General features: G+C 45.8%; 1 protein-coding gene across 1 annotated transcript; it reads right to left on the reverse strand.

The window, feature by feature from the left end:
* Positions 1 to 3655: 3655 nt before the first annotated feature.
* IL34 (interleukin 34) lies at positions 3656 to 33852 on the reverse strand (the record flags this gene model as incomplete). The annotated part of the gene is made up of 5 exons (XM_082271042.1): positions 3656 to 4305; positions 15792 to 15962; positions 20377 to 20454; positions 31964 to 32064; positions 33843 to 33852. 5 exons carry the CDS (start codon positions 33850 to 33852, stop codon positions 4075 to 4077), a joined length of 591 nt encoding a protein of 196 aa, XP_082127168.1. The 3' UTR covers positions 3656 to 4074.
* Positions 33853 to 72089: the final 38237 nt, after the last annotated feature.

Here is a 72089-nt window from a genome sequence, read left to right on the forward strand (position 1 = left end):
AGGACAGAACTCATTTGCCAGATCCTGCACTCATCTGTGCAGCTGCAGAAATGCTTGTCTTTGCCCCCCCCCCACAGCCCTTCTCCATCTCAGTCCGCAGCAGAGAGGAGGGCAGAACTCCTCCTACAGATCCTGCACCTCTCTGTGCAGCCAAAACACCACCTTGCCTCTGCCTCCCCTGGTCTCAGCATTCAGTAAACTCTGGAAGCTGACTCCAGTCCTCCCCTGGTTCTTCTCCGGACCCTGCACTTTCTTATTCCCAGATCCACCCACATCTTCTTCCTGGCAGCAGCACAAGGTAAGGTGGTGCATTGTGATATAAGGAAGGGTGGGTGACTCTTGACTTTTGATGGTGGTGGGGATTTGACATCTCATGTAAGGGTGTAAGGGGGCGTGGGGTGCTCTGGACATCTAATCTTACAGATATAACCGGCCCTTTGAGGGCAACCATAATGCTGATGCGGCCCGAGAAGAAATTGAGTTTGACACCGCTGCACTAAGGTCTCCAGTCCCTAATCCCATAGAAAATATATGGAGGAAGCTGAAGGTTCGAGTTACCAAATGTCAGCCTTGAAAACCTAAACGACTTGGAGAGGATCTGCAAAGAGGAGTGGGACAAAATCCCTCCTGAGATGCGTGCAAATCTGGTGGCCAACTACAAGAAACGTCTGACCTCTGTGATTGCCAACAAGGGTTTTGCCACCAAGTACTAAGGGGTCAAATACTTATTTCACTCATTACAATGCAAATCAATCTATAACTTTTTTGAAATGCGTTTTACTGTATATTTTTGTTGTTATTCTGTCTCTCACTGTTAAAATAATCCTACTGTTAAAATTATAGACTGATCATTCCTTTGTCAGTGGGCAAACGTACAAAATCAGCAGGGGATCAAATACTTTTTCCCTCACTGTATTTAGAAATAAGCAGATGTAAAGCATAGAGCAGGCTAACCTGGAAACAGGTGTATAGTCAGTCACATGACCAGTTAATGCTTTAGAACATGGGTGTCCAACCTTTTGGCTTCTCTGGGCCACATTGAGTGTACAGAAATTTTCTGGGGCCGCATATAAAATATATACTAATAGTTAAGGTATATAAGTAATAAAACGCCGCCGTGCCCTTCCCGTGCTGCCGCGCCCCCCCCCCCCCCAGCACTAATTTAACACAACTAGTGGATGATCCGCTCTGAGGCTGCCTCTGTGGCCGTGCCGTCGACTCTAATTCCTTCCTCCCCAAAAAAAAAAAAAGATTGTCAGGGGGCAGTGGGCCACATTGCCTGCGGTTCTGGGCCGCATGCGGCCCCCGGGCCGCAGGTTGGACATGCCTGTTTTAGAACTTGGCCTTGTGATCTCTATAGAAGGGGGCCCATTGTTCCTATAACTGAGACCATGGGGGTCAAAGGCACTGTATATGGTCATGTGACTGACTACTGTTCTCGGAGCAGGCCGGTCAGTATTTCAGGGGTTCTCTTCCTCCTCTTTTGCTGTGCATTTCAGAGGTAGTTTATGTTCACTGAGTCTGGTGTAATAGGGTTATTTCAGCAAATTGTATAACAGGCCCCATTAAGCTCCACACCTTATGGAACATTATATGTAATCGTATTATCTGTACACCAGAACATCATCTGTACTCGTATTAACTTTATCCTGGAACATCATCTGTATTCGTATTATCTGTATCCTGAACATTATCTGTGTTATCTGCACCACCATTGCCAAAATGATTTCCACCCATGACCTGACTTTTTTGTCCGTCTTTCTGGGAAGAATTATCCTACATAACGTCCTGACGGAGTTGTGATTTTTTTTTTTACACAAGGACATCCATTGAAAATGATGAAAAGTCTTGGATGGGAGTCTATGGACAAAAAAGGGACTCAAGGATCATCCCTGGTTTGGTTCTTGTTTAAAGCAGAGCTCCAGGAAATTCTCTAAATACATGGATAAAATACAGAAGACGTGAAAAAAGATTTGCAGTCCTGTTATCTCTGTTGAGATTCACCCCCAGCCCCCTTTTACCAACCAGCAAAGCTACGGTAACTCCCTGTCTTCCCTTTTTATCAGTGCTGGTAAAGTAATAAAGCTTGGTCATGGACCTTCCCAGGCTTATGACTAGATGGAGCATCAGAATACTGATGGGGTCATTCCTTTGCTCTCTCCTCCTGTCAGCAGGGCCGCTGATAGGGGGGGGGGACCACCAGCCCTCTTGTAGGGGGCCCGAGCACACAGGGGGGCCCACACAGAGAGGGGGATTAGTGATGGACAACAATTACAGAAATCTTCATCCAGCACCTGAATCTGATCTGTCCCTCTCCCTGCTATCAGCTTTTATCTGTTGAGAAAGAGACAGTCGTCCCTCACTAATCCCCCTCCCTTGTGTGGGCCCCCTCCCAGCACTGGCTCTAATGTTATCTCTGCTCAGGAGTTTATTTGTAAATTGTAACTTTGTTTCTCTCTCTCTGTCTCTCTGATCACGGAGCTCCAACTGCCCAGCCTGTATTTTTTTCTCATCTCATCTTTTTTATTTAACATAGTTTTTTTTTTAGATTTAGCAGGAATTATGCGAGTTATGTTATATTTGTGTCTGATAATAGTGATTTTGTTGTAATTTTAGCTAAATATATCTTTAATATTTTCTTGAGGGGGCCCTGCCAGGTAGTCTGTACGGGGCCCCGCAATTTCTAACAGCAGCCCTGCCTTTCAGCAATCCCTGTGTATGACTGAAAGTACTGTACAATACCAAAGAGTATGCTTGGCTCCTGTGCTCCCACACAAGGGCCCACCAGCACCTGAACAGAACCAGCTATCACAGGGATCAACCAGAACGGGGTTCCACCAGCACAGGAACCCATTAGCAAAAGGAAAAATTTAACCGGGACATACCAACAAAGGGACCTTTCAGCACAGGGATCAAAAAGCACAGTGACAACCAACATAGGGATTAACCATCATAGGATCACACCAGCACTGGACCCAACCAGCAGAGAGAGAACCTGGACAACAGAAACTAACCAGCACAGGGATCAACCAGAAAACAGCACCCCACCAGCATATCAATCAACCAGAAAAGGATCGCATCATCATCAGAACCCAAGGACCAACAGAACCAGGACCAACCAATAAAGGGATCTTTCAGCACAGGGATTAACATGCACAGGTACCCAAAATCATAGTGATTAACCAGCACAAGGGCCTACCAGCATAGAGATCAAACAGCACAGGGACCTAACAGCACAGTAACCCATTGTACAGGATCCAACCAGCACAGAAACCCATCGGCAAAAGGGCTCATCGGCACACGAACCTTTCAACACAGGGAAGAACCAGAATTGGGACCCAACAGTACAGGGAGCACCTAAAGAGAAACCAGCCAGCACAGGGTGCAGCCAGAACAAGGGCCCACCAGCATGGCGATCAACCAGCAAAGAATCACACCAGCAAAGGAACACAGGGATCAACTAAATCAGGACCAACCAACAAAGGAACCTTTCAGCACAGGTAATAACCAGCACAGGAGTCCATCATGAAATACTATAACAGCATCAATTTGTATTGAGAATAAGGGAACTTTTATTTTAGTTATAAGAACCCCAAGATTTTATTTACAGTGTTTAGGTAATAAAATAAATACTATATGGCATTTTTCCTCCATCCAGTCATCTATTCATCCATCGATCCAGTTCAATCATAAGAAAATCAATGCCCCATGTGAGTCTTAACAAAGCTCTGGCATTTTCTTAATGATCAGACACAATATAAAATATGAAAAAGATTATTATAGTAAGGTGCTTTCCCTGTGTCCTCTTATAAATTAAAATGACCCCCCGGGGGCGGCTCATTGAGTCCATATGAGGTCCATTCATAAATCTCTTCCTGTTACATAGCACAGTCATTGCTTTGGCTTTGTAGAAGGTGGTGCAGCCCCATCCTCATGGTGGGGACATAATGGGATATTGTGGTCAGTGGTCAAACAGCCATTCCTGCTTACATCCTCCGCGGGGAAAGCGGCATTTTTTCAGCTTTGACTCATCCCTGAATTCCCCTGATTTGCAGTAGCACAAGACCCCTGCTATTAACTCTTACAAGGCGTTCTTTGAGGACTAGAAATTTCTGGAAGAGTTCCAGGAGGACAAAGTACGTCCTCCACATCTGACCTGGGGTTACACAGTCTACATTCTTCCTCGTACAGGGCGTACATGACTTTGTAGCAGTTGTCCAGCAGAGCCTTCGGGGTCACTTCTTTCCCCTTGTCGTTTGATTGGTGCAGCCATTTCAAAATATCCTGGATCCGGTCGCTCTCCACCTGTTGCAAGACAGACACAAGGTGGCCTTAGATTTTCACATCTGGATTGTAGGAAAGACTAGGGTCGCCCCATCATCCCTATAAACCAGGACACATATTAATTACACGGGTTCTGAGGCTCATATAATGCAGATAAAGCACTAAGTGAGTTTAATTACCACCTTAACCGCTTGCCGACCGCCGCACGACTATTTACGTCGGCAGTCAGCCCCTCACCGGCAAAGCAACGTAGGGCTGGGTCGCTAGCCTGTGAGGCTCTAGGAAGCGAGCGCGCACCGCCAGAGGCAGGCTCCTGCTCCCGCACGGTCACCGACCCCCCCCGCGCGTGTTTCCGGTGGACCCGATGTCCGCCGGGCACTCACGATCGTTCGTTAGAGCGGGAGAAAGGCAGGCGGCTAATGTAAACACAGCCGCCTGTCAGTCTCCCCTGTGTAAGAATGGAGATCAGACGGTTCTACTATGTAGGACCGTTGATCTCTGTTCTTACACTAGTATCCACAGCCAATCACAGTTAGAAACACACCCCTAGGACACACTTAACCCCTCCCTCTCCAATACAGTTAACTCCTTCACTGCCAGTGCAATTTTTACAGTAACAGTGCATATGTATAGCACTGATTACTGTAGTAATGTCACTGGTAACCCCAAAAGTGTCAAAAATGTCAGTCAAGGGTCCGATTTGTCCGCCGCAATGTCGCAGTCCCGCAAAAAAAAACGCAGATCGCCGCCATTACTCGTTAAAAAAAAAAAAATTACAAAAATCTTTCCCTTTGTTAGTAAACGCGATAACTTTTGCGCAAACCAATCAAAATACGCTTTTTGCGATTTTTTTTTTTACCAAAAATATGTAGCAGAAAACAAATTGGCCGAAAATGTAAAAAAATTTTGATTTTTAAATTTTTTTTGGGAATTTCATATAAAAAAATGTGAAAAAATATTGTTATTTTTGCAAAATTGACACTTTTTTTGTTTATAGCGCATGATCAAAAAATCGCACAGGTGATCAAAAGAAATCTCTGTTTGTGGGGAAAAAAAGGACGTCAAATTCATTTAGGTACAGCGTCGCACGACCGCGCAATTGTTCATTAAATCCACACAGTGCCGAATCGCAAAATAGGCCCTGGTCAGGAAGGGGGTAAAATCTTCCGGGGCTTAAGTGGTTAATCAGCCACAGAACCTGTGTCCTGGATTAATGGAATGAGGTGGCAACCTTAGGAAAGACACATGACATGAGAAGTGACTGCAATCATTCCAGAACAATGCGCTCATTAATTCCCAATGCCCTGAGACAACTAATAGTCCAATTTCCTTTGCAGCAGCTGCTGGGATTGCACTATCATGGACCACATCCCCCTAGTCAGCTCTGACTCTCTGCGCTGTCTAGGTGGGTTTGCTTCACCCAATGGCGGTCATCGAGGATATGACACATCTGTCTGTTATGGGATCACCCGGAATGTTTAACATTTTTTTACATTGTGGGAGTCCAAGATGTATCAGAGATTGTTGGGTGAAAACTGAACAGCTTTAATCATGGAGCATCAATGGGTACTTATGAGATTTAACTCCTTGCTAACCACTACTGAATCCAATGTATTAAAGTATAACTAAAGGCAAATTCTTTTTTCTAGATTTGGACAGAGTAAAGAAGGATTCAAATGCTTGTCAGTTTTTATTGCTGTCTGTGACCCTGTTAGAGAGATTCACCCTCTCTATTTTTCTCGCTTACCATTATCATTGAATGTAAAAGTAGAAAAAAATCCTAAAATTTGGGTTGTCCCAAGAAAAGTAATTGAGGGCAAATGTTCCAATGGAAACACTAGCTCTGATGACCTGGGCGTCCCTTAACCACTTAAGCCCCGGAGGATTTGGCTGCTAAACAAGGGTATTTTGCGATTCGGCACTGCGTGACTTTAACGGACAATTGCGCGGTCGTGCGACGCTGTACCTAAACGAATTTGGCGTCCTTTTTTTCCCACAAAGAGCTTTCTTTTGGCGGTATTTGATCACCTGTGCGATTTTTTGATCACGCGCTATAAACAAAAAAAGAGCGTAAATTTTGCAAAAATAGCAATATTTTTCCCTTTTCTTTATATGAAATTCCCCCAAAAAAAAATGTAAAAATCAAAATTTTTTAATATTTTCGGCCAATTTGTTCTATGCTACCTATGTTTGGTAAAAAAAATCGCAAAAAGCGTATTTTGATTGGTTTGCGCAAAAGTTATTGCGTTTACTAACAAAGGGAAAGATTTTTGTCATTTTTGTTGTTTTTTTTTAACGCGTAATGGCGGCGATCTGCGATTTTTTTTGCGGTACTGCGACATTGCGGCGGAAAGATCGGACCCTTGACTGACATTTTTGACACTTTTGGGGTTACCAGTGACATTTCTACAGTAATCAGTGCTATATATATGCACTGTTACTGTAAAAATACACTGGTAGTGAAGGGGTTAACTTTATTTGAGAGGGAGGGGCTGTGTGTGTCCCTAGGGGCGTGATTCTAACTGTGATTGGCTGTGGCTTCAACTGTATGCAGAGTGATCAATGGATCTACATAGTAGATCCATGTGATCATCTCTCATACAGAGAGGAGAATGACAGGCAGCTTGTTTACACAAGCTGCCTGACTTTCTCCCTCTCCCCCGCCGATCGCAGAGTGGCCGGCGGCGACCGGGTCCGCCGGTCACACGCGCGGGGGGGTCCGTGACCACGCGGGAGCGCGCCTCCGGCGGCGCGCGCTCGCTCCCTAAACCCTCACAGGCGAGCGACGTAGACCTACGTCACTTTGCCTGTGAGGGGCTGACCGCCGCCGTAGATAGTCGTGCGGCGGTCGGCAAGTGGTTAATTTGCAGGGATTTCCTCTCACTTCCTGTTTGGCTATGGGACAGGAAGTGAAGGGAAATCTCCACAACTAGGGTTGCCATCTCATCCCTTTATTTTTTTTATTTAATATTTGTTTATTCAAGAAAAATTGTGATATACAGGAGGAGTACAGAAACAAATAAACAATTTCCATAATGGAAACAATATCAAATAAGTAAGATTTACCCGAAGACCACTGGGGGTGTCAAGAATTCAAACGTGGAAGTATAATCAAGTAAAAAGATCTGGGTCTGGGTTAACAGTATGAAGAATATGATAACGTTAGAGCACAAAATAAAGAAGGATCTATAAAGAAAATAGGGACAGATAAGAAAAGAGAAGATGGGAGAAAGGATAGGTAGAAAAAGAGAGGGAATTTAAGAAGGTGGAAAGGTGGAGGTACTGGAGTTTAGTGGAATGACCTTCTAGAAAGGAATAAACATAAAGATCCAATTATCAGTGACATTGAAAACTTAGGAACAGTGGTAATAGTGTAATAGTGTTAGATTACTGAGCCGGTAGTTGAAATGTATTGAGCATTACTTCCCTGTAACTGTTAGAGTTTTTAAATTCGAACCAGTTGGCCCATATGTTAGCGTGTCTGTCAACATTACCTTTGGATATGTGAGTAAGCTCTTTCAGAAGGCAGACTTCATCTATTTTATGAAGCCATTGCTTTAATATAGGGATCTCAGGATGACCCCACATGACCCGGATGAGAGCTTTCGCCGTGTTTAGTAAATGAGGCGTGAGGGATCACTTATAAAGGCCAACTGGTTCCTGAGTACTATGTAATAAAACCGTCCAAGGGTCTAGAGGGATGGATTAATTAGTTATTTGGTTTATAAGCCGGATAACCTCAAACCAGTAGGGACGGATCAACAGCATTCCCACCATATATGGGAGTGAGATGCAGTGTTCCCACAGTTCCTCCAACACAACGGGGATCTGGAGGAGAACATGTTGTGTAGCTTGAGCGGGGTGTAATGCCATCTGATCAGAAGCTTGTAGTTGGTTTCAGCCATTTTGGATGAAATTGAGGAGGAATGAGCGAGGAGTATAATTTTGCTTATCCGGTAGAAGTGAGTGAAGCTCTGATTGCCATTTATCAATATACTCTGGGTAGGGGGGACCCCCCGAAGTGTGATGAGAGCTTTGTAAAACTGCGTCACGCAGTGAAGTGGAGGGTTCTTGTGTTGGGATATGGGTTCAATTGGGTTCAGGTCCCTTAATGGGTGAGGCAATGAACGAAGGAATTGAAGTAGCTGGTTGTATCTCCATTTGTCCATAAACATAATTGGTTTGGTTCCCACCAGAGATTGAAGGGGTTTGGGAGAATTGGAACGGATAATGTGTTGGAGTAACAGAAGGCCCTTGGGGGGACCAAGATTTGAAGCCTTTGGCCAGAGAGCCAGGCAGGTAGAAGTTGTGGTTCAAGAGAGGCATCAATGGAGAGTCATAAGACCATGAGAATTTTTTATGCAATGAGTCCCAAATATCCAGTGAGGAGATCGTTAAAGGTGAGGTGGACAAAGCAAGAGTTCTTCAACGTGGTATCCTCGGGACAGTAGCATGAGCCACCTCATCCCTTTAATCCAGGACACACATTAATTACACAGGTTCTGTGGATGATTAAGGTGGTAATAAAACTCGCTTAGTGCCTTATGTGCATTACATTAGCCTCAGAACCCATGTAATAAATAGGTGTCCTGGTTTAGAGGTGGCAACCCTAAATGGGACACAGATGGCAAAAATAAAATTTGACAGGGGTCACATTTGAACCTCCCTTGCTCTGTCCAAAATGAGAAAAAAAATGTTGCCAATAGTTCTACTTTAACCACTTGCCGACCAGCCGCCGTCGATATACGGAGGCAGGTCGGCAGGTTCCAGCGAATCCCCGTACCTGTAAAGCGGTTCGCGGGCCCACTCGCTGGCGGGGAATGGGGTCGGTTGCTGTGATTGCCGCCGGGCACCCACGATCGCTCCCCGTGGAGAGAGAAAGGCGGTCTGCTGTTGTAAGCACAGCAGACAGTTCTCTCAGGAATCAATACAGAGCTTCTGTGTTCCTCCTATTCAGGAACACAGATCCCTATGTTGATTTCACAAGCCCCCCCCCACAGTTAGAAAACACCCCCTAGGCTCACATTTAACCCTTTGATCGCCCCTGGCTTAACCCCTTCCCTGCCAGTGTCCTTATTACAGTAACAGTGCATATGTATAGCACTGATTACTGTAGTAATGTCACTGGTCCCCTCAAAAGTGTCAATGTCAGACAATGTCGCAGTCCCGCTAAAAATCGCTGATTGTCGCCATTACTAGTAAAGAATAAATAAATAAATAAAAATGACATAAATCTTTCCCCTAGTTTGTAGACGTGATAACTTTTGCGTAAACCTATGAAAATATGCTTATTGGGATTTTATTTACCAAAAATATGTAGCTGAATACAAATTGGCCTAAAATGATGGAAAAAATAGATTTTTACATTTTCTTTATTGGGAATGTTATATAGCAGAAAGTGAAAAATATTGTTTTTTTGTTTGTTTTTTTTAGAATTGTCTCTTTTTTTTTGGTTTTAAGGGAAAAAAATAAAAATCACACAGGTGATCAAATACCACCAAACGAAAGCTCTATTTGTGGTAAAAAAAAAAAAAGGACTTCAATTTTATTTGGGTACAGCGTCGCACGATTGCGCAATTGCGCAATTGTCCGTTAAAGTAACGCAGTGTCGAATCGCAAAAAAAATGGCCTGGTCATTAGGGGGAAAATCTTATGGTCCAGAAGTGGTTAAAACAAGTCAGATGCCAACAAGGGGTTAAATATCTTGCTGATAAAAAAAAAAAAAAATTTTGATTGACTTTTCTATATGAATTCCATAGAATTGGATACAACTGTGCAAAGCACAAATGCCAACCAATCATATTTATAGTACTTAGTACATAGCTTCCTATGTTTTTTTTTTTATTTTTGTTAAATATGTTGTTTGGTTAATTTTTGTGTCTTCACGAACATATGGGATCTATTTATAAACAAAAAAAAAAATTGTTGTGGGAATAATTTAGCATTTCCCAAATAATCCCCATGATTGTAATATGTGTGAAAGTTCAGCTTTTTTTGTCTCCTTTAGCAGGATAAATGTAATATTCCCAAATATTTGTTTCAAATAGAAAAAAGCCATAAGAAAACTCGACCAGAAGAGAAGTACATTTGACCAGATGAGAAAAGAATATGAGATTCCTGTGCACACCACTGACACTGTAATCAATCAGCTACCGCACAGTGTGAACTGCCCTACAGATGTGATACAATGTTGCAAAGATGGAACTCCATTATTTACCTTAGATGAGCTGTAGACAAAATCTGGCACTCCAGCTGTTGGAAAACTACAAATCCCATCAAGTGTCTGTCCCTTCTCACCGTTGCTTATATGAGGTTTTCAGTGGTAATGTCTTCTAACGGCTTTGTACCTCCTGTTCCCGGCTTCAGGCTAGGGCAGGACTTTGCAGGGTCACAATTTTGCCACTAGCCCTGGGACTTACACCAAAAGAGACCAAATATTTGGGTTAGCTGGACCTGTCTATCCATGGTAATGGTCCCTCCTGATACCTTATGGTCCCTGTTTTCTGTTATTTAGGTTGTAGGCCTTTGCCATGTTATTGTGCTGACCTCCTATAGCCGTGTTGGCTATTGTTTGCTACTGAGGTACCACTGCTCACAGTTATTATGCACTGATTTTTATGTGTATATTTTGCACTACTTTTGTGTGTACTTTGTAAAAATTTTCAATAAAAATCATTGAAAACAAGTGTCTGTCCCTGGGAGTCATGCCTGTGGCTGTAGGAGTCTTGCAATGCCTCATGGGACTTTTAGTTCCACAACAGCTGGAACCAAAAGTCCCAGCCTGCCTGACCATCAGGATTTTTTTTGCCTGCTGTGAGCAGTGGTGACACTGTTCCCTCTCTAGAACGGTTTGGCCACTCTTTTTATGGGGGTTTGTCCCAGCTTGGACCCTCCTTTGGTGTCTGGCCCCGGGTCCACCCTCTACCTTCAGCTCCGGTTTGCAGCCATCCCTATGGATTTTGCTCTATAACATTGGGATCCTGCTACCTACACATTTAGATTATTTTATCTACAATATTGTTCATCAATGATTTTGTCAACATTGATATTTACTCATATACAAAATCAAAATGTAAACTGTCTCCTGAAGAAGTGGGCGTTGCTCCATGAAACGCGTAAAGAACTTGAAAACTTTACATCTTCATGAATGGTGCATTGTTTCATTTTAAATATTCATGATCGCTACTTTTGTGCTTATATGTCTAATATGTGGATATTGATGACATGACTATGAGCTATATCAATGTTACATATTTTTTGTTAGTCTGTTTTAATATGTTGTAATAAGTTTTGTACTTTTTTTATATACGCTGTTGAATTTTTCTCATGCGCCACTCATAAAAGTTATTTTTGGTTGTTTCGACTATAATGGGGACTGTGTTGCTAGGGTAAGGCTGCCTTCCTCTATAGCAGGGATCTCCAAACTACGGCCTTCCAGCCAAACTACGGCCTTCCAGCTGTTGCGGAAGTACACATCCCATGAGGCCTTGTAAAACTCTGACATTCACAGACATGAGTAGGCATGATGGGAATTGTAGTTCCTGAACAACTGGAGGGCCATAGTTTGGAGACCACTGCTCTATATGTATGGCTGCCTGACCCTGCCTTTGGTGATTTATAAAGGGTTCCTGCTCTATCTCTGCAACATTTTATCAATTTGGTGCAGCAGCTTACTCTGCAGTAGCTGATTCATTACGCTTAAACCCAGATCCATAAATATTATAACTTTAAAGCGTTCATTTTGGACCAAGCTGGCCCAACAAACTATTTCATTTATTAACCAATGTGCCTGCTGTCAGGGCTGAATAAACTGTAGGTAGAATCGGCTATCAGTATACAGTGCTGTTGTCAGGAAATCCCTGTGAGACGCCTGGCGCATAGATATGCACATGCGCTGCAAATTTCCAGAAGAATGGGCGCACGCATGCGCGCGAGACTTTGCGAACGCACACGCGCACATGCACAATTGCTCTTGGCACCAGACGGGCTATTTAAAGGGAGCTCATTCCCATTTCCTTTGCTGACTGATCTTCAGCTGTACCCTGTGTCCTGATTGCTCCTGTATGCTTCCCCGTTGCTGACCTGGCGTGTTCTGGACCTGACCTTGGATTCCGCTTATGCCTTTCTGCTACCTTTTACCCGGCTCTGTTCCTGACTTTGGCTCTGCACATGACTTGATACCTTGCTGCCCGCCTGTTAGTGACCCCGGCTATTCCTGAGACTCTGTTCCTGCCTCTGATCCTGGCTCTCAGGGCGACTTAAGTGCTTGCTTCGCTGTCTGCTGCACCAGCTCTGTATACCGCTGTATGTTCCAGCCTCTGGAGTCCTGACAAGCTGCCTACCCAGAACTATATGCATAAGCGGAGTGCTCCTTTAACTTGTCTTCCGAACATAACTGCTATTCCTGCTTCTCTGGTTCCATGGTCTCATTGGAGTCGCATTCCCCACTGCAGGTTCTGCAATCAACACCCACAGGCACTCGTGTCCCTCCTGTTCCTCGCCACCCTCTGTCTCATCCTCAGTGGGGCCAGGGCTGGAGATATAAGAGAGGCCCACCTCGTCAATTCAGTCTCCTATCAGGTACGTGACAGCTATATTCCAGCAGCAGGTACAAAATCGAGCAGAGCTGAGCGTTGCTCAGCCCTTCACAGGAAGCTTTTTTTTTTTTTTTTATCAATCAATAAATACAGGGCTTCCTCTGATTGGCTATTACATCCACTTCAGTTGAAGAATAGAGCTGGCCATTTCTGCGGATCAGTTAAAGTGTGGGGCCACCCTAAAACTAAAACCCCTGCATCTATGGACCTCCACGATCTAACACTAACCTATATAGCCCTGTAAAAAAGAAATCACTATACATACCTTTTTTGAAGCTGATCTGATCCGATCTCCAGGGGCGGAAGCTCTGCAGAGGACATGGCCGACAAGGGCTGTGAAATGAATGGGAAGTGACGTCACCCATAGACTTACTATGGATCTTACGTTGTCGGCTGTGTCCTCTGCACCTGCCACCACAGCAAAGGCGCGGCTGACAGCTCAGCGTGGGATCGGGTCCGATTGACTTAAAAAAAGATAAGTACTGATTTCTTCATTACAGGGCTAGATAGGCTAGTGTTAGATCATGGAGGTCGATAACAATTTTATAGCCTGCACATTCAATTTTTGTTGTCCGAAAATTCAGAATCAACTGTCAAAAGCACCATACTAACGATCCGAAAATCGTCAGATTGTTCATTGGACGAAATTTTACTTCCAATTTTCTTATCTTGTGTATTGGGCCTTAAGACTGACTACTAGAGTTGACCAACACAGCTGACCAATAAAGCTGAACATTTCAGCTGACCAATAGAGTTGATCATTAGAGCGGACCATTAGGCTTCATGTACATTTGGCCTTCATTTTTTGCTGCGGTTTTGCATTTTCCCATGGCCGGCGGTCAATGCTTTCCTATCCTGAACGCGATTCTTCCAGGCTCAGGAGAGGGAGGTTGAACCTCACTTAACCGCAGCAGTTTCGAAACTCTGCTAAAAGCCTATGTATACATGGAAACAGGCTTTTATGGAGTTGAGTTTAGAAGTTTTGGCAAAAAAACACCAAAAGCTCCTAAACTCAAGTTTAGGAGGTGGTAGTGTACATGAAGCCTAAGGGTCCTTTCACACAAGCGTTTCACCGAGTGGACTCTGGTTTGCTCAGCGGGGATCGATCTGCTAATCCCTGCTGAGCAGGCGGATGACAGGTCCGTCTCTGCTCACTGTGCTGAGACGGTGCTGTCAGATCCCCGCTCTCCTCTATTGGAGATCGGATTAAAACGGACCGCCTGTCCGTTTTCATTTGATCCGATCCTCCTGACGGATGGAAAATAGGGTTACCATTTGTCTGGATTTAACGGACAGGATCGGATCAGATAGCAGCGGGTGTCAGCAGACATGTCACCGCTGCCCCATAGGGGTGAATGGAGCACCCGATCAGGTCCGCCTGAAAAACTGACATGCGGACCTGATCAGAAAGCCCGGTTGAAAGGGGCCTAAGTGCCAGGTCACACTCTAGCGATGTCAGACATTGCATGTGATTCGCACAACACTGCTGTGTAAATCACATGCGATGTCTGTGCGATGCAAAATTAGCCATACAGATTGTATGGCTGAATTTGCATCGCATTCAGACCAAACTCATGCAGGACCCTTTTTTCGGTCCGCACCAGAATCGGATTGCATGGGTGTTAACACCTATGGGATCTGATTCCTGTCCGAATTGACAGTTCGCACTGCGATATGCGAACTGATCTGGGGGTGTATTTAACTTTGTATTGATACTCCCAGCAGTTTGCATATGGCAGTGTGATGCGGGAACCCATAGTGGATTTGCATCGCACCAGTGCAGGAACTACTTTTGAGAATCGGTGCGGTGCCGCAAAGACGGACAGTGCTGTTGCGGGCAATAGGCTCCGATTTGGCATGCAATTCGACATGTCAAATCAGCCCCATGTGAACAGGGGCTTAGAACTGATCACTACAAGTGACCATGTTGACCATTAGGCCCCTTTCACACTATCCGTCCGTCGCACGGATTCCGTTTTTCTCAGCGGGGGATCGAGCCGCCGATCCCCCGCTGAGCAGCAGGATGACAGCTGTTCTCCGCGCTGTGTGCGCTGTGTGCTGTCAGTTCCCCATGCATCTCTATGGGGGAAATCGGATGGGAACGGACCGTCGGTCCGTTCTCATCCGATCCCATCCGCTGGACGGATGGAAAATAGGGTTTCCATCCGTCCAGATTTGACGGATCGGATCGGATGCAAGCAGACATGTCTCCGCTGACATCTGATCCCCCATAGAGATGCATGGGGGGACCGTTCAGATCTGCCAAAAAAACGGACAGGCGGATCTGAACGGTCCGCCTGTGTGAAAGGGGCCAAAAAGCTAACTACTAGAGTAGACCATCAGAGCTGACCATTTCAGCTGATCACTAGAGCAAACCATTAGAGCTGACCATTCTTGTATTTTAGGTACATAGTTTCTGGTTGAAGCCAATGTAACAGAGCTCCAATACTCAGCCTAGCTATCTCTGCTGTATAAGCTTCCTTTGCCTGGTACCGGCAGGATCCAAGATCCCTTAGCCCACCCAGTCACTTGTCGAGACATCAGTGTAAAGTGGTAAGAAGCATAAGACTGTTTATTCAAACACAGGCACAAAGAGATATACACTCAGGGCACAATCCCCCCCTCTTTGCATAATGACGCAGGGCGGGGTAAACTACATTCCATAACATGACACACAGGTATATTCAACTTTCCAACAGTAGACGGTCTTTAGGAAGGGCTGCTGGAGAAATCCCCCCTCCCCTCTAGCAGCTAATCCACATACACATATACATCCCATAATAGGTTGATCCCAAGGCAGACGGCAACAATAGAACAATGGGATACAGGCACTTAACAATATCAAACCCCACATATAGTGTCTGTCTTTCATTCCCGGTGACTGCCGTCACAGTCAGATATGCACATTACCTGCTGCTCGTCTTTTTCTCGCAGTAAGGCCTCAAATAACTTCTGCAGTCTGGTGATGTATGGGCGAGTTGGGTGTTGCTGCGGCAGTACCCCCTGTATGGTCTCCAGGATATTCTCATTGACGATCCCCCACAGATAGCGCAATTCCTTCACTGTGATCCCTTCATTGGTCTGCTGCAAACAGATACCTCTAGTTACTGCTAGGAAGACCAAATCTTGACAACATCTGACTGTTGTTTTAAAGTATATCTATAGCCAAAATGTTTTCTTGTAGATAGTGTAGGAATGGGTTGGGACCCCTGTCAGGTTTTTCCTGCCATCTGTGTCCATTCGGGGAAACAGTCCTACACTTCCTGTTTTCTAGACACAAGAGGAAGTGAGAAAAATTCTCCCCAAAGTGAGGGAAATCCCCTCTTAGATAGTTGTCACCAGAACAGGTCTTCCTAATGGAAGATTTCCCCTCTATTCCTGTTCTGATTACAACTGTTATATTTTGGGTTTCCCGTCACTTTCTGTCTCAGTGACACCAGGACAAATAGAGGCTAATTTTCCCCAATGGGGACACAGACAGCAATACCACACAGACAGAGGGGCCTGATTCTACATACTTCATCCATAGAAAAAAAAAAGGTATGGCTTTAGATGTACTTTACAGCTGAAGCCATATCCCCTCTCCTAGGAAGTCTGTAAATACATGCAGACTGCCCAACATATGAAGCTTAGCCTTCATGATTGAAAGAATCGAAATCCAAAAAATGAAAGGGGTGGGCCAGAGACAGTCAGGCTGGGGGAAAAAAGAGCTAGATGATGCTGGGTGTCTTTCAGCCAGGAAATGAGGCGGGGTCTATCTGACCTGTTGTAGCTTCTAATGCACATTGTGAGAAGCTCACAGTGTGCAGTGAAATAAGAGGAAGCCATTTCAGTCCAGGAGAGGAGCCGCTACAACTGTGCAAGGCTGAAGGGAAGGCCGGAGGTCAGATTTAAATAAGTAGAAATGCTATCATCAGATCAGCTTGACAGATTTGTGGCTGTAGGCACCATGGACAGTTTTTATTGCCATCCTTGGCAGCCCTAAGTCATCCCCATTCTCTGAATATTTATTTTACAATTGTTTGTATTTCTTTAAATGGAGTGTGAAATATAAGCTAAGATAAGAGCGTCCCGGGAATCCAATAAAGAATGATCCTGGCAGGAATATCTGGTGTCAGGGAACAGAAACACGGATTCCTTCTGTCCTTCCAGATATGGATTTATAAGGTTATATTACAGTTTATATGGCTATTCTGATTTATATGGTTAGATTACAGTTTAGATGATTACTATGGTTTATAAAGTTATTACGGTTTCAATGGTTATTATTATTTATTTGCCCCTATTACGTTTTATATGAATACTATGATTTATACGATTATATCTGTTTAATGGTTATCATGATTTATAAGGTTATATTACAGTTTATATGACTATTATGATTTATAAGATTATATCTGTTTAAATGGTTATTATGGTTTACATGGTTATCATGGTTTATAAGGTTATATTACAGTTTATATGACTATTATGATTTTATTGGGTATTTAACAGTTTTTTTATGGCTATTCTGATTTATATGGTTAGATTACAGTTTAGATGATTACTATGGTTAATAAAGTTATTACGGTTTTGATGGTTATTATTATTTATATGCCCCTATTATGTTTTATATGAATACTATGCTTTATATGATTATATCTGTTTAAATGGTTATTATGGTTTATATGCTTATCATGGTTTATAAGGTTATATTACAGTTTATATGGCTATTATGATTTATATGGTTATATTACAGTTTAGATTATTACTATGGTTGATTAACCACTTGCCGACCGCCGCAAGTACATATACTGTGGCGGTCAGCCCCGGCCAGGCAAAATGACGTACCGGTACGTCACTAGCCTGTCACCGGCTTGTGAGCCAATAGCGGGCGAGCGCGCGCCCGCTGAGGCGCACGTCCGCCCTGGCTCGTTCCCTAAGAAGTCAGTGCGTGAGACCGGCGGACCCGATGTCCGCCGGTCACTCGCGATCGTTCGCCGGGAAGGGAGAAAGGCAGGCTGCTAATGTAAACAAGCCGCCTGTCTTTCTCCCCTGTGTAAAAATGGAGATCAGACGGTTCTACTATGTAGGACCGTTGATCTCTGTTTTTACAGTAGTAGCCATGTCCCACTACAGTTAGAAACACGCCCCTAGGACACACTTAACCCCTCCTTCCCCAATACAGTTAACCCCTTCCCTGCCAGTGTCATTTTTACAGTAACAGTGCATATGTATAGCACTGATTACTGCAGTAATGTCACTGGTAACCCCAAAAGTGTCAAAAATGTCAGTCAAGGGTCCGATCTGTCCGCCGCAATGTCGCAGTCCCGCAAAAAAAATCGCAGATCGCCGCCATTACTCGTTAAAAAAAAAAAACACCATAAATGACAAAAATCTTTCCCTTTGTTAGTAAATGCGATAACTTTTGCGCAAACCAATCAAAATACGCTTTTTGCGATTTTTTTTACCAAACATATGTAGCATAAAACAAATTGGCCGAAAATGTTAAAAAATTTTGATTTTTACATTTTTTATGGGGAATTTCATATAAAAAAATGTGAAAAATATTGTTATTTTTGCAAAATTTACGCTCTTTTTTTGTTTATAGCGCATGATCAAAAAATCGCACAGGTGATCAAATACCACCAAAAGAGAGCTCTGTTTGTGGGAAAAAAAGGACGTCAAATTCGTTTAGGTACAGCGTCACACGACCGCGCAATTGTCCGTTAAAGTCACGCAGTAAAAAAAATCGCAAAAAAAACCCTGGTCAGGAAGGGGGTAAAATCTTCCGGGGCTTAAGTGGTTAAGGTATTACAGTTAAGATGATTACTATGGCTGATAAAGTTTTTACGGATTTGATAGTTATTATCATTTATATGCCCCTATTACGTTTTATATGAATACTATGGTTTATAAGATTTTATCTGTTTGAATGATTATTAGGGTTTATATGGTTATCATGATTTATAAGGTTATATTATGGTTTATAATGCTATATGGTGGCTCAGGGCTGCTGTTAGAAACCACAGGGCCCCTGTGCAGCCAACCCGACAGGCAAATAAACACAGTTTACTATGCTTCAGTTATAATTGAGCAAAGTGAGTGATCAGTACCGATCACCCATTGTGTTTAATCATTTAGGAAAGGAAGTCTGATAAATATGACATACATACCACATATAACACCACTTGTAGTGGAGCTAGTAGAGCAGAGTGAAGCAGAAAAGAGTGAAGAAGAGCAAAGCAAAGAGGAGCATAACAAAGTGGAGAATAGCAGGGCGGGGTGGAAAGAGCAGGAAGAAGTGGAAGGGTGGAGTAGAGCAGAGTGGAGTAGAGCAGAGTAGAGCAAGGCAGAGTGGAGTGGAGCAGGGTGGAGTAGAGCAGAGTAGAGCAGAGTAGAGCAAGGCAGAGTGGAGTGGAGCAGGGTGGAGTAGAGCAGAGTAGAGCAAGGCAGAGTGGAGTGGAGCAGGGTGGAGTAGAGCAGAGTAGAGCAAGGCAGAGTGGAGTGGAGCAGGGTGGAGAAGAGCAGTGCACAGCAGAGTGGAGAAGAACAGAGTAGAGAAAAGCAGGGATAAGTGGAAAAGGGCAGAATGGAGCAGGGCAGACTAGAGAAGCAGGGTGGAGTGGAGCAGGGTAGAGAATAGCAGTGCAGAGCAGGGTGGACAAGAGAAAAGCGGAGCAGAGCAGAGCAGAGAAAATCAGGGTGCAGAAGAGCAAGGGCAGAGCACAGTAGATCAGCTTCAATTGTAGAAGAGCAGGGAGGAGTGGAGCAGGAGGATGGAGAAGAGCTGAGAAGAGAAGAGTTGGGTAGAATGGAGAAGAGCAGGGCAGAGAGAAGCATGGTGGAAAGAGCAGAGCAACACAGGGTGGAGAAGAGCAAGGGCAGAGCACAGTAGAGCAGAGTCAATTGTAGAAGAGCAGGGAGGAGTAGAGAAAGAGGATGGAGAAGAGCTGAGAAGAGAAAAGTTGGGTGGAATGGAGAAGAGCAGGGCAGAGAGAAGCATGGTGGGAAGAGCAGAGCGAAGCAGAGCAGAGCAAAGCAGGGTGAAGAAAAGCAAGGGCAGAGCAAAGAAGAACAGGGAGGAGCAGAGAAGGAGGATGGAGAAGAGCTGAGAAGAGAAAAGTTGGGTGGAATGGAGAAGAGCAGGGCAGAGAGAAGCATGGTGGAAAGAGCAGAGCGGAGCAGAGGAGAGCAAAGCAGGGTGGAGAAGAGCAAGGGCAGAGAAAAGCAGGGTGGAGAAGAGCAAGGGCAGAGCACAGTAAAGCAGGGTCAATTGTAGAAGAGCAGGGCAGAGCACAGTAGAGCAGGGTCAATTGTAGAAGAGCAGGGAGGAGCAGAGAAGGAGGATGGAGAAGAGCTGAGAAGAGAAGAGTTGTGTGGAATGGAGAAGAGCAGGGCAGAGAGAAGCATGGTGGAAGGAGCAGAGAGGAGTAGAACAGAGCGGGATCAGCATTGCACATAATGACAATTAAAGTTCTGCAGCATGCACAGCACATATCCAAATTTGGTATACCAGCGTGGTGATGTTCTGACATCGGAGAACCTCTTCATACTTTACATACAGCTTGTAGTTGATAGGAAAATATTCCCGCTGCCAGGGAGAAAACATTTGGTTAGTTCCATCTCTCTGTATCTGTTCAGAAAAACTGCTCCATGAAACGCTGGAGCTATATGTCACCATTTAGGTGTAATGCATTACAGTCAAAGTATGTCAATGCACCTGTATATTTATTGCATTATACATTATATAGCCGTGTCAATATACGCAGCGCTTTACAGGATATTGTACATTCACATCAGTCCCTGCTCTCAAAGAGTTTATGATTTAAGGTCCCTAACTCACATTCATACATACACATACATGGGCCAATTTAGACAGGAGCCAATTAACCTACCAGCATGTGTTTGGATTGTGGGAGGAAACCGGAGTACCCAGAGGAAACCCACACAGGCACAGGGAGAACAAGCAAACTCCAGGCAGGTAGTAAAAGAAGAAAAATGGCGGCACTTCCAGCGTGTAAAAATTTGTATCTTTATTGTAAGTCCATTAAAAACAGAGACATGACATGCGCATGCAACCCATGAAAGATCAGCAGATAATTCATTGCAATTATTAAGCACAGGAGTTTGAAATGCGTCTGCTGAACTTTCATGGGTTGCATGGGCATGTCATGTCTCTGTTTTTAACCGCTTGCCGACCGCCGCACGACGATTTACGTCGGCAGTCAGCCCCTCACAGGCAAAGCGACGTAGGACCCCCCCCCGCGCGTGTGACCGGCGGACCCGGTTACTATTGATTTACCGGTTGACCGGTTATTATGATTTATATAGTTATATTACAGTTTAGATGATTACTATGGTTGATTAACCACTTGCCGACCGCCGCAAGTACATATACTGTGGCGGTCAGCCCCGGCCAGGCAAAGTGACGTACTGATACGTCACTAGCCTGTCACCGGCTTGTGAGCCAATAGCGGGCGAGCGCGCGCCCGCTGAGGTGCACATCCGCCCCGGCTCGTTCCCTAAGAAGTCAGTGCGTGTGACCGGTGGACCCGATGTCCGCCGGTCACTTGCGATCGTTCGCCAGGAAGGGAGAAAGGCAGGCGGCTAATGTAAACAAGCCGCCTGTCATTCTCCCCTGTGTAAAAATGGAGATCAGACGGTTCTACTGTGTAGGACCGTTGATCTCTGTTTTTACAGTAGTAGCCATGTCCAATCACAGTTAGAAACACGCCCCTAGGACATACTTAACCCCTCCCTCTCCAATACAGTTAACCCCTTCCCTGCCAGTGTCATTTTTACAGTAACAGTGCATATGTATAGCACTGATTACTGCAGTAATGTCACAGGTAACCCCAAAAGTGTCAAAAATGTCAAAGCAAAAAAAAAAAAATGTCAGTCAAGGGTCCGATCTGTCCGCCGCAATGTTGCAGTCCCGCAAAAAAAAATCGCAGATCGCCACCATTACTCGTTAAAAAAAAAACACCAAAAATGACAAAAATCTTTCCCTTTGTTAGTAAACGCGATAACTTTTGCGCAAACCAATCAAAATACGCTTTTCCTGACAGACTCCATGGCAGCATACGTTCGGGTAGGCTCCGCCTCCTCTCCTACCTCATAGGACCCCACTCCCATAAATCTTTGCTCCCTTTCAGCATCAGTGTTCTTTTTTCGTCCTCCTCATACATATAGTTTTATGTTCCTACTTTCTTCGGTCCTATATGAAAAACGGTGGCAGATTGAGTCATGGAGTCTCCGATAAGCCCTGGCTCTTAGCGGGGTATGGAGGGGGCAATGGAAGAGACCCTTAGCAGGAGCTCTGTGGTCTGGCCGAGAGAGCCTTGCTGCTGCGGGTGGCCCTTTTTTTGCCCGAAGATTTGAGCTGATGCTGCGTCTCCTGGACTCGATTATGCCGTCGGCAGGGTGGTAAGCCCTGATATGGGACCAAGTTTCTTATCCTTTTTATTTATTGTGTCTTTTGTACTGCCAAAATTCATGTCTATGTTTCCTTCCTGTAGTATACAGTAGTGCCATTATTATAGGGTCTAGTTGGTCACCTGTTATCATACCGGTTTCTTCTTTTGTCGGTTCCGCTTCTCACGGCCATGGCCGCGATCGTGTCCGCCGCTTCCGGGTTGTCCGGCGCCTCTGCGCATGCGCAGTGTGCTCCGGATAGGTCTTTTCGTCGCGCATGCGCAGACGCGATGTCTGACGTCGCGTGCGCATGCGCAGTACCTCGGGATCACCTCGGGGCGGCATATTTAAACAGGGTTATTGACCAGAGCTGGTGGGAAGGTCGGCAGATCGATAGCCTCCCCCAGTCTCTGGTATACTTTAGTGAGGTAAGATTCTTCCTTTTCTGGGGTCTGTTTGTATGACACTGGGACTGATAGTCTTCTGTCCTCCCTCCAGCTAGCTTCAGTACAAAGTCTGCTTATACTATGGATACCTCATCGCCGCCCCCTAGTGGCCAGCCAGCTCTTTCAAGGTATGTGCTGGATCCTGTAGCTAGATTGATCTGAGTGTCTTTTTAGTGTCTCTTATGCTCTGCTATATGTGTCTGTCTCCAGCTCTTTTAGGCCTGATCAACAGCCACGTGCACGCAGCGAAGACAGACATACAAAATCGCAGCACCGGCACTCCTCATCCAAATCTAAACGCAGCTCCCCCCATAGTAGGGGACGCGATGGCCACTCTTCCACACATTATGGCCAAGTGGAACGCCAGCAGGGGAAAAAATGCTGGGGATGTCGCACTGTGATACCGGAAGGTTCCTCCCTATGTAAAACCTGTTATGCCCAAGCTACGGGCGAAAGAGAAAAATCAGACCAACATATTGAGGAGGTGGTGCGTAGGGTTCTCAAGGACTCTCTCGCTGATTTTCACAAGACGAATGCTCCTGCAGGGCCGTCCCACTCCCCTGATAGAGATCTTTTGCTTCAGGATCCGTTTGAGTCTTCCCAGCCCAGCCATCCTTCTATTCTCCCGTCAGATTCCGAATCCGATTCAGATGACTCCGGTTCTGGACTTGAGTTCAGCCTCGTTTCCCCGTTAGTGAAGGCGGTTAGAGAGGCCCTTGACTGGGAAGATCCTGCTGTTTCTTCGCCTAAGCAGAAGAAATATTTCAAGCAGCTGTGTAAGGAGAGGTTAAACTTTCCATTTTTAGGAGAGCTGGGAGACATAATCTCTGAGGAGTGGAACAAGGTGGAGAGGAAAAATTCCATGACCACAAAAATGACAAAGATGTATCCTTTTAAACAGGAAGAGGTGAAGTATCTGGAGTCTTCCCCCAGTGTGGATGCCGCAGTGATGTGTCTTGCGAAGCATGTCACCCTTCCAATGGAAGATACAGCATCTTTTAGGGATCCTTTGGATAGAAGGATTGATGCTGGCCTTAAACGGGCATATCTTTCAGCCGGTATGGCCTGTAAGCCAGCTTTGGCCTCGGCTACAATTTCCAAAGCAATGGAAGTTTGGATCAACGCCCTTGAAGATACTCTTGGAGGAGTTTCGGAAGAAGCTCTTCGGAGCTCCCCGATTCAGGAGCTGAAGATGGCTGCGGGCTTCTTGGGGGAGGCGTCTCTGGACACCATTCGCCTCTTGGCCCGAGTTATGCTGTCCTCTGTTACGGCAAAACGTGCCCTTTGGCTTCGTCCTTGGGTAGCCGATGCTGCCTCCAAACAGGCTTGGTGCCGAATTCCCTTTGAGGGTTCTTCCCTCTTTGGGAATAAGTTGGATGCAGCCATAACTCGGGCCACGGGTGGAAAATCTGGGTTCCTCCCTCAGGATAAACGCCCAGGCGCTCAGAAGCGTTCCTTTCCAAGAAGACAGAATACTAATCGTTCGAGGGAAGCGCGCAGCTACAGACCAGGAAAATCTTATGGTAGAAGCTGGAAGTCAAGACAAACCTCCTTTCAGAAAAATTCCAAAGGCTCTTCATCCGGTGACCGGGAGGCCACTAAATCCTTTTGAGGTTGGGCCCGTCCAGTCTGTTCCGGTAGGGGCCAGGTTGCTCCAATTTCGGGACGTCTGGGCGGCCTCGATCCAGGATCCTTGGGTTTTAAATATTGTGTCCCAAGGGCACTCTTGGGCGTTCGACAACGTCCCCAAACCCAGGTTCGTTGCAACTTCCCTCCCTCCTGCAGCAGAAAAGAAGAAGGTTCTTCTCAGTTATGTGGATACCCTACTGGATCAGCGAGCTGTCGTACCAGTTCCCGAAGCGGAAAGAGGTCAGGGAGTTTATTCACCTCTCTTCCTCGTCCAGAAAAAGAATGGCACATGGCGCCCGGTAATAGATCTTACATATCTCAACAGATCTATCCATCGGGAGAGATTCAAAATGGAATCTCTGGTCACAATACAACACTCGGTCCTTCCAGGGGATTGGTTGGCATCAATAGACCTAAAGGATGCGTATTTCCACGTTCCTGTGGCAAGAGAATACCATCAGTTCCTCAGGTTTGCTGTCAATCATGTCCACATGCAATTTACATGTCTTCCCTTCGGGCTCTCGACTTCGCCTCGCACCTTCTCCAAGACGCTATTGGCAATTGTGGCCCTCATCAGAACCAGAGGTATCAGATTACATCACTACCTGGACGATCTTCTTCTTCTGTCCCAGGACAGGTCCCAGCTACTGATACATCTGGAGCAGGTGATCCTTACTCTTCGAGAGTTCGGTTGGATTCTCAATTTGGAGAAGAGCCATCTGGTACCCACGCAGTCCCTGGTATTTCTCGGAACACTGTTCAACACGTTGAATTGCACCATATCTCTACCAGAGGAGAAAATCCCAGTAGTCCAGAGCAGGGTGGCTTTCGCTCTTGCTGCCTCCCATCTCACTGCCCGTCAGTGTCTAAAGGTGGTAGGGACTCTAGTAGCTACCTCGCCCATGGTGAAGTGGGCTCTGTGGAAGTTGAGACCCTTCCAGAAAGGGTTTCTACATCAATGGACGACAGAGAACTTATCACAAGTCATTTACCTAACACCATTCATGAAGGGGTGCCTGCCATGGTGGTTACGCCGTGCGAATCTAACCAACTGCCACTCAATTGCTCCAATTTCCTGGGTGACGATAACCTCCGATGCCAGCAGTACCGGTTGGGGAGCCCATTGCCTGGCGGAAGTGGCACAAGGCAGGTGGAATTTCTCCGGTCACGGAGTGGTATCCAACATCCTAGAGTTACGAGCCGCCTTCAAAGCCCTTCAGGCTTTTCTCCATCTGACTCAGGGAGCCTCAGTGTTACTCAGGATGGACAACACCACGGCAGTGGCATACGTCAAGAGGCAAGGTGGAACTCGCAGCATGTCTCTACTCCACGAAACAGAACCAATTATGTCCTGGGCCCAGCAACATCTGGCCAATCTCTCGGCGGTCTTTGTACCGGGAGTGTTGAATACGGAAGCAGACTTCCTGTCCAGATTTCAGTTGGACAACAACGAATGGTCCCTTCATCGGGAGGTGTTCAACTGGGTTGTGTCTCTGGGAATCTCACCGGAGGTGGATCTCTTTGCGAGTCCACGCAACAAGAAACTCCAGAAGTATTATACGAGGTTCAGGGATCCCCGAGCCTTCGGAGTGGATGCCCTCACGGACAGATGGAACTTCCAGTCTGCCTATGCCTTTCCTCCGGTGCCAATAGTACTCCAATTCTTGCGGAGACTGAAGATGGAGGAGGTGGAGGTCATAGCAATAATTCCCTTCTGGCCCAACAGGCCTTGGTTTCCTCTGCTGTCCCTTCTCAGCTTCAGGGATCCGATCCCTCTTCCTCTCAGGCCAGACCTTCTATCGCAGGGTCCTACTCTTCATCCATGCCCTGCGCGGCTACACCTCAAGGCCTGGTTCTTGAGAGGGGGAGGTTGGAGGCTCTCGGATGTCCAGAAGAGGTGATTCCCACTCTTATGAGTTCTAGAAGAGCCAGTACCAACAGAGTTTATGAGAGGATCTGGGCAAGGTTTATAAGTCATCAAGCTCGGAGCCTGGGTTCAGCAGGCACCCCTACTATTCAGCAAATCTTAAGTTTCCTACAGTCCGGGTTGGATCTATCCCTCTCGGTTAGTTCTCTCCGGGTACAAGTTTCTGCCATCTCTGCTTTCACCGGGATTCAGTGGGCAAGACATCAACTGATCCAACAGTTTTTTAAGGGTGCAGTCAGGCTAAGGCCGCAGAGAAAGCCAAGATTCCCGAAATGGGATCTTCCGTTGGTTTTGGACTTCTTTACTTCAAAAGATGTTGCTTCCATGTCCATCAAGGAGCTTACACTGAAGACGGTATTTCTGGTGGCTATCACCTCTGCTAAGAGGGTTTCAGAGATACACAATCTGGGCTGCAAAGAGCCTTTTCTGACCTTCTTTCAAGATAGAGTGGTCCTAATCCCTATGCTGGGGTCAAACCCTAAAGTAACATCTGTCTTCCATGAGAATTCTGAGATAGTTCTTCCCACCTTCAGAACAGATGAGCAGTCCTTAGTCCATCCTCTGGACGTGGGCGACACTCTGAGTCGATACTTAGAAGCCACATCCTCCTTCCGTCAATCAGATTTCCTGTTCGTTCTTCTCCATGGAAATAAGAAAGGAAGGCGTGCTTCTTCAAGAGCAGTGGCTGCATGGATTGTTCAGGCTGTACAATGGGCATATAGAGCAAAAGGCTTGGCTCCTCCAGAGGCGATTACAGCTCATTCTACCAGAAGCATCGCTACGTCCTGGGCTGTTTCTAAACATGTCGCGCCTGACGTAATCTGCAAAGCAGCCGCCTGGTCGTCTGTGAATACCTTTCTTACACATTACTGTGTAGAACCTGCTGCTTTATCTTCAGTTAACTTTGGCGTTCAAGTTTTGTCAATTGACAGTGCCAATTAAAGTTTTTTCTTTGTTCAGCATCTTCCCACCCGGGAGTGTATAGCGAGTTATTTCCCGAACGTATGCTGCCATGGAGTCTGTCAGGAAGGCGGAAAATTGATATCAAATGCAAAGATTTATGGGAGTGGGGTCCTATGAGGTAGGAGAGGAGGCGGAGCCTACCCGAACGTATGCTGCCATGGAGTCCATCAGGAAAGGAAAATTACGGTAAGTATTTGATATCAATTTTCCGCCTTTGCGATTTTTTTTTACCAAACATATGTAGCAGAAAACAAATTGGCCTAAAATGTTAAAAAATTTAGATTTTTCCATTTTTTTTGGGGGGGGGGGGATTTCATAAAAAAAAATGTGAAAAATATTGTTATTTTTGCAAAATTGACGCTCTTTTTTTGTTTATAGCTCAAAAAGTAAAAATCGCACAGGTGATCAAATACCACCAAAAGAAAGCTCTGTTTGTGGGAAAAAAAGGACGTCAAATTCGTTTAGGCACAGCGTCGCACGACCACGCAATTGTCCGTTAAATTCATGCAGTGCCGAATCGCAAAATAGGCCCTGGTCAGGAAGGGGGTAAAATCTTCCGGGGCTTAAGTGGTTAATGAATTTACAATAAAGATACTAATTTTTACACACTGGAAGTGCCACCATCTCTCTTCTTTTGCACTGTGGACTTGGTTGGAAACCAGGTGGGCACCGCAGCTTCATACAGCAGCTGAAGATCTAACGGGTTATCCTATGAGCAGTATGCTCTCTGTTTGCTCCCAGGCAGGTAGTGCCATGATTGGGATTCAAACCGATCACCCTAGCGTTGCTAGACGGAAGTGCTAACCACTTAGCCACTGTGCTGCCCAAGAAATAGAAAAAAAATGCATGAAAATGGAAACGCATGGGCGCAAGTCACCCTTATCATGGACCCATTTTTGTGTTAAAAATGGATGCTTGTTATTTAAGTATTTGTACAGAAAGACAAAAAAAAAAAAAAACAGCAAAATAAAACAAAAATATTAAAGTGATAGTAATCAATTAACAATAGAAAAGGGAAAGATACACAAATATAAAGGGGTTATAAAGTGGTGACATTCTCTGGTGGAGAATCAACCACTGTCTTATAAAGCACATGGGCTCAGAAGATTTCTCTGCAGAGAATGTTTAGTGAATGACAATCTCACTCCTTCATAAATATGTCCTTAAATGGAAAAAAATGAACATTTCTAAAAATGAAAAAAAATTTAAATAAAGATTTTTTTTTTTGTGAAGGAAAATTTTGCCCAAGCAGCTCCATGTCTATAGAAGAATTGTAGTCAGTATGCAGCTACAAAACACCGGACAATATGAGCCAAAAGATCTGGAGCTGCTACAATGTTTCTGGTGTGGCGCTCCTCACATGCAGGTAAAGGCGATGTGGGGACGGCACTATGGAACCCACCGGGACGGTACAGAGAGAAAACTGGACAGTGGAAAATGTACACAAAGGTTTTCTCTAATGGGTAATCCCATACATGGCTATGATTAGTTCTGTACCCGTAGGTCCTCTTTAGATTTAATCAACGCACATATTGGGGGTCTCCCATTCATGAGTAATACGGTGGGGGAAATAATTATTTGATCCCCTGCAGATCTTGTAAGTTTGCCTTACAAAGGATCGAAGGGTCTATCATTTTTATCATAGGTGTATTTTAAGTGATAGAAACAGAATATCAACCAAAATCCAGAAAAAAACACATAAAACCAATGCTATAAATTAAGTTGCAGTTCAGTGAGTAAAATAAGTATTTTATCCCCAAGCAAAATATGACTTACTACTTGGAGAAACCCTTGTTGGCAAGCACAGAGGTAAGCCGTTTCCGTTAGTTAGTGATCAGGCTTGCACACATCTCAGGAGGGATTTTGGTCCACTCTTCTCTACAGATCTTCTCTAAATCCTTAAGGTTTCTTGGCTGTCGCTTGGCAACTGGAAGTTTCAGCTCCCTCCAAAAACTTTCTAGCCGATTAAGGTCTGGAAACTGGCTAGGCCAGTAATGTGCTTCTTTTTGAGCCACTCCTTAGTTGCCTTAGCGGTATGTTTTGGGCCATTGTTATGCTGGAAGACCGATCCAAGACCCATCTTCAGCATTCTGTCTGAGGGAAGAAAGTTCTCATCCAAGATTTTACAATACATGGCCCTGTCCACTGTAGGGATGGTGTTTTAAAGGTCATAGTCAGCATTTTTCTTCCTCCAAACACGGCAAGTTGAGTTAATGCCAAAGAGCTCAATTTTGGTCTCATCTGACCACAGCACTTTCTCCCAATCCTTCTCTGAATCATTTAGACGTTCATTGGCATGACTGTAAATGTGCCTTCTTCAGGAGGGGGACTCGCCATGTTTGGAGGTAGAAAAATGCTGGCTTTGACCCTAAGAACACCATCCGTACAGTCAACCACGGAGGTGGCAACATTATGCTTTGGGGCTGTTTCTCTGCTAAAGGTACAGATCTAATTTGCTGCATTGAGGTGCCAATGGACAGGGCCATGTATTGAAAAATCTTGGATGAGAGCCTTCTTCCCTCAGCCAGAACACTGAAGATAGATCGTGGATGGGTCTTCCAGCATGACAATGACCCAAAACATACCACCAAGGCAACAAAGGAGTGTCTCAAGCACATAAGGGTCTTGGAGTGGCCTAGCCAGTCTCCATACCTTAATCCTATAGAAAATGTATAGAGGGAGCTGAAACTTCAAGTTGCCAAGTGACAGCCAAGAAACCTTAAGGATTTAGAGAAGATCTGTAAAAAAGAGTGGACCAAAATCCCTCCTGAGAAGTGTGCAAACCTGGTCACCAACTAAAAGAAATGTCTTACCTCTGTGCTTTCCAACAAGAGTTTCTCCACCAAGTAGTAAGTGATGTTTTGCTTCTGGATCAAATATCGTATTTATCGGCGTATAACACGCACCTAAATTTTAGGGCAGAAATTTCAGGAAAAAAGCTGAAATTTAAAATAAACAGCTTTGAACTCAGAACATTTTTTTTTTAAATTAAATGTAGTCTTACCAGTGCCCACGAATGCAGCCTCATCAGCGCAGTGTCCTTAAACGCAGCCTCGCTAGTGCAGTGCCCATACATGCAGCCTCGCCAGTGCAGTACCCATACATGCAGCCTCGCCAGTGCCCATACATGCAGCCTCGCCAGCGCCAGTGCCCATACATACAGCCTCGCCAGTGCCCATACATGCAGCCTCCCCAGTGCAGTACCCATACATGCAGCCTCGCCAGTGCCCATACATGCAGCCTCGCCAGCGACAGTGCCCATAATTGCAGCCTTGCCAGCACCAGTGCCCATAATTGCAGCCTCGCCAGCGCAGTGCCCATACATGCAGCCTCGCCAGCGACAGTGCCCATAATTGCAGCCTCGCCAGCACCAGTGCCCATAATTGCAGCTTCGCCAGCGCAGTGCCCATACATGCAGCCTCGCCAGCGCAGTGCCTATACATGCAGCCTCGCCAGCGCCAGTGCCCATAATTGCAGCCTTGCCAGCGCCAGTGCCCATACATGCAGCCTCGCCAGTGCCCATACATGTAGCCTCGCCAGCGCCCATAATTTCAGCCTCGCCAGCGCCAGTGCCACAATACAAATCACTTGTCCAGAGAGCAGCGCCAAGAGGTAGAAGGGGGCGGGCGGCTCTGAGGAGAAGGAAGGACGCGCTGTCATCGGAAGTCCCGACGCCTATGATTGACGTCGGCATAGGAGGCGGGACTTCCGATGACAGCGCGTCCTCCCTTCTCCTCAGCGCCGCCCGCCCCCTTCTACCTCTCGGTGCTGCTAGTGCTTTCTGGACTTTTTTTTTTCTTACATCGGCGTATAACACGCAGTGCTACTCTTTCCTCCATTTTTAGGAGGAAAAAGTGCGTGTTATACGCTGATAAATACGGTACTTATTTCATTTACTGAACTGCAAATCGATTTATAACATTTGTATCATGAGTTTTTCTGGATTTTTAGTTTTAGTTGATATTCTGTCTCTATCATTTAAATTATAAAAATGATAGACCCTTCATTTCTTTGTAAGTGGGCAAACTTACAAAATCTGCAAAGATCAAACAATTCTTTTCCCTACTGTATAAATCTTCCTGTGGGGAAATTAAGGGCACCAACCCTTGAATTATTTTGTGGGTCTCAGTATTCATAAGTAATATAAGTCTTCCTGTTGGAGAAATAACTGGCCTCAGCCAGTGAATTATACATCAGCTCATCCCATAGAGCAGGGGTGTCAAAACCAATTTAATCGTGGGCCGCATCAGCAATATAATTGCCCTCAAAAGGGCCGGTTGTATATGTAAGACGATGTCCAGAGCATCCCCTACCCGTACATAAGATGTTAAGAGCCTCACCACCATCAAAAGTTGAGTCCCTCACCCTTCCCTACAGTAGTGAACCCCCCTCATCTTGTGCAGCTGCTGGGAAGAAGCTGTAGGCATTGCTGGAAAGCAAAAAGTACAGGGGCTTGAGCTCTCCTGCAGCTGCAGGAGAGGTGTGAGGGCCACATGAAATGGCCTGGAGGGCCGGATTCGGCCCGCGGGCCTTGTGTTTGACACATGTGCCATAGAGTGCTTTTTCGCAGTGTCAAATGGATGAGGAGTGGAGTCTTTCCATAGATGGAACAGTTTATAACATTTCGGTGGTTTGTCTGTAAATATTAATATAAAATCTCGTTGGGTCGCTCAGCGTCTAGACAGATGGGGGTTAGTCAGAGATCATGCGGTGATACTTACCATGTACGTGACCCGGTTATCATAGAGCAGCTCTCCATGTAAAGTCCTTATAAACTGACAGTCATTGATAATCATGGCGGCTCCGCCTAGGACCAGAACACCTACAACACACAACCCAACCCCCGATCAGAAGATAATCACCATTATGGTCAATAATGTTCTTCATTAATTCATTACTGTATCCTATGGATTATTACTAACAAAAACATCTTCATTTATTGAATAGACATTTATTTATAAGGACTGGAAACCTTGTGGACTTGTGTAGCTGGAGGAGTATCCAGTTTAAAGTGAACCTGTCATACAAATCAACACTGCCCAGTGACATCAGTGCTACAAAGCAGGGTCTATGTGTATCTTCAGGTATGTCCCACCTCTTCCAAACTCAACATGACTCTGCAACCAGAGCATCCAACGTCTCCCACTGCTGCAACAAATACTTTCCACCATCCAACCTGCCAATAAAGAGGTGCCATGTTGGCTAGCAGAACGATAGGTAGCGCTAATGCTCAGTTTGTAAGAGTGACAAAACCAAAGGTACACATAGCACTGCATATCAGAGTGCTATCAAATCCTATGACAGGTTTGGTCCCTCATAAACGGTATGGATAGGAAGATGAATGGATTGATAGATGGTGGATGGATTATACATGAATGGGTGAATGGATGGTGGATTGATGGGAAAAGAGATGGGTGGGTAGATAAACTGTTGATACATACAATAGATAGATGGATTAATATATAGTTGGATGCATGACTGCATGGAGAAAGATGATAAATATGGAGAATGATGATAAATGGATGGGTGGATGATAAATGGATGGATGATAAATGAATGGATGGATGGATGGATGGATGGATAATATATGGACAGATGAATGGGTAGATATATAGATTGTTGATACATGGATAGGTGGATGGAGAATGATGATAAATGGATGGGTGGATGATAAATGGATGGATGGTACAGGTATGGATGATAAATGAATGGATGGATGGATGGATGGATAATAGATGGACAAATGGATGGGTAGATATATAGATTGTTAATACATGGATAGGTGGATGGGGGTGTGGATGCATTGTTCAAAAATGAATAGATGGAAGGATGATAAACCGATTGGGGTTGCATGTATTGATGAATGAACTGGTGACTGAAATGAATGAACGGATGGATGGATGAAAGATGGGCAGATGGATATGTGGGTCACTGGATTGTTGTTAAATGGATTGATGGATAAATAAATGAACTGATAGATGGATAGCTGGGTGGATGGAGAAAGATGGATGGATGTTGAATATGGATGGAGTAAGAAAGGGAGGAAGCAATGGATGGGGGAACAGATGTATGATGAATCTGGATGATAAACAGGGCTTTTTTTCAGGGGGAACAAAGTTCCGGCACCTCAAGCACTGAATGTATGTAATGGCAAGGGGTGCTGGAGGGTTTATGACGCTGGCTGCTAAGGGATCTATTGTAACTGTTAGGGATCTATTTTTGCATGGGGGTATATTATTGCTAGGATGTGTCTTATGTTGCTGAGGGGTCAAATGTTGCTGGGAGGGATCTTTTGTTCAGGAAGGGGTCTATTGGTGCTTGCTGTTTGAAGATCTGTTGTTTCTGCTGGGAGTACTGTACTGTTGTTGCTGGGGTGGATATATTGTTGCTGATGTGGTATTTTGTAACGGGGGGGTCATTGTTGCTAGGGGGGTATAATGTTGTTGCTGGGTGGATCTGTTATTGCTGGGGGGTTCTAGTGTGCCTGGGATGGGGGTCTATTGTTACTGGGGTGGGGTCTATTGTTGCTGGCTGCAAGGGATCTATTTTACTGCTTTTTTTGTTATTGTTAACAAATTGCTTAACACCACAAAAAAATACTTGGTACCATATTCTCTAAAAGGGGTGGTACTGGGAGGTGGATAGTGGGTGGTACCAAGGGAGGGACAGTACAAGTATAAGCCTGATGATATATATTATATAGTTGGAGGATGGATGGATGACAACTGGATTGATTGATGGATGAATGAAAAGTGAATGGAGATAGATAGATAGATAGATAGATAGATAGATAGATAGATAGATAGATAGATAGATAGATAGATAGATAGATAGATAGATAGATAGATAGATAGATAGATAGATAGATAGATAGATAGATAGATAGATAGATAGATAGATAGATAGATAGATAGATAGATAGATAGATAGATAGATAGATAGATAGATAGATAGACAAGTTACAGCTATCACCAGAACAGGAGGTCATTGGAAATCTTCCAATGACGACTAGGGATGATCAAACTTTTCAAAAGTTCGGTTCGACCAGAACACCAGAACTTCCAGAAAGTTCGGCCCGGATTTCAGAACCCCATTGAAATCAATGGGACCCGAACTTCGGTAATCAAAAAACCCCATTTTGAAGCCCTAAAACCCAATAAATTCCCCTAAAAAGTGCCTAGGGTTCTGGGTCATGCCCCAGGGACTATTAATCACACAAAAAAAAGTTCTTAAAAATTGTCATTTTTGATAGAGAGACAATTATTGAAAAAATTATTGAAAAAAAAAGAAATGAGATTTTTTGATTTTGACTTTGGATTTAGTGTCTGGGGGGTCTAAAAAGTATACCTGTGACATTTCAGCTCTGTAGCATGTCCAGAACCAGAAAAAAAATATTGTTTCTCTTAGGTCACTTATAGAACAGGGATATGGCTCCGCTATTTTCACACCTTGCCGGTTTTGTAGCAAGCGTTTTTTTGGGCATTTTTTGGGGGTTATTGGAGGCAGACATAACATCAGAACTTCTGTGTAGGGGTATATATACACACACACTTATATGTATATATACACCTACACATACTGTATATAGGTGTGAAAATAGCAGAACACTTTACAGCTATCACCAGAACAGGAGGTCAGGGGAAATCTTCCAATGACGTGATGACACTATCTCACTTTTGAGAGATTTCCTCTAAATTCCTGTTTTGTGCCTAAGACAATAAGCTCTACAATGGGGTTCAGACAAAAAAAAAAAAGATAAAACCAAAACTTGATGGGGTTTTAACACTAATGTATCCAAAACTAAAATAAATGTTTGTTGCTAGAGGTACCCATTTCAGTCCACGGAGAGCAGATACAGGATATTTATTATATAAGGTGGAAGGGCCACCCATAACTCCAGTAAGATGATGGTACGTGGGGCCTAGCCAGACACATCATCTCAGGTACTTCTGTGTTTACACTTTAAGGCAGTTGATGGCCCCTGGCACTTTGGTACATGTTATACTTACACAGAAGGAATAAAAGTCGCTCCATGGCAGTACCAGTCTTGTGTTTGCGGGACCACAGAGGAGGGAGCTGTTACAAAGGGCAAATTTGTAGAGTTGTTTTCTTCTCTCTAAAATAGGCATAAAAAAGATGAAAGATGATGTCCCATGTTAGCCTGGAACAAATACAGAGGAAACAAACTGTCCATGTGAAATAGTTTAGTAGCTATCTAAAAATATTTAAAAATGTAAGCTATAGCACCACATAGGTCCTTCTTCAGCTGTACTAGTACTGTGAGCCCACTCCTTGGATGGTTCATTTGTAATATGTGTTATCTGGACTCATAGGTATGTGCAGCCTATTGCATTAGGGTGTGCACCCAAAAAGCTTAAACACTCATGCATGTGTGTGTATGTTTGTGTGTGTGTGTATATATATATATATATATATATATATATATATACACACAGTATCTCACAAAAGTGAGTACACCCCTCACATTTTTGTAAATACAGTATTTTATTCTATCTTTTCATGTGACAACACTGAAGAAATGACACTTTGCTACAATGTAAAGTAGTGAGTGTACAGCTTGTATAACAGTGTAAATGTGCTGTCCCCTCAAAATAACTCAACACACAGCCGTTAATGTCTAAACCGCTGGCAACAAAAGTGAGAACACCCCTAAGTGAAAATGACCAAAGTGGGCCTAAAGTGTCAATATTTTGTGTGGCCACCATTATTTGCCAGCACTGCCTTAACCCTCTTGGGTATGGAGTTCACCAGAGCTTCACAGGTTGCCACTGGAGTCCCCTTCCACTCCTCTATGACATCACGGAGCTGGTGGATGTTAGAGACCTTGCGCTCCTCCACCTTCTGTTTGAGGATGCCCCACAGATGCTCAATAGGGTTTAGGTCTGGAGACATGCTTGGCCAGTCCTTCACCTTTACCCTCAGCTTCTTTAGCAAGGCAGTGGTCGTCTTGGAGGTGTGTTTGGGGTCGTTATCATGTTGGAATACTGCTCTGTGGCCCAGTCTCTGAAGGGAGGGGATAATGCTGTGCTTCAGCATGTCACAGTACATGTTGGAATTCATGGTTCCCTCAATGAACTGTAGCTCCCCAGTGCCGGCAGCACTCATGCAGCCCCAGACCATGACACTCCCACCACCATGCTTGACTGTAGGCAAGACACACTTGTCTTTGTACTCCTCACCTGGTTGCAGCCACACACGCTTGACACCATCTGAACCAAATACATTTATCTTGGTCTCATCAGACCACAGGATATGGTTCCAGTAATCCATGACCTTAGTCTGCTTGTCTTCAGCAAACTGTTTGTAGGCTTTCTTGTGCATCATCTTTAGAAGAGGCTTCCTTCTGGGACAACATGCAGACCAATTTGATGCAGTGTGTGGCATATGATCTGAGCACTGACAGGCTGATCCCCCCACCCCTTCAACATCTGCAGCAATGCTGGCAGCACTCATACGTCTAATTCCCAAAGATAACCTCTGGATATGAAGTAGAGTACGTTTACTCAACTTCTTTGGTCGACCATGGCGAGGCCTGTTCTGAGTGAAACCTGTCCTGTTAAACCGCTGTATGGTCCAGGTCACCATGCTGCAGCTCAGTTTCAGGGTCTTGGCAAACTTCTTATAGCCTAGGCCATCTTTATGTAGAGCAACAATTCTTTTTTTCAGATCGTTAGAGCGTTCTTTGCTATGAGGTGCCATGTTGAACTTCCTGTGACCGGTATGAGAGAGTGAGAGCGATAACATAAAATTTAACACACCTGCTCCCTGTTCACACCTAAGACCTTGTAACACTAACGAGTTACATGACACCGGGGAGGAAAAATGGCTAATTGGGCCCAATTTAAACATTTTCACTTAGAGGTGTACTCACCTTTTGTTGCCAGCAGTTTAGACATTAATGGCTGTGTGTTGAGTTATTTTGAGCGAACAGCAAATTTACACTGTTATACAAGCTGTACACTCACTACTTTACATTGTAGCAAAGTGTCATTAGTTTAGTGTTGTCACATGAAAAGATATAATAAAATGTTTGTATGGGTGTACTCACTTTCGTGAGATATTGTATATATATATATATATATATATATATATATTTACAGTGGGGAAAATAATTATTTGATCCCATGCAGATTTTGTAAGTTTTGTTGTTCAATCGTCCGACTCTTCGAGACCTCATGGACCATAGCAAGCCAGGCTTTTCTATCCTCCACTGCTTCCCGGAGCTTGCCTAACTTCATGTTCATTGTTTCGATGATGCTATCCATCCATCTTGTTTTCTGTCGTCCTCTTCTCCTTTTTCCTTCCATGTTTTCCAGCATCAGCCTCTTTTCCAATGAGTCCTCTCTTCACATTAGGTGGCCAAAGTGTTCGAGTTTCAGCTTCAGGATCTGTCCTTCCAGTGAATATTCAGGGTTGATTTCCTTCAGGATTGACTGGTTTGATCTTCTTGCCGTCCAAAATTTATGAAGGGAGCTGAGACTTCCAGTTGCCAAGCGACAGCCAAGAAACCTTAAGGATTTAGAGAAGATCTGTAAAGAAGAGTGGACCAAAATCCCTTCTGAGATGTGTGCAAACATGGTAACCAACTACAAGAAACATCTTACCTCTGTGCTTGCCAACAAGGGTTTCTCCACCAAGTACTAAGTCATTTTTTGCTTGGGGATCAAATACTTATTTTACTCACTGAACTGCAACTCAATTTATAGCATTTGTATCGTGTGTTTTGTAGCACCCTCCTAGGTAGGTGCTAGAGAGAAAGAGTATAGTTTTGGATCCTTTCTGCTTACCAGAGGGATTGCCAGATAAATCTATATTGTTCTCTGCCTACCAGAGAGCAGGATCTGCTAGTGTGGTCTGCTCAATGTGCTCAGGGGCAACTCAGTTTGTCTGCAGTGCTTCACACTGCTCCAACAGGAAGGCATATTGGACAGTGGGAGGAAACTTGACAAATGAGTGCACAGGCATTTAGTACAGCCCTGGTGATTGGCAGAGGAAAGTGCCTGGGTGCATGCTGGGATACTGTATAAGCAGGAGCACATGTATGGCAGGAGCACATGTGCTCGGGTCTTTCAGCTGCAGAGCAGAGTCCCATTGGGGGGGGGGGATGGGCAGCTGCCTCCTCCTCTGTAGAAGTTGCCATGTGGCCTCAGGTAGTCGACCTGAGTGCCTAAAGAGCTAGAGAGGAACTGAACTTGGAGGTCCTGGAGAGCTGACTGGAAGGGAGATGCTGGAAGGATCTGATTCTAGATACAGTGAGTACAGATCTGTGTCAAGGGGCCTGACCTGAGGTGGGCCATCCCTTCAGCTAGAGGAGTCAGTGGATGGGTGTCAGTAAAGGGGATGCTAGAGAGTATCCTGAAGATAATGTAGATCACCAAGTCTATTGCTGGAGAAAGAGCAAGGAGAGCTAACCCTTTCCATACACGTGGTAGTATGGTCAAGTAGTGTGACTGCTTCCACAAGCAACCTGGTGAGGGCCAAGTAGTAATCAAATAATTATTTTCTCCACTGTATAGATCTATATTCATACATACACACACTCTTATAAATAAATGTAAACAAACATTTTAAAATGCATTAAAACATGGACACTGTCAGTAGAGCAGTGGATAGTGTCAGTAGAGCAGTGGATGGTGTCAGTATGGCAGAGGATGGTATATGTCATTTACTGGCCCATTCCCCTACACCCCATCCTAAAACAGCCCTCTGTGTGCCCACAGCAACAGCCGATGGGAGAGGAGGAGGTGCTGGGCAAAAGTGTGAATCTGTGCCACATAGGGTGATTAAGGTATGCCCAGGCACATCCAACACACCCTGTGTGCGTGCCTATGTCTGGAATGTAAGATACTGTATAAACTCCTGTCAAGTTAGTACATGGCCCTTTAAAGATAACTGGTTGTAACACTGTAAAGAAGAGAGGTGTTATTGGGGAGCACAGACTGAGAAGGAGAGCAGAGAGAGAGAAGTGCTGCATGATGAGTTAGGGTGTAAAGCTGAACATGGACAGAAAGCCTCCAGTTCTGCTGACGAGAAGTAGGACGTGTCCTACAGAGGGGGACTATGAGGGAGACAGAAGCCTGAGGAGCAGAGCTATTGCCATTACTGCTAACAAAAAAAAAATGGCCCCTCTGGTTACTAAGGCCCCCAAAACACATTAACTGTCTATTATATTTGAACCATTGAAGGGATTTGGACGTCTTTACTGTTTGGTGTAATGCTTCTTTATTTTGATCCTTGCTTTGAATGAGAAGAACAAACAGGGAGATGGCAGAATGCTCACTGAGGGTATATTCACACCAGATGCGATGGGACTGCATTGGGCCGCTTTTCCAGCAAAGTACCACTGTATGAGCAAGGCAAAGCGCCTGGCCTCCTATGTGCCCCATTCACACCACTGCGTTGCGGTGGTGTGCGGCACAGTGCACTGAAAAATAGTAGTGCATGCAGTACTTTTTATCAGTGAAGCACTCCACTGCCTAGCACCACATGGCCGGCAATTGACATTTTTGGGATGCCTTTGTGATATCTCATTCAAGTTAATTTAAAAAAAGGAAACAGTGCGATCTGCTGAGATCATCCATCACTGTGTGGATCTCAGTCAAATTGCGCTGCACACCAGCCGCTGAGCTGCAATGCAGCCGCTGGGGTAAATGAGCCCTGAGGTTGTAAATTAGAAGCCTTGAGTGCACTGTATATATTATTGTTTATATATATAATTATATTATTACCATATTTTCCGGCGTATAAGACGACTGGGCGTATAAGACGACCCCCCTATTACATGATCTACCGGTAATACTTATACTTAGGTTACCTTGGAGATATTATACTCAACGTATAAGACTACCTCCCATTTTTGGGGGATTTTTTTGAGGTTCAAAAGTAGTCTTATACGCCAGAAAATACAGTATATAGGAATTATATTGATAGATAAGAAACCTAAAGTGACAATAAATTAATATGTACACAAAGTAAGCATTGTATATACTAGAGATCGACCGATTATCGGCAAAGCTGATATATCGAGGGCCGATATGCACTTTCCCTGATATATCAGAATTGGCCCCAGAGGTTACCCATATTGCCGATATTTCGGGAAAGTACTTGAACCGGAGTGGTGCCTGCAGCTAGAGGCATCACCCCGCTACCGGCCTCCATAGCCAACGGTCGGCTATCCTGTAATGACAACTGATGCGGTTGAGAAGCCGCTCGGCTGTCATCACAAGGAGCGGGAGGGAACGTCCCCCCCCTCTCCCGCCGCCTTCCACGGCTCGCCCGGGTCTCCCTTTCCACCGGGAGACCCAGGCAACCAGCCTGCACTGCCACCGAAGACTCGATCAAAGCCGCCTTCGGCTCTGATCGGGTCTCCATGCAAAATCCCGGAAGTGATGTCATGAGTGACATCACTTCAAGGTACTGTCTGGCGCCAGATTAAAAAAAAATGACAGCATTCAAAACAGCCAAACTTGGCCTTTTGAATGCTTTTAAGTGCAGAGGAGGGGTTTGGGGTCTTTTAGACCCCCAGATCCCTCCACAAGAGTACCTGTCAAAAAAAAATGTAAAAAATATATTTTTTTTGTACGAAAATATCAGCCCGATACCGATATGCATTGGCCAAAATATCGGTATCGGTAGCGAAAAACCGATATCGGTCTATCACTAGTATTTACAGTAGATAAAATATAACCAGGACAATAACAGGCATGGAAATGATTTACACAAGTGACCCGGTTCAGTAGGTTGCTCATTAGCAGTGTGAAAAGTCAAACCGTCTGATTCCATGGAGACCCTCCTGGCAGTTAGTTTACTGTGACTCAGATATCACCCAGCTTCTTGTTACAAAGGCTGACCCCAAGATGAGGGCACATGGCTGGGACACAACAACCATCATCAGCACCCACTCTGTCTGCACAACCCCATGATGACCCCGATGTACTGACAACACCTCTCCTCCCTGTAATATCCCAGCCTGGGGGAACTTTACAGATCAATGTGTTTATTTCCTGTGAAATTCCCCCAAATCTTCTATCCGCTAAACCTTGTTTTCTTTCCAAAAATGTTATATTTTCCAAACAGCTGAACTGAAAAATATTCCACCTCCACAAACATTATTGGTGGTGCCAAGGTCTGCCTGATGTGTCTCCATGCCACTGCTTGGGTGTGGACCCGCAGATGGCACAGAGAGAGGCAGGTGCGTATGCCCTCCCCCGCCATAAGCCCAATGCCAGAGAGCAATTGGTTGCACTCAGCTGTCTAACAAAACAATAGGCCGTATTTGTCAAAGTGGCTAAAGTTAAGAAAAGTATTTGTTCTGAATAGCAAGTCAGATTTTAGGGTTGATAAAAGAGTAGAACTGCTGTGCTTAGCAAAAGGTATGCTAAAGTGTTACTAAACCCACAATAGTAAAATCAGTTTGTATATGCAGTAAAGCATGCTTGTTATATTCACTGTGGAATCTAAGGGGTTAATCCTCTGCATTGTGTAAAAAGTCTGTTTGATCCTTGTGTAAAAAGTCTGTTTGATCCTGTCTTCTCTGATCCTCCCCTTATTCCACAGTCCCCAATCCATCTCCTGACGGAACAGACCTTGGGGGCACTCTGCACATGCTCAGTTTGGAGTGTATTTCTGGAAAGTTGTTTTTTTTCGGGATGGTGCATGTGATCAGCACAGAGACAATCGCCACTATCCAGACATAGAGTCAGAGGTTATGCAGCCTCATGGGACAGTCAGAGGAGAATGAAAATTCCTCAAGCTTTAACCAGAAACTGACAGAAGTCACAAGACTGCTATATACGGCTAATAAGAAAAGGTATTTAGCAGTTTATATTTATTAACCACTTTAGCCCTGCTCACTGTGCCTCTACTGCGGCACAGTGGCTCGTTATCGTCCAGCGACGTAGACCTACGTCGCTGGACTCCTCCCCTTGTGGGCGTCGCGCGCCGCCAGAGGCTCGCTCCCGCTGTATTCAGTCACAGCGGGAGTCGGGCCAGGGGAGGAGCAGCAGCGATCGCTGCTGCTCTTCCCCGATCGTCGGGGAGTAGAGTTTGGAGATCCGCCCGCTTGTGTAAACAGAGCAGGCGGATCTCCTAAGTGACAGACAGGGTCAGATTGCAGGGTTCAGCGTAGCTGAACCTGCGATCTGTCCCTGTGTCACTCAGTCACCTCCCCCCACACACGTTAGTAAGCACCAGGCATACATTAACCCCTCCCTCTCCAATAAAATTAACCCCTTCCCCGCCAGTGTCATTTTTACAGTAACAGTGCATATTTATAGCACTGATTACTATAGTAATGTCACTGGTACCCCCCAAAAGTGTCAAAAATGTCAGTCAAGGGTCCGATCTGTCCACCGCAATGTCGCAGTCCCGCAAAAAAAAAAATTGCAGATCGCCGCCATTACTCGTTAAAAAAAAAAAAAAAAAAACACCAAAAATGACAGAAATCTTTCCCTTTGTTAGTAAACGCAATAACTTTTGCGCAAACCAATCAAAATACGCTTATTGTGATTTTTTTTTACCAAACATATGTAGCAGAAAACAAATTGGCCAAAAATTAAAAAAAAATTTGATTTTTACATTTTTTGGGGGGGAATTTCATATAAAAAATGTGAAAAATATTGTTATTTTCTCAAAATTTACGCTCTTTTTTTGTTTATAGCGCAAAAAGTAAAAATCGCACAGATGATCAAATACCACCAAAAGAAAGCTCTGTTTGTGAGAAAAAAAGGACGTACATTTTGTTTGGGTATGGCATCGCACGACCGCGCAATTGTCAGATAAAGTCGCACAGTGCCGAATCGCAAAAGTGGCCTGGACGTAAGACAGCAAAATCCTCCGGTGGTAAAGTGGTTAAAATAATTGCATTTCCATGTTCTGTGTACTGCGGGAGACCAGATATAGTGAATGCAGCCTCCTGGGTTTAGTAACACTTTGATGGGGCTTAGTAAATTAGGTGAAGCTGTGTTCTTTTTAAATATCCAATAATGTACAAAGAAAGTTAAAAAAAAAAAGGGCATTGCTTGCATATGATTGGATGACTAAGAATAACTTCACTTTATTTATTAGGGTAATTGAACAGTCTCAGTAAATATCTGTCTTCTATCCTTCAATCATCTGTAGGCAGCTGGTGGAGGATCTGATTGGATGAACTGCTTTTCCATCAGACCCTTTGATGTATAGGAAGTCTCAGATTCATCATGTATTGGAATGTTACCACCATGTAAGGTGTAGTAGGGTCACCGACCCTCTGATTCATTAGAAATGTTCCCATATCTCCTAGTTATCTGCATCATTTGAAAACAGTTGTACAAGGCCGCACATGCATTAAATTCAAATGCATAATGTAAGAGATATATATAATCATTTTTAAATTCCCTCAGCACAACGAACAATGCAATCCACAAAAGACCGGACTCATACCGGAAGAATTGGATTGCCGTGTATGTGGAGGTCTAGTTATAATTTATAATGGTTTTATACGGGAAGTTTGTACCGATTCACATTTCTGTATTCAGTGGGAATGGAATGGTGAAAAGCAATAATGAGGCACACGGGGAAAACAATACATTGTATTGGATAATGGAATTCATAAAATGAGGCAATACTGTATACAGCTATATAAATTGTGAGCCAAAGGATCATTTCACAAGCCTCAGGGGTTAAAAGGTAAGTCCACCCAAACACTAAAAACCCGGCATCTATAGACGATCTAACACTAAGCTATCAAGCCCTGTAAAGAACAAGAACAAGAATAGACGGTCATGGGACTTTGTGTGAGGCAGATCACTTTGCAACAACATAAGAATATAAATAAAAATAATAAAAAATACTTAAAAGTACAAATTGAATAGAGACATTGAGCGATATTCCATCATCATAACACACACTGACAATTTCAACATAAGATGCAAATATCTACAAAAAAGCTAACATGTAAAAATTCATAATCACAAAAATAGATATATATTGGGTTGATACATGAAAAATGAATACATGGGAACAAAAAATACATAAATAATAAAATTACATAATTGATATGAATATAACGGTCAGAGAAACTGGGCACCCTAGAACTCTATGCGTTTTGCGGGTCACTACCGCTTAATCAGGAGTTTGATGCCAGAATCAAATGAAAGTGAAAATGAGAAACAAAAAAAAAGAAGAGGAAAATGTGTATATATATATATATATATATATATATATATATATATATATATATGTATATACAGTGGCGGCTGGTGCTCAAAACTTTTGAGGGGGGCGTAAACAGAAAAATGTAATAGGCATTGCTTTGCGGCAAAAAACACAGTAAAAAATTGCGCAACTTTGAGGTCACAAAAGTGTGAAAGGGGCCTTCAGTAATCAAGGTATAGTGTGCCCCCTTCAATGCAGAGTGACCAGTGTGCCCCCTTCAATGCAGAGTGACCGGTGACCACTGTGCCCCCATCAATGCAGAGTGACCAGTGATCAGTGTGCCTCCTTCAATGCAGAGTGACCAGTGTGCCCCCATCAATGCAAAGTGACCAGTGATCAGTGTGCCCCCTTCAATGCAGAGTGACCGGCGTGTTCCCTTCAATGCAGAGAGACCAGCGTGCCCCCTTCAATGCAGAGAGACCATCGTGCCCCCTTCAATGCAGAGAGACCAGCATGCCCCCTTCAATGCAGAGAGACCAGCGTGCCCCCTTTAATGCAGAGAGACCAGCGTGCCCCCTTCAATGCAGAGAGACCAGCGTGCCCCCTTCAATGCAGAGTGACCAGCGTGCCCCCTTCAATGCAGAGAGACCAGCGTGCCCCCCTTCAATGTAGAGAGACCAACATGCCCCCTTCATTGCAGAGTGACCAGCGTGCCCCCTTCAATGCAGAGAGACCAGCGTGTCCCCTTCAATGCAGAGAGACCATCGTGCCCCCTTCAATGCAGAGAGACCAGCGTGCCCCCTTCAAGGCAGAGTGACCAGCGTGCCCCTTCAATGCAGAGTGACCAGTGTGCCCTTTTCAATGCAGAGAGACCATTGTGCCCCCTTCAATGCAGAGTGACCAGTGCACTTACCTGATTTGCAGCGGCGGCTTCTCCTCAGTCCCCCACATCTCCCTGCGTCTCCTCGAGTCCTCCCGCCTCATCCTCCCGCCTCCTCCTCCTCCTTGGCCAATGGCATGGGTTCACCTTTCGGCCAATCAGGAAACGGGTCTCTAACCCGCTTCCTGATTGGCCAGGAGGAGGATCCGTGTGACAATAGCAAATTTCCATTCGCTATTGTCACACAAATGGGTGGGCTAGGGCACAGTGCTCTGCGCCCCGGACCCACCCTTTTCTGAAGCCTATTAGAGCCTCTGGCTCTAATCAGGTGCTTCAGAAAAAAAAAACCATTGAACTCACATGTAGATTAGGGGGCCGGACGCATGGATAGGGGGGGCGGCACCCCTGCGCCCCAACGCGCCAGCCGCCACTGTATATATATATATATATATAGTGTATATATATATATGTTGGTAAACTCACAAGTCAGCTCTAGAGGTGACAACAAAAAGAAAAAAATTAGTGAGAAGGGGGGGTGCTTTTCCTGGGGCTGTGGATCGGAGATCCCTCCAAGTCCGGCGGACAGCAAGACAGCATTCCAGGTTATGGAATATAGTCCATGGAGTGGAAAAAGTGTATGGGCATAGCCCTGTAAAGAAGAAATCAGTACACATACCTTTTTTAAAGCCGCTCCGGTTCGGTCTCCAACAGCGGAAGCTCTGCAGAGGACACAGCCGACAACGGCAGTAAAATTAATGGGAAATGACGTCACCCATAGAGTTACTTTGGGGCTTCTGTTGTTGGCTGCCTCCTCTGCACCCGTCTCCATAGTGAAGCCACCGCTGACAGCTCAGTGTTGGATTGGGTCAGATCAGCTTCAAAAAAGGTAAGTATACTGATTTCTTCTTTACACGGCTAGATAGGTTAGTATTAGATCATGGATGTCTGTAGATGCAGAAATTTTAGTGTTAGGGTGTATTTAAATGTAGGAACGTTTTGTTCTATCTTATGATTCAGTAAAATGAACAAAAAGGTAACGCAGACATCCCAAGTCTCCCGTGAGGTGCAGAAGTCACCCGCATGCGGCCTGTGGCTCCCTGATATCCGCAAGTGCCACGCGATGTCCCGGGTGCCGCTGAGTCTGTGTCTGTGTCAGCTGATCTGTCACAACGGAGCCAATGCTCCCTGTATAGTTCCGGCTCCGTTCTTACAGTCTGTATCCACCAGCAGTACCCACCACCACTACCAGCCAGCAGTACCCACCACCACTACCAGCCAGCAGTACCCACAGCAGTACCAGCCTGCAGTACCAGCCAGAATTTCCCACCAGCAGTACCAGCCAGCTGTACCCACCAACAGTACCAGCCAGCAGTACCCGCCAGCAGTACCAGCCAGCAGTACCCACCAGCATTTCCCTCCAGCAGTACCAGCCAGCATTTCCCACCAGCAGTACCAGCCACCAGTAACCACCACCAGTACCAGCCAGCTGTACCAGCCAGTTGTACCCACCAGCAGTACCTCCTGCCAGCAGTACCCGCCAACAGTACCCACCAGCAGTACCAGCCTGCAGTAAAGCATAATTGTAAGTATCCCAGCATGTGCAGTGTTTCTGACTCCTACCACCATAACCACTTCAAATCACTGAAGTGGTCATGGTGGTTAGAGTGTTCCTTTAATATCTCTCAGAAAAAGTAAACCTCTGTATACTGATTCCATTACATTTGATCATCATCTAGTTGTATTAAATTGGTGGGGGGGGGGGAGGGGGGCAGTGGAGGATGCGCAGTGCCACTTCCCTGAAATTAGGCGGCCACCTCCCTGAAATGAGTTTTTGTAGGTTGGGATGTCTGGCAACAGAAATAGCATTTAATATACTGGATATATACTGGATATAATTAGCATTGATTTATATAGTGAGAGATTTATTAAATTCAAAGGGTAGACCGCATCATATCATAGTTGATGCACACCAATAGGTCCCTGCCTTCTGACTTTATATACAGTAGAAAAAGGTTGCAGTATACATAAAATGTATGTAATTGACCATCAGACAAAAAAATTTAATTAATGTTTGGCTACAGTTTCGGGCAACAAACCCTTCATTAGGCCGAGAAAGTGTCTGCCTGACGAAGAGTTTGTTGCCGGAAACTAGCCAATCTAAAACATTATCTTCTGATGGACATTTAAATAAACTTTTTTTTTCCATATTCTTTTTATAGAATATCAAATTATAAGAACAAAGTTACCAGATAATAGAAAATATAAAGACGTAGCCACACATTTGCATAAATTGATAGTGACTCAGCCCTCAATGACTTGGTTAAGCAATACAAAAAAAACATGTTGTACATCTGAGTGTAAAGCATATTATTATGCGGACATTTAAATAAACTTAATGTATGCTGCAACCCACAGTTTTTGAATTTTGCTAGAGATATTTATATATATATATATATACTGTATACTAAGTGTTCCTTTTTCTATCTGTGTACCTGACCTCGCTGTCCCATGCCACCCCCTTCCCCCATGTATACAGAGGAATTCAGAACAACAGTGCCTGCAAAATTGAAGTTTATGGAGATTGTGTACAGGGAACATTGATCTGTGTGATGAAACCTCCATCAATCATCATGTGGGCCTGTCGGGTTTAATGGTCTGTCTGCATACTTGTAATGTATATACGGCGGGTCACATTTTCTCAGCCATTGCTGCCTATAGGAAGGTCAGATGGATGAGAAGTCTCATTTTGTAAGAAACTAGAAAAACTAAGTCCAAGAGAAGGGTGAGGATATTAGAAACCGCCCCCAAGAAATGTGTTGTATACTGAAAAGTAGAATCTATGTGTACAGTTTTGTGTTAATGTTTGAGATCAAGGCTGGGTTCACACCTAATACGGATGCCGCTCACAGCAGGGGTCCGGTGCATCCCTGTTCTCCATTTCAGGGAGAAATCAGGCCCGAATGCGAATTGGATGCAGAGAAACCCTCATCCGATTCGCACTAGTGTGAACCCAGCCTGAAGTTTACTATTAACAGGATAAGGGTGTGGAGGGTATGACAGGAGAGGGCAGTATGTACAGGAGAGGAGTGTGGAAGGTATAACAGGGGGCAGTATGTACAGGAGAGGAGTGTGGAGGGTATGACAGTGGGCAGTATGTACAGGAGAGGAGTGTATGACAGGGGGCATTATGTACAGGAGAGGAATGTGGAGGGTATGACAGGGGGCAGTATGTACAGGAGAGGAGTGTGGAAGGTATAACAGGGGGCAGTATGTACAGGAGAGGAGTATGGAGGGTATGACAGGGGGCAGTATGTACAGGAGAGGAGTGTATGACAGGGGGCATTATGTACAGGAGAGGAATGTGGAGGGTATGACAGGGGGCAGTATGTACAGGAGAGGAGTGTATGACAGGGGACATTATGTACAGGAGAGGAGTGTGGAGGGTATGACAGGGGGCGGTATGTACAGGAGAGGAGTGTGGGGGGTATGACAGGGGGCAGTATGTACAGGAGAGGAGTGTGGAAGGTATGACAGGGGGCGGTATGTACAGGAGAGGAGTGTGGAGGGTATGACAGTGGGCAGTATGTACAGGGGAGGAGTGTGGAGGGTATGACAGTGGGCAGTATGTACAGGAAAGGAGTGTGGAGGATATGACAGGGGGCAGTATGTTCAGGAGAGGAGTGTGGAAGGTATGACAGTGGGCAGTATGTACAGGGGAGGAGTGTGGAGGGTATGACAGTGGGCAGTATGTACAGGAGAGGAGTGTGGAGGGTATGACAGGGGGCAGTATGTACAGGAGAGAAGTGTGGAAGGTATGACAGTGGGCAGTATGTACAGGAGAGGAGTGTTGAAGGTATGACAGGGGGCAGTATGTTCAGGAGAGGAGTGTGGAGTATGACAGTGGGCAGTATGTACAGGAGAGGAGTGTGGAGGGTATGACAGTGGGCAGTATGCACAGGAGAGGAGTGTGGAGGGTATGACAGGGGGCAGTAAGTACAGGAGAGAAGTGTGGAGGGTATGACAGTGGGCAGTATGTACAGGAGAGGAGTGTATGACAGGGGGCATTATGTACAGGAGAGGAATGTGGAGGGTATGACAGGGGGCAGTATGTACAGGAGAGGAGTGTATGACAGGGGGCATTATGTACAGGAGAGGAATGTGGAGGGTATGACAGGGGGCGGTATGTACAGGAGAGGAGTGTATGACAGGGGACATTATGTACAGGAGAGGAGTGTGGAGGGTATGACAGGGGGCGGTATGTACAGGAGAGGAGTGTGGGGGGTATGACAGGGGGCAGTATGTACAGGAGAGGAGTGTGGAAGGTATGACAGGGGGCGGTATGTACAGGAGAGGAGTGTGGAGGGTATGACAGTGGGCAGTATGTACAGGGGAGGAGTGTGGAGGGTATGACAGTGGGCAGTATGTACAGGAAAGGAGTGTGGAGGATATGACAGGGGGCAGTATGTTCAGGAGAGGAGTGTGGAAGGTATGACAGTGGGCAGTATGTACAGGGGAGGAGTGTGGAGGGTATGACAGTGGGCAGTATGTACAGGAAAGGAGTGTGGAGGATATGACAGTGGGCAGTATGTACAGGAGAGGAGTGTGGAGGGTATGACAGGGGGCAGTATGTACAGGAGAGAAGTGTGGAAGGTATGACAGTGGGCAGTATGTACAGGAGAGGAGTGTTGAAGGTATGACAGGGGGCAGTATGTTCAGGAGAGGAGTGTGGAGTATGACAGTGGGCAGTATGTACAGGAGAGGAGTGTGGAGGGTATGACAGTGGGCAGTATGCACAGGAGAGGAGTGTGGAGGGTATGACAGGGGGCAGTAAGTACAGGAGAGAAGTGTGGAGGGTATGACAGTGGGCAGTATGCACAGGAGAGGAGTGTGGAGGGTATGACAGGGGGCAGTATGTACAGGAGAGGAGTGTGGAGGGTATGACAGGGGGCAGTATGTACAGGAGGTGAGTGTGGAGGGTATGACAGGGGGCAGTATGTACAGGAGAGGAGTGTGGAGGGTATGACAGGGGGCAGTATGTACAGGAGAGAAGTGTGGAGGGTATGACAGGGGGCAGTATGTACAGGAGAGGAGTGTGGAGGGTATGACAGGGGGCAGTAAGTACAGGAGAGAAGTGTGGAGGGTATGACAGTGGGCAGTATGCACAGGAGAGGAGTGTGGAGGGTATGACAGGGGGCAGTATGTACAGGAGAGGAGTGTGGAGGGTATGACAGGGGGCAGTATGTACAGGAGGTGAGTGTGGAGGGTATGACAGGGGGCAGTATGTACAGGAGAGGAGTGTGGAGGGTATGACAGGGGGCAGTATGTACAGGAGGTGAGTGTGGAGGGTATGACAGGGGGCAGTATGTACAGGAGAGGAGTGTGGAGGGTATGACAGGGGGCAGTATGTACAGGAGAGGAGTGTGGAGGGTATGACAGGGGGCAGTATGTACAGGAGAGGAGTGTGGAGGGTATGACAGGGGGCAGTTTGTACAGGAGAGAAGTGTGGAGGGTATGACAGTGGGCAGTATGCACAGGAGAGGAGTGTGGAGGGTATGACAGGGGGCAGTATGTACAGGAGAGGAGTGTGGAGGGTATGACAGGGGGCAGTATGTACAGGAGAGAAGTGTGGAGGGTATGACAGGGGGCAGTATGTACAGGAGAGGAGTGTGGAGGGTATGACAGGGGGCAGTATGTACAGGAGAGGAGTGTGGAGGGTATGACAGGGGGCAGTATGTACAGGAGAGGAGTGTGGAGGGTATGACAGGGGGCAGTTTGTACAGGAGAGAAGTGTGGAGGGTATGACAGTGGGCAGTATGCACAGGAGAGGAGTGTGGAGGGTATGACAGGGGGCAGTATGTACAGGAGAGGAGTGTGGAGGGTATGACAGGGGGCAGTATGTACAGGAGAGAAGTGTGGAGGGTATGACAGGGGGCAGTATGTACAGGAGAGGAGTGTGGAGGGTATGACAGGGGGCAGTATGTACAGGAGAGGAGTGTGGAGGGTATGACAGGGGGCAGTATGTACAGGAGGTGAGTGTGGAGGGTATGACAGGGGGCAGTATGTACAGGAGAGGAGTGTGGAGGGTATGACAGGGGGCAGTATGTACAGGAGAGGAGTGTGGAGGGTATGACCACTGCAGCAGTCCTTATGTTATAAACTGTAATCTGTTCACCAAGTTGGAGTTCTCTTTAAGATGTATGATCACACTGGGATCTGGGCCTGTCCCACATGTCCGCACACACAGCACGCAAGGCTCATGTTGTGCAATGGGCAGGGTAAATGATCCAGATTGGGAATTTCCCTTTCCAAAGAAAACACATAAATATCTTCACTGATTTTTTAGACTTCCCACAGAGGGGACTGAACTCACAAAGCGGATTCTTTCCACTTTCTGCTCCTCTTCGGATCTCACTGCAGAATGACCATTTAAAAGTGAAAGATCATTCAAATAATGAGTCACCCATGCAAACCAGAGTCACCCATCCTCATCCAATCTTAGTTCATATTTCCTAGCTGCTCTCTGCATCCCTCTTGCTCCCTGGAGAACAATCTCCTTTCCTGACCTGCTGTATCTTTTCTATATGTAGATCAGCCGCAGAGAATAATAAATTAATAAATCAGAATACCCATTGAAGTTCCTCCATCTGCAATGTAAATGGCGGAAGCTTTATGTCCACTTAGAGCGAAGGATGTTGCGGTGGTCCAAAGTTTGCTGGCATCACTGGCTGAGTCCCATTTGTCCCAGCACAATACAGAGCACCGAGATCTATTCTCATCTTTCAAGCAGGGGCTTGCAGCCCAATCCCCATCCCCCATCCCACTATCTTCACAGACCTCTAAATCTGGCCATACATAATACAATCTGATTGCACCTTTACATTTACCATCAGCTATGCACAGTGAGGGCCTCGTGAAACAATCCAATATATCCAATCAGATGGTTGTTGGTAGATCTATTGCAGATCGTACAACCACAATGTAAAGTTTGCAGTCGGCTGTATACTGCAATAAAAGAGGAATACATGTAATAACTGTAAATTGGCTAAATTCACATATGAAATACATATAGGGGAGGTGTTTTACCGGCAAACAAATTTGTATTTCTGTACATCTAGTCCTGAGATTTACACAGCTTTGCCACAGAGCACAGGGCAGGAGACCTGATTTTTCACTGCTGCAGTTCAGTAACAATTACAGGTCTTGTCCCTCCCCCAGCCTGTCATTGGACAGTGAAAGGAGAAGCAGCAGACTAATGAGCTCAACTCTCTGTCACTCTGCTCTCTCCTCCTATCAGCATGCTTCTTGCACTTCAGCACAACTGCTGCTTGTGCTGTTAATAGATCCCCCAGTCTGAGCATGCACGCTGGTCTCTGCATTGATTGGGGGACAATGCTGTGGGCACTCTGCAATCATTGGGGTACAATGCTGTGGGCACTCTGCAATCATTGGGGTACAATGCTGTGGCACTCTGCAATCATTGGGGTACAATGCTGTGGCACTCTGCAATCAGTGGGGTACAATGCTGTGGGCACTCTGCAATCATTGGGGTACAATGCTGTGGCACTCTGCAATCATTGGGGTACAATGCTGTGGCACTCTGCAATCATTGGGGGACAATGCTGTGGGCACTCTGCAATCATTGGGGTACAATGCTGTGGCACTCTGCAATCATTGGGGGACAATGCTGTGGACACTCTGCAATCATTGGGGACAATGCTGTGGGCACTCTGCAATCATTGGGGACAATGCTGTGGACACTCTGCAATCATTGGGGGACAATGCTGTGGCACTCTGCAATCATTGGGGACAATGCTGTGGTACTCTGCAATCATTGGGGACAATGCTGTGGCGCTCTGCAGTGATTGGGGACAATGCTGTGGCGCTCTGCAGTGATTGGGGACAATGCTGTGGCGCTCTGCAGTGATTGGGGATAATGCTGTGGCGCTCTGCATTGAAAGGGGCTCGCACGCTGAACACTGCATTGATGGGGGCACGGAACAGTGTTCATTGCATTGAAGGGGGCACAGCACAGTTGCATTGAAGGGGGCACTCACGCTGAACTCTGCATTGTGGGGGCACAGCACAGTGTTCATTGCATTGAAGGGGGCACAGAACAGTTGCATTGAAGGGGGCACTCATGCTGAACTCTGCATTGTGGGGGCACAGCACAGTGTTTATTGCATTGAAGGGGGCACAGCACAGTGTTTATTGCATTGAAGGGGTCACAGCACAGTGTTTATTGCATTGAAGGGGGCACAGCACATTGTTCATTGCATTGAAGGGGGCACAGAACAGTTGCATTGAAGGGGGCATGCACGCTGAACTCTGCATTGTGGGTGCACAGCACAGTGTTCATTGCATTAAAGGGGGCACAACACAGTGTTTATTGCATTGAAGGGGGCACAGCACAGTGTTTATTGCATTGAAGGGGGCACAGCACAGTGTTCATTGCATTGAAGGGAGCACAGCACAGTGTTCATTGCATTGAAGGGGGCACAGCACAGTGTTTATTGCATTGAAGGGGGCACAGCACAGTGTTTCTTGCATTGAAGGGGGCACGCACGCTGGTCTCTGCATTGAAAGGGGGCATGTACGCTGGTCTCTGCATTGAAAGGGGGCATGTACGCTGGTCTCTGCATTGAAAGGGGGCATATACCACCTCCTGTACCATGACCTGTGCCACGCCTATACCATATCTGTGCCATGCCTATACCATATCTGTACCATGCCTATACCATCTCCTGTACCATCACCTATGCCATGCCTATACCATCACCTGTGCCATGCCTGTACCATGACTTCAAAGTCACGCAATTTTTTACTGCGTTTTTTGACGCAAAGCAATACCTATTACATTTTTCTTTTTGCGCCCCCACCAAAAATTTTGAGCACCAGCCGCCACTGATTTTTATCTATTCGATGTGCAATTTGATCAAAATATTTCCATCCACAATGCATTGAATCGTCATAACTTCCCTTCTAAAGGATTTAGATAACATTTTGATTGGATTTGATCAATTTCACTTGATTGGCCAGGGCAGAATTTTATTGATTGTTTTCCATGCAGCACTAAGATACTTCGTTCATGAAGTTGTTCAAATTTCAATTGGTCAGATTATGACATCACAGGGTGGAAACAGAGATACGATTACTGATAACTGATTATTGTATCTTACGATCATATCTCAACTATTGATTGGAATCCACTTCCCCATATGTGGCATATTGATCAAATGAGTTGTCCACTATAGATGGAATTTTCCTATCAGAAGAGTTTAATGATTTTTTGAAATGTGTATGGCCGCCATTTCACTGCTTGGGGTAAATAATGATAAATATAATAAAGTTCTGGTTTAATACTGTCTCCTGGCACTATTCAATCTGGCAGGGGGATGATATACAGACTTCACAGATCTTATGTCCCAGCGGAGATCTGAAAGCCGGAAATCTTCTAACAGAAACTTTAATCCATTTTACGTTCTCTCATTGGCATTTTGGCACTTTGCACTGCTGCGTTCTTCTAATTGGATTTGTCTGGGAGCATCCAAAAGATTCTGGTGAAAGGGAAAAAGAAACTTTGGCAGAGAGCCTGTGTTATGATAGGGAAAGACAATTAAAGGGCTGGTCCACTCAGAACTAAGAAATTTACAGTTTGCTGGATGCTGGGGAGTTAACCCCACTGACTTTGTTTTCAAACTCTAAGGAACTTTACTTGTGAGACCCCTGTGCTGAATTCCTGCTGTACCCATTATGAGGGGTTCCCACCATCCCTGTTATGATTTCCTGGGTCTGTACACCTGCTGCTCCTATTACAGGGGTTCTCACTATCCAAGAGCTGAGTTCCCGAGGATGTACACCTGTTTTTCCCATTATGAAGGGTTCTCACCATCCCTGTGCTGAGTTCAAGGGTCTGTAAACCTTCTATACCCGTTATGAGGGGCTTCCATCATTTCTGTGCTAAGTTCCCAGGTCCGCAATCCCTCTGTTCCCATTATAAGGAATTGCCACTATCTCTGTGCTGAGTTTCCGTTTCGTTCACATGCAGTGCCCATTGCGAGAGGTTCCTATCCTCCCTGTGTTGAGTTCCTGGGTCTGTACACCTGCTGTGCCCATCATGAGGGGTTTCCACCATCCCTGTGCTGAGTTCCTAGATCTGCACACACTCTGTGTCCATTATGAGGGGTTCACTTCCCACTATCTCTGCATTGATTGTCCAGTTCTGCAGACCTGCTGTGCCCATTATGAGGGGTTCCCACCATATCAGCACTAAGTTGCTAGTTCTGCACACCTGTTGTGTCCATTATGAGGGGTTCCTACTATCCTTGTGCTGAATTACTGGTTCTACACACCCGCTGTGTCCATTACAAGGGGTTTCTCACCATCCCTGCACTGGGTTCCCCGATCTACATCCCTGCTGTGCCCATTATCAGGGGTTCTTGCCATGCCTGCTGAATTTTCTTGATAAAAAGAGTAAAGGAAGAGACCAGGGGGAGGGGGCCCTGGGGGATTTCCAATGCTTCTGCCCCTATTTGTGGCACCCCTCTGTTGGCATAAAATCATTGGTTTGTGTATTAAGCCGTTACCAAACTGTGATATTACGGCATCAACTCTGTAAACTGCCATTACGTTAAATTGCTCTGCAAATATAGCATCGCATTGATAGGTTGAGCTCCCAGGTGGGAAGCCATGTCTGTATTCTGTACAAGGTGCCATGTATGGTATGGCTGATCCTGCCATCCTTATGTTCATATTGTGGGGGAGGGGATGGATGCATAGTTCCCAACTGTCCCTGATTTCGCAGGACTGTCCCTGATTTAAAACAAAGTCCTTCTTTCCCTCTTTCCTCCCCATTTGTCCCTCATCTTGGTCTGATCTATATAGTTGTAGATAAAATGCACTTTTTATCTTTCAAAAAAATGGTTCCCAGTGCTAAACCTTTTGATCCAACTTCTAAATGGCTGCATTTGTAAATTTCAAATACCAGTGTAAGACCCCATTCAGACTAGCGCGGCTTGTCAGGCGACTTGTCAGCTGGGTCCGGTGAACACACACGGACGGGAGTCAGAGTCAACTGTCCTGTTCGTGCCTGTTCCCATGGAGGCAGACAGGCATTCCTGCAGTTGTGCCCCCCCCCCCCTCCATGGCCCAAGAGGCCTGACAGCAGCTAAGTTCAGTGGCGCGATGCACACGGGAATCGGAATTAATGCTTGGCTGGGGCTGGGTCACTAGGCAGGTGGGGCCCCCTGGGCAAATGGGGCCCCCTGCAACTGCCCAGCGTGCCCAATCGATAAGATGGCCCTGATTTTAGGTTGGCCATACACAGACAGACGTGTCCATGAGGGGGACAGACCTCCATGTGGGTGAACAGGCTGCAGAGTCACCCCATGATCACATGTTTGTGATTCATGACTTCCTTCTATTTTTCAGGACAGGAAAGGATGGGCCTAGGTCTACAAAGATCTTTCAGCAAGTTAGAAAATAGTTTGTGAGTAATAAAAATGAGTAGTATGAACACTTTAATCCTCATCCAAGTGCCCCACCAGGCTGAGAGATCAGGGACACCATCAGTGAGCTCTATAAATAAGGGACATATACTAGAGATACATAAAAGACTTAACATAGCCCTATATATCTATAAGGGACATAGGTATACTTTATATATATATATACGTTGGACATGCCTGATCTAAACCATTCTATTGTAGCTCTGGCTGTATGTTTAGGGTCGTTGTCCTGCTGAAAGGTGAACCTCTGCCCCAGTTTCAAGTCTTTTGCAGACTCTACCAGGTTTTCTTCAAAGATTGCCCTGTATTTGGCTCCAACCATCTTCCCATCATCTCTGAACAGCTTCCCTGTCCCTGCTGAAGAAGAGCATCCCAGCAACATGATGCTACCACCACCATGGCAAAAACAGGAAGGATAATACCCCGGATCACCACAGTACTCCCTAATAGTTAAAACGGAGTTCCGGCCACAAAAACATTTTTGAGAAAAAAATACCCCCCCCCCTAATCCTACGATATCGCCAATTACTCTAACACTATTCCCACATTACAGTAGAGTACAGTAAATGAATATAGATAAAATCTTAACTTTAAAACTGATTGAAGAGCGTGGCCATCTCCGGTGTGGGCGTCTGAAGCCGCTGTGTCCCCCGCTGTGTCCCTCTTCCTGGCTACCCAGAATGCCGATCGCAATCTCGCGCATGCGCTGTAGATTGTGATTGGCAATCAGAGTAGCGGCTGGCCATTCCCATATCATCCTGGGATGACACTCATCTCCCAGGACGCAATGCGAAACCGTAAGTGATGTCCGGGGCCGCGGTCGCAGAAGGAGGAAGTCGGACAAAGATGCCCCTAAAATAAGGCAAGTGACCCAAAAAAAAAAAATGAATTTCCAATTCTTTTTTAACATGCTTTTCCCTACAGGAATCAGAAAAGAAGAAAAAACGGCCGGAACTCCGCTTTAAATCAGTAAAAGGTGAAGCACCAAAAGGTGCTGCTCCTATCCCAGTGAACTGTGCAGTCTCCAACCCCAAGCAGTATATATATGAAAAAAGGGTATGTGTAACACGTAGGTAAATGGTGTACACAAGAAAAAGTGGGCTGATAGCAGACACAAGGAGCATTTAAAATAGACCTTTATTGAAACCTTGATTGAACAATAAAAGACACAACCACAGCATGTCAAAGTGAACCAGGGAAGTTAAACAAGACAATGTTGTCTAATAGGAATAAGGGAAAGACCAGCAGCTGCTCATACTTTACCCAAGTCCATACATACACCAATCACCACAGTATCGGCCGATATAATCTGAATCTGGATAAACCATTGTAACGGATCCCCAATACTTGGACCAAGTATTTCTGCATTAGGTCTCCAGACTCTCACGTGATGCAGTGACCTGGCCCCTCAATTCCCCCCCAAACATCAGTCGAAGCTTGATGAAGGGTAAAACAAAAGACCCTTTATTCACCAACTCACTTCCAATATATACAGTCTCATGAGTTTGATTTCATTATCATATGCAAATGTAATTGTATACAGAACATAGTTAACATACCTTGGCCTTCTGGAAAGAGACAATAGGTGAATGAGACTGCAACATTATCATAACTAATTAAACAAACAACAAGCCCAAAACATAGCCGAATACGCATTCCTAGAAGTGTGAACACAATCCACCTCTAAACAGATGAAAGCAGAAGACATAGGCTCTCGGACTGCCCGTCTCCATTTTCAACACACCTTATTATAAATGAAAGCGGTTGTAAACCCAAAAACGCAAACAAAAAAAAACCCTGCAAGACAAAGGCATAATGAGCTAGTATGCATCGCATACTAGCTCATTATGTATTACTTACCTTAGAACGAAGCCCCGACACGGACCCCCAGACATCGCTGCGGGCGCTGCCATGATCCCTCGGCGTCTCTTCCTGGTTCGGCGGCTCCGGCGCTGTGATTGGCCGGAGCCGCGATGACGTCACTCCCGCGCATGCGGCGGGAGTGATTTTCCGGCAAGCTCCCGGCAAGGGAAGCTGAAGGTCTGCCGGACCTTCAGAGCGCATGCGCCGCTCTTGTGAGCGGCTGCATGCACTGCAAATATCTCCTAAACCGTGCCGGTTTAGGAGATATTAATTGTACCTAAAGGTAAGCCTTATTATAGGCTTACCTATAGGTAAAAGTCAAAAAAAGCATGATACTACCGCTTTAAGTGTCAATTCACATCCCCCCAGTATACCATAGCTCAGTCTTATGTCATTAGCATCTGTTTAGTCTCTCATGGTGTGAAGTCCTTTGTTGTAATATGCAGTTTAGGCCCAAAGTCTGTGTCGCTTGGGGTGACAGGGACTTGAATTCAAAGTAGCAGTACTCCAAGGGTCCCCCAGCATACACCCCCAACCAGAGCCGCGCTTCCCTACAAGCCAGGGCCATAGTCCGTGGGCAGGAGGCTGGCCTCCACACTCCTCCAGTAACCCGTGACAAACATCCCAGCAAATGGGCGTTCGTCACAACCATATATATAAACAGTCTTGGAATATGTGAATGTAGGTAGAACAAGGTAGCTGTGCAGTCACTGGGAGGTCCCCCTCTGGAGCAATATCTGCGTAATTTATTATTGAAATTGCTGAAAATGACAACTAACCATAGTAGCGGATGACAAGTAGTCCAGAAATTGTGGCAGAGAAGGCACTTCAGTTACAACATGTAGATAATAATCAGATTAAGTGTCCATTGATCATCCATCCATCCGCTCATGGATAAGGGTCCCAGAATTGTGGATGGCAGGCAGTTCATAGATAGTAACAAAGAAGATACTTCCGCCACAAAGTAAGGATTTAGAGCAGATTATGTATCCATCAATCATCCATCCATCCGCTCACGGATAACAGTTCTCAGTTATGTGATAATCACCAAACCAGTGGCTAGTAATGGGTTAGACAGCATGTAGGTTACACTCAGCATTGTTTCGTTGGCAAGCTACGCCAACATTATCGGAGCCAACTCCAATGAAGTTTGCGTAGCTTGCCAACAAAACGCGCCAGCATCCCGTCACCAGCACTGACGTGACCTCGGATTATGATCGGCCAACATACACCCTGTAACTGAAAGCAGTTGTATGAGCGGGAGGTGGTTACTGGATGGAAGAGAGACGGCGGCAGCATCAGCACAACACGGCTCTTGGAGACAAGTACCAGTGCGGCACTTAGCGGAGGTCTATAGGGGTCAGTGTTCACCTACATGCCTGCATTACCCTGATACACTGAGATCCACATTTATTCTCTGAACATGTTATCTACTAGGGACTATTGTCTACTTGTACAGTGACTCCCCCTGACCCCAAGCCTGTCCTGCTGCCCACGAGTGATCTCCATATATATGCTGAGTGTAACCTACATGCTGTCTAACCCATTACTAGCCACTGGTTTGGTGATTATCTTACTGATCATTACTCAGGAACTTACTGATCATTACGCAGCAAACTTACTGATCATTGTGCAGGAACTTACTGATCATTACGCAGGAACTCACTGATCATTGCGCAGAAACTTACTGATCATTACGCAGAAACTTACTGATCATTACGCAGGAACTTACTGATCATTTTGCAGGAACTTACTGATCATTTTGCAGGAACTCACTGATCATTACGCAGGAACTTACTGATCATTGACGCAGGAACTTACTAATCATTACACAGGAACTTACTGATCATTGCGCAGAAACTTACTGATCATTGACGCAGGAACTTACTGATCATTGCGCAGGAACTTACTGATCATTACGCAGGAACTTACTGATCATTGCGCAGAAACGTACTGATCATTTTGCAGGAACTTACTGATCATTTTGCAGGAACTCACTGATCATTACGCAGGAACTCACTGATCATTACGCAGGAACTTACTGATCATTACGCAGGAACTTACTGATCATTGCGCAGGAACTTACTGATCATTGCGCAGGAACTTACTGATCATTTTGCAGGAACTTACTGATCATTACGCAGGAACTCACTGATCATTACGCAGGAACTCACTGATCATTACGCAGGAACTTACTGATCATTGCGCAGGAACTTACTGATCATTACGCAGGAACTTGCTGATCGTTATGCAGGAACTTACTGATCGTTGACGCAGGAACTTACTAATCATTACGCAGGAACTTACTGATCATTGCGAAGAAACTTACTGATCATTACGCAGGAACTTACTGATCATTGCGCAGGAACTTACTGATCATTACGCAGAAACTTACTGATCATTACGCAGGAACTTACTGATCATTACACAGAAACTCAATGATCATTGCGCAGGAACTGACTGATCATTGCAAAGAAACTTACTGATCATTGACGCAGGAACTTACTGATCATTGCGCAGGAACTTCTCTGCTAGCAAAAACATGCATAGCAAATCAGTAATATTTCTGCAGTCGTGTGAATAAAGCCTTTGTCTAATTTAATCATTGGTTATGGTTCCTACTGGTCTACTCCAGTATAAAGCATGATAGTGAGTAGTAATGGATCTATGGAAGTCTCCCCTCTACAAAGAGCACACGTTGCGACCCTCCACCCAGCATTTAACACTTTCCAAGCACTTCAAAAATGACAGGTACACTTCACCAATGCCGGCTATATAATATGGATAATACACACTTTCCTGTGTGTGCAGCTGGCCTGAGGGCAACTATGTGTGTAATGGGGGGAACCCCTACCATGGAAGACATGATATATGCAAAATAAATAGGGGGGGCACTTCAATCCCTTTGGGGGGACATTGCAGCCTACTATGTACTTCACTATGCAGAGAGGGACCTCAGACATTGACCCCAGAGGGCAACTATGTTTGTAATCAGTAAGCACCCCAACTATGGAAGACATGATATATGTAGAATTTATAGGGGGACATTAATTATTTTGGGGGGCACTGCAGCCTACTGAAATATTTACTGTGCACAGAGGGGCCTCAGACACTGACTCCAGAGGGTGACTATGTGTGTAATGAGTGGGCACTCCACCATGGAAGACATGATAAATGTAGAATATAAAGGGGGGATGTAAATTATTTTGGGACACACTGCAACCTACTGAAATTTTCACTGTGCAAAGAGGGGCCTCAGACACTGACCCCAGAGGGTGACTATGTGTGTAACGGGTGGGCACCCCTACCATGGGGAAAATGAGACATGTAGGATAAATGGGGGACATCAATTATTTTGGGGGGCATTGCAACCTATAGATATCATCACTGTGCACAAAGGGGCCTCAGACACTGACCCCAGAGGGTGACAATGTGTGTATAATGAGTGGGCACCCCTACTATGGGGAAAATTATGTATGTAGGATATATGGGGTGACATAAATTATTTTGGGGGGCATTGCAACCTATAGATATCATCACTGTGCACAGAGGGGCCTCAAACACTGACCCCAGAGGGCAACTATGTGTGTAATGAGTGGGCACCCCTACCATGGAAGATATGATATATGTAGAATATATAGGGGGAACATAAATTATTTTGGGGGGCACTGCAATGTACTGAAATCTTTACTGTGCAAAGAGGGGCCTCAGACACTGACCCCAGAGGGTGACAATGTGTGTATAATGAGTGGGCACCCCTACTATGGGGAAAATGATGTATGTAGGATATATGGGGTGACATAAATTATGTTGGGGGGCATTGCAACCTATAGATATCATCACTGTGCACAGAGGGGCCTCAAACACTGACCCCAGAGGGCAACTATGTGTGTAATGAGTGGGCACCCCTACCATGGAAGATATGATATATGTAGAATATATAGGGGGGACATAAATTATTTTGGGGGGCACTGCAATGTACTGAAATTTTCACTGTGCACAGAGGAGCCTCAGACACTGACCCCAGAGGATGACAATGTGTGTAATGAGTGGGCACCCCTACTATGGGGAAAATGATGTATGTTGAATATATAGGGGGGGGGGGCATTAATTATTTTGGGGGGCATTGCAACCTATAGAAATCTTGACTGTGCAGAGGGGCCTCAGACAATGACACCAGAGGGTGACTATGTGTGTAATGGGTGCGCCGCCCTACCATGGAGGGGAAATGATGTATGTAGGATATATGGAGTGACATCAATTATTTTGGGGGGCATTGCAAACTATAGAAATCTTCACTGTGCACAGAGGGGCCTTAAACACTGACCCCAGAGGGTGACTATGTGTGTAATGAGTGGGCACCCCTACCATGGGGGAAATTATGTATGTTGGATATATAGGGGGGGCATTAATTATTTTGGGGGGCATTGCAACCTATAGAAATCTTGACTGTGCAGAGGGGCCTCAGACAATGACACCAGAGGGTGACTATGTGTGTAATGGGTGCGCCGCCCTACCATGGGGGGGAAATGATGTATGTAGGATATATAGGGGGTGCCTCAATCCCTTTGAGGGGGGCTTTGCAGTCTGCTGATGCTGGCTCTGCACAGTCCCCATTCATTCCAGAACTAAAGGAGGACGCTCAGTGACATTCCTTTATATACAGAGGGGTACACAGGGGGGACAAAAATTGGGGACTCACCGCCTGTCGCTCCACAATCCGCTCTTGTCTATCCAATCATCCCCTTCATCCCTGGAGCCTGATCTCCCCCATGCAGATGCTGTGCAGACAGCCCAGAGAAGTATGCTGTGTGCGCTGCCTCTGTCTGGATCTTTGTGGCTGCCTAGAGGGTGAGATTTGGGGTCAAGGCAAAGGGAGGAGCTGGGAGACAGAAGAGAAGAGTAGTCAGAGAACTGAGGACATCCCTCCCTTCTGGGCAGCAGCCAGGAGCACATGGACAGATCACTTTCATTATTGAAACACTCAGTGCAGAGTCATCGCAGCGAAAGGAGTGAGACATTCTACAGCCAAGAGTGTCGCTGTACTAGACTGTGACTGAGTACTGACTTAGAACTTTACCAGCCAGCCAGCGGAGGACAGTGTCTGCTGTGCACTGTGTCAGTGCCATTGGAATGAACACCATCTGGAGAAAATGTTGCAATAAACGCAGAGGTCTCCGCTGTGCACTGTCAGTGCTATGCAAATGAAAAACATCTGGAGAAAACATTATATTAAACACTGCACATACAGTATTTTACAAAAGTGGATACACCCCACACATTTTTGTAAATATTTTATTCTATCTTTTCATGTGACAACACTGAAGAAATGACACTTTGCTACAATGTAAAGTAGTGAGTGTACAGCTTGTATAACAGTGTAAATTTTCTGTCCCCTCAAAATAACTCAACGCACAGCCATTAATGTCTAAAGTGCTGGCAACAAAAGTGAGTACACCCCTTAGGTAAAAATGTCCAAAATGGGCACAAAGTGTCAATATTTTGTGTGGTCACCATTATTTTCCAGCACTGCCTTAACCCTCTTGGGCATGGAGTTCACCAGAGCTTCACAGGTTGCCACTGGAGTCCTCTTCCACTCCTCCATGACGACATCATGGATCTGGTGGATGTTAGAGACCTTGCGCTCCTCCACCTTCCATTTGAGGATGCCCCACAGATGCTCAGTAGGGTTTAGGTCTGGAGACATGCTTGGCCAGTCCATCACCTTTACCCTCAGCTTCTTTAGCAAGGCAGTGGTTGTCTTGGAGGTGTGTTTGGGGTCGTTATCATGTTGGAATATTGCCCTGCAGCCCAGTCTCTGAAGGGAGGGGATCATACTCTGCTTCAGTATGTCACAGTACATGTTGGCATTCATGGTTCCCTCAATGAACTGTAGCTCCCCAGTGCCGGCAGCACTCATGCAGCCCCAGATCATGACACTCTCAACACCATGCTTGACTGTAGGCACTTGTCTTTGTACTCCTTACCTGGTTGCCACCACACATGCTTGACACCATCTGAACCAAATAAGTTTATCTTGGTCTCATCAGACCGCAGGAGATGGTTCCAGTAATCCATGTCCTTAGTCTGCTTGTCTTCAGCAAACTGTTTGTGGGCTTTCTTGTGCATCATCTTTACAAGAGGCTTCCTTCTGGGACAACAGCCATGCAGACCAATTTGATGCAGTGTGCGGCGTATGGTCTGAGCACTGACAGGCTGACCCCCCACCCTCCCTCCCACCTCTCAGCCTCTGCAGCAATGCTGGCAGCACTCGTATGTCTATTTCCAAAAGACAACCTTTCGGTATGATGCTGAGCAAGTGCACTCAACTCCTTTGGTCAATCATGGCGAGGCCTGTTCTGAGTGGAACCTGTCCTGTTAAACTGCTGTATGGTCTTGGCCACCATGCTGCAGTTTATTTTCAGGGTCTTGGCAATCTTCGTATAGCCTAGGCCATCTTTATGTAGAGCAACAGTTCTTTTTTTCAGATCCTCAGAGAGTTCTTTGCTATGAGGTGCCATGTTGAACTTCCAGTGACCAGTTTGAGAGAGTGAGAGCGATAACACCAAATTTAACACACCTGCTCCCCATTCACACCTGAGACCTTGTAACACTAACGAGACACATGACACCAGGAAGGGAAAATGGCTAATTGGGCCAAATTTGGACATTTTGACTTAGGGGTGTACTCACTTTTGTAGCCAGCAGTTTAGACATGAATGGCTGTGTATTGAGTTATTTTGAGTGGACAGCAAATTTACACTGTTATACAAGCTGTACACTCACTACTTTACATTGTAGCAAAGTGTCATTTCTTCAGTGTTGTCACATGAAAAGATGTAATAAAATATTTACAAAAATGTGAGGGGTGTACTCACTTTGTGAGATACTGTATATAATATATATATATATATATAAAATTGCACCACACCAGTGGCGTAGCGTGGGTTGTCAGCACCCGGGGCAAGGCAAGTAGTTTGCGCCCCCTAACCCGCGGGATTTTAGCACTCGAGTCTCTTCCACTAGATTAGTTAAAGATACCCTTACACCCTAAGCACATGTATTGTTTGTTATGAAAATACTGATGTAATTAAAGTAAAATGCATCTAAATACAAGTTTGAAAGACCAGCGTGCCCCCTTTCAATGCAGAGAGACCAGCATGCCCCCTTTCAATGCAGACTGACCAGCGTGCCCCCTTTCAATGCAGAGAGACCAGCGTGCCCCCATTCAATGCAGAGAGACCAGCGTGCCCCCTTTCAATGCAGAATGACCAGCGTGCCCCCTTTCAATGTAGAATGACCAGCGTGCCCCCTTTCAATGCAGAGAGACCAGCGTGCCCCCATTCAATGCAGAGAGACCAGCATGCCCACTTTCAATGCAGAGTGACCAGCGTGCCCCCTTTCAATGTAGAATGACCAGCGTGACCCCTTTCAATGCAGAATGACCAGCGTGCCCCCTTTCAATGCAGAATGACCAGCGTGCCCCCATTCAATGCAGAGAGACCAGCGTGCCCCCTTTCAATGCAGAATGATCAGCGTGCCCCCTTTCAATGCAGAGAGACCAGCGTGCCCCCTTTCAATGCAGAATGACCAGCGTGCCCCCTTTCAATGCAGAGAGACCAGCATGCCCCCATTCAATGCAAAGAGACCAGCGTGCCCCCTTTCAATGCAGAGTGACCAGCATGCCCCCTTTCAATGCAGAATGACCAGCGTGCCCCTTTCAATGCAGAATGACCAGTGTGCCCCCATTCAATGCAGAGAGACCAGCGTGCCCTCTTTCAATGCAGAATGACCAGCGTGCCCCCTTTCAATGCAGAGAGACCAGCGTTCCCCCATTCAATGCAGAGAGACCACCATGCCCCCTTTCAATGCAGAGTGACCAGCGTGCCCCCTTTCAATGCAGAATGACCAGCGTGCCCCCTTTCAATGCAGAGAGACTAGCGTGCCCCCTTTCAATGCAGAATGACCAGCGTGCCCCCTTTCAGTGCAGAGAGACCAGCGTGCCCCCATTCAATGCAGAGAGACCACCATGCCCCCTTTTTAATACAGAGTGACCAGCGTGCCCCCTTTCAATGCAGAATGACCAGCGTGCCCCCTTTCAATGCAGAATGACCAGCATGCCCCCATTCAATGCAAAGAGACCAGCGTGCCCCCTTTCAATGCAGAGTGACCAGCATGCCCCCTTTCAATGCAGAATGACCAGCGTGCCCCTTTCAATGCAGAATGACCAGTGTGCCCCCATTCAATGCAGAGAGACCAGCGTGCCCTCTTTCAATGCAGAATGACCAGCGTGCCCCCTTTCAATGCAGAGAGACCAGCGTTCCCCCATTCAATGCAGAGAGACCACCATGCCCCCTTTCAATGCAGAGTGACCAGCGTGCCCCCTTTCAATGCAGAATGACCAGCGTGCCCCCTTTCAATGCAGAGAGACCAGCATGCCCTCTTTCAATGCAGAATGACAAGCATGCCCCCTTTCAATGCAGACTGACCAGCGTGCCCCCTTTCAATGCAGAGAGACAAGCGTGCCCCCATTCAATGCAGAGAGACCAGCGTGCCCCCTTTCAATGCAGAATGACCAGCGTGCCCCCTTTCAATGTAGAATGACCAGCGTGCCCCCTTTCAATGCAGAGAGACCAGCGTGCCCCCATTCAATGCAGAGAGACCAGCATGCCCACTTTCAATGCAGAGTGACCAGCGTGCCCCCTTTCAATGTAGAATGACCAGCGTGACCCCTTTCAATGCAGAATGACCAGCGTGCCCCCTTTCAATGCAGAATGACCAGCGTGCCCCCATTCAATGCAGAGAGACCAGCGTGCCCCCTTTCAATGCAGAATGATCAGCGTGCCCCCTTTCAATGCAGAGAGACCAGCGTGCCCCCTTTCAATGCAGAATGACCAGCTTGCCCCCTTTCAATGCAGAGAGACCAGCATGCCCCCATTCAATGCAAAGAGACCAGCGTGCCCCCTTTCAATGCAGAGTGACCAGCATGCCCCCTTTCAATGCAGAATGACCAGCGTGCCCCTTTCAATGCAAAATGACCAGTGTGCCCCCATTCAATGCAGCGAGACCAGCGTGCCCTCTTTCAATGCAGAATGACCAGCGTGCCCCCTTTCAATGCAGAGAGACCAGCGTTCCCCCATTCAATGCAGAGAGACCACCATGCCCCCTTTCAATACAGAGTGACCAGCGTGCCCCCTTTCAATGCAGAATGACCAGCGTGCCCCCTTTCAATGCAGAGAGACCAGCGTGCCCCCTTTCAATGCAGAATGACCAGCGTGCCCCCTTTCAGTGCAGAGAGACCAGCGTGCCCCCATTCAATGCAGAGAGACCACCATGCCCCCTTTCAATACAGAGTGACCAGCGTGCCCCCTTTCAATGCAGAATGACCAGCGTGCCCCCTTTCAATGCAGAATGACAAGCGTGCCCCCCTTCAATGCAGAGAGATCATTATGCCCTCTTTCAATGCAGAGAGACCAGCGTGCCATGCCCCCTTTCAATGCAGAATGACCAGCATGCCCCCTTTCAATGCAGAGAGACCAGCGTGCCCCCTTTCAATGCAGAGAGACCAGCGTGCCGTGCCCCTTTCAATGCAGAATGACCAGCATGCCCCCTTTCAGTGCAGAGAGACCAGCGTGCCCCCATTCAATGCAGAGAGACCACCATGCCCCCTTTCAATGCAGAGTGACCAGCGTGCCCCCTTTCAATGCAGAATGACCAGCGTGCCCCCTTTCAATGCAGAATGACAAGCGTGCCCCCCTTCAATGTAGAGAGATCATTATGCCCTCTTTCAATGCAGACAGACCAGCGTGCCCCCTTCAATGCAGAGAGACTTACCTGCAGCGGCGCCTTCTCCTCAGTTCACCACGTCTCCTCGAGTCCTCCCGCCTCCTCCTCGGCCAATGGCATGCGTTCACCTTTCGGCCAATCAGGAAGCGGGTCTCGGACCCGCTTCCTGATTGGCCAGGAGGAGGATCTGTGTGACAATAGCGAATTCTCATTCGCTATTGTCACACAATGGGTGGGCTCGGGGCACACTGCTCTGCGCCCCGGGTCCACCCTTTTTTAAAGCCTATTAGAGCCTCTGTCTCTAATCAGGTGATTAAAAAAAAACCCACTCTGTGACAGCGCCAGGCTGCTGACTCACTCGCTGCTAAACTGACAGAGCAGTGAGGAGAGGCAGCATAGGTGGGGCTTGGCTTGCAACGCCACCCCACCCTACACCAATGGACAGGTGAGGCACAGTCCAGCCCTGCCCCGACCCGCCATTTTCAGCCATAGGGCGGCCGCGCTGGACATCTCCCAGCCTAAAGATGGAGGCAGCTGAAGACAGTGTGTGAACTGTGTATGTCAGAGTCAGACAGACAGAGTGACACTGCAGGAATGCGCCCCCCCAGATGTTGCGCCCAGTGCGGCCGGCCCCCCCTGCACCCCCCACACTACGCCACTGCACCACACAGACATCTCATGTGACGTGCACAGGAATGCGGTGTGATTCCTGTGCGAATCACATGCGGTGTTCCGCACACACTAGTGTGAATCCAGGCTCATTCACGCCACATAGGTGCATCTGAGTATGTGCTTTATTTGTGCATTCCCACGTGTTACTGCGTGGCATGTTTCCGGCAGCCCAATAGCCTCATTGGGCTGCTAAATGTGCGGGAACACGTAAAAATCACGCCAGACCAAACCACATGATACTGCGTTACCATGCATTTCGGTGGCTGCGAATGCACCCATTTTTTCTAGATGTGTGGGGGTGCCATTGCCATTAAAAAAAAGGCACCCGCGCGTGTCTGCAGGGGGCAGCGCATTTCCATGCAGCGCGGGAACACACGTACTCTCAGGTGTGTTCTCACACCACAAGTTGCATGAACTGGCTCTAAATGGGATGTGAACCCCAACCGGATGACATTCACACTAGTGTAGCCTATTTGGGGCATCACGCTTGTGTGCGTTTTTTGAGCATTATCCTTTATTTCAAGGGGCTACCCTATGCATAACAAACACATTAAAGAATCTTGTGTACAAATTTGCACTCGCAAAAAATCGGTTCTTGCTTGGCATGTTTGGGGCTCCATTAAACCCATGTTTTTCATGTGTTTTGTGCATGCATGTCAAAGTGCTACATTTTGAAAACTATCTGATACTACTTTAGTGTGAAGGGGGCTCAGTTTGCTCTGTGTACCATAAACTATTATCATTTTCACGCAATCCTGTTTTTACCTTTTTCTAATCTCAGTCCTGCGGATCTCCTCTGACCGCTTTCAGCCATTCAGGATAGAGAGAAAACTGGGCGCACACCACCGCAGAGCAGAGTGCTTCTTTCATTGTCATCACAGTCAGAGAAGGACAAACTGTTGACGTGTTTCACACTCAAATTACGTGTTTAATAATATTTAACCACTTTACGGCTGTCCTAAAGCAGATTTACTGCTACAGGATGGCCGAAGTGCAAAGAATCACGTGTGTGTGTATATATATATATATATATATATATATATATATATATATAAATATATACATATATATATAAATATCAGCAATTCTGATATATCGGGGAACGTGCATATCGGCCCTCAATAATCGATTGATCACTAATATATATATATATGTGTGTGTGTGTGTGTGATTCTGCACTTCTGGGTTTTGGGCGCACGCCGCCAGGGGGCTCGCTCCCACTGTGATTTTACACAGTGGGAGCTGATCAGCAGGTCCTGCGGACCCGATGTCTGCCAGGACCCGCCGATCATTTGGTACTCTGACAGAATGACAGCCTGCTTATGTAAACAAGGCAGCCTGTCATTCTGTGAGTACAGAAGACATGGATCCTGTGTTCCTGTGAAGCAGTAAAAGCACACCACAGTTAGTAAACACTCCCTAGGCACACATTCAACCCTTTGTTTACCCATGATGTTAACTGCTTCCCTGCCAGGGTCATTAGTAAAGTGACAATGTATTTTTTTTTTAGCACTGATCACTTTATTAGTGTCACTGGTCCCCAAAAAAGTGTCAAAAATGTTGGTTAGGTGTCAAGTTTTTCCGCCGCAATATCGCAGTCCCGCTGATCGCCACCATTAGTAGTAAAAAAATAAAATAAAAATATCCCACAGTTTGTAGACGCGATAACTTTTGCGCAAACCAATCAATATACACTTATTGGGATTTTTTTTACCAAAAATATGTAGCAGAATACATATTGGCCTAAATTGATGAAGACATTTTATTTTTTACATTTTTTTTATTAGGTATGTTTTATTGTTGTTGTTCAGTCATTTAGTCTTTTCCGACTCTTCATGACTTCATGGATCATAGCGAGCCAGACTTTTCTGTCCTGCACTGCCTCTAGGAGCTTGCTTAACTTCATGTTCATTGTTTCGATGATGCTATCTATCCATCTTGTTTTCTGTCGTCCTCTTCTTCTTTTTCCTTCCATGTTTCCCAGTATCAGGGTCTTTTCCAATAAGTCCTTTCTTCACATTAGGTGGCCAGACTATTCAAGTTTCAGCTTCAGGATCTGTCCTTCCAGTGAATATTCAGGGTTGATTTCATTCAATATTAAATGGTTTGATCTTCTTGCCGTCCAAGGTACTTTAAAGTGTCTTCTCCAACACTATAGTTCAAAAGCATCATTTCATCGGCGTTCAACCTTCCCTATGGTCCAACTTTCACAGCCATAGGTCACTACTGGCTGGGAATACCATAGCTTTGACTATACGGCAACTTGTCGGTACAGTTATGTCTCTGCTTTTTTTAATGTTGTCTAAGTTTGCCATTGCTTTCCTCCAAAAAAGCAAGCGTCTCTTAATTTAATGGCTACAGTCACTGTCTGCCATGATCTTGGAGCCTAGGAAGATAAAATCTGACACTGTTTCCATTTCTTCTTCAATTTGGCAAAGAGTGATTGGACCGGTTGCCGTGATCTTAGTTTCTTAATGTTCAGGGTATGTTCTATAGCAGAAAGTAAAAAATGTACACAGCTCAAAAAATGTAAAGAGCACTTTTTAATCAGAGTAAAGCATTAAGTCAATTCATCTCCTGGGATATTGATCTGGTCAGTAAGGCCCCTTTCACACAGGCGGACCGTTCAGATCCGCCTGTCCGTTTTTTTGGTGGATCTGAACGGTCCCCCCATACATTCCTATGGGGCATCGGATGTCAGCGGAGACATGTCCGCTGACACCCGATCCGATCCGTCAAATCTGGATGGATGGAAACCCTATTTTCCAACCGTCCAGCGGATCGGATCGGATGGGATCGGATGAGAACGGACCGACGGTCGGTTCCCATCCGATTTCCCGAATAGAGATGCATGGGGAACTGACAGCTGTGTCTCCGCACACAACGCGGAGACACAGCTGTCATCCTCCTGCTCAGCGGGGGATCGGCGGCTCGATCCCCCGCTGACAGAAACTGAATCCGTCCGATGGACGGATAGTGTGAAAGGAG

This window comes from Pelophylax lessonae, assembly GCF_965119305.1.
Source record: "Pelophylax lessonae genome assembly, chromosome: 10".
Taxonomy (NCBI): Eukaryota; Metazoa; Chordata; class Amphibia; order Anura; family Ranidae; genus Pelophylax; species Pelophylax lessonae.